This window comes from Corylus avellana, chromosome 4 (genome assembly GCF_965113065.1).
Source record: "Corylus avellana chromosome 4, dhCorAvel1.hap1.2, whole genome shotgun sequence".
Classification (NCBI taxonomy): Eukaryota; Viridiplantae; Streptophyta; class Magnoliopsida; order Fagales; family Betulaceae; genus Corylus; species Corylus avellana.
The window spans coordinates 36,147,174-36,200,258 of record NC_142493.1 but is presented as its reverse complement, the minus strand read 5'-3'; the positions used below and the strand labels follow the sequence as shown (position 1 = coordinate 36,200,258).

Below are 53,085 nucleotides of genomic sequence, written 5' to 3'. Positions count from 1 at the left end.
GTCTCCGAAAATTCGGTCAGTAATCACTCCATATGGCAAAACTTCCCGGTCAAACAGATTTATATAATGGGAGTAAGTTTGCAGCTAGCTCACAAGGTCCAACGTTGAAACCGGGCACTTTGGAAGTTGTCGCTGACTATTTAGGCCACCTAATATCCTAGTCGACAGAAGCAATCAATTACCAATCGTAGGCTGCCTACAACTTTCATTTTTGAAATAAATGTCTTTTACATTATTATAATAATTTTATACACCATTCTTTTATATCATTTTTATTTTATATTTTACCCATGATACTGTCTTAAAGCAACAAAATATGAAGAAACTCTTACCAATATATATATATATATGAAGAAAACAAAGTAAAAGTGGTGTTACATTTTGTTTTTCTCTAAAATTATAGAACAAAATTATTTTTTACTTTTCTATCTAAAAACACTCTACAATAACTTTCCTTATATTTTACTATAAAATTTTTTTTTAAAAAAATACAAGTTCTTTAGGTAACCTCATCATTTTTTATAAATTCAAATACAGTTCTCAATAAACAATGGAAAAAGAAGAGATGATATGTAAATATTTTGTGTTAAAAAAATAAATAGGGAATTTTTTTTTTTTTAATAGGTAAACCTCTTCTCATTCCATAAAAGATTCAAAACATAAAACTCTTACATCACAGAGCATCAAACTCTTAAGAATATATGTAAAAGCTATATGGTTACAAAGTCGTAAATACATCAAAAAATCTAACAATCAAAGCGTATCCATAACCTTCAATCTCACCCATGTACAAACTTCATTTGTGTTATAGATATGCTCCTAGCATAGTAGATATAAGACATGTTGATCATATCCCTACAACGAAAGTTTTTATTCAACAGGCCGTGAGAAATAAGCTATCACATCGGAAATTATCAGTCCTCAACTTGAAAGCCAGAGCAAACAGCAGCAGCAGGTTCACACAAAAGCGCTTGAGATTCATGCGATCCATGCTCTGGCGCATTCAAACCACAACCGTCCCGTGCCGACCGAAGGAAAAACGCCTGTTGTCTACAGGACTTGTTGGCGCCTGGGAAGAATGTGTAATGACACATATAGGGCTTGAACTGGTGGCAAAAATATATAAGAACCCTTGTAGAAATCGACAAAGCCAAAAGATCAGGGAGGACAACGAACAGCGGGGTGGAGTAGATGGTCAAAGTGTGTAGGAAGTTGAGCACTACTACTGGAGTCTAAACAAAATCTAAATTAAAAAAAAACAAGAAAAAAGGGAAAGGAAACCATCATTCTACCCTTTTGGATCACACTGGAAGGAGACTAGGGTTTCCTAGCACCTCTCACTGCTATGTTTATGCAATCCGACAATTATTAGTGCCACCCAAAGCATTCTTAATGCATTGAATAAGACTATATCCTACCCAATATTTAAGGAAGCATGTGAACTCTTTGAAATTGTTTCCATATTTAGAGAAAGAAAGAGGCTTTAAAAAAAGTTGTTGATGGTGGTCTAGCCTATCGCGGGCCTAGACTATGGTCCAAGAGTCTAAAAACTGATGGTCATACTTTTTGTTAAAAAGCTCCTACTCTTAGACAACAAGAAATAGGAGCACCCATGGGCCATCACCGACGCACCTTTCCGTGAGGGAAGTATATGTTGCTTTTGGCAGCCCAGCCTTCTACACAACCCCGTATCATAAACATCATAACTACAAGATGATCTCACAAATCCCTCAATTTTCATCCTAGAGAAACCCATAGCGAATATTAAGATGCGGGGGAATGTATGAAGAGATCACAACAGACCTTGAGGGCAGACTCGGCATAAAGAAATAGTCTGCAATATGCAACGAGAGCCCGGAAGCTTAGCAAACCTACGGGCTCGAATTTCACAGGCCCATTAAAGCCAACTCCTACTGAGCTGTAAATTGCTGTTGCTCCTGGAAAAGAATGGTGATTGGCAAATGGGCCTCACGAGCTATTCTTTGAGTTGCGGCTTTCGCCCGGCCCAGCTCTTCTTTCAGAGGGTACAGCGTACTCCGTTGACAAGATGACGGCCCATATATGTTAGTTTTGATAAATAAAAATATAATTTAGTTAATCAATAAATATGTTATTTTATTGTTGCATATGTTATAACCTTGTGTAAACTGTCTTTGATAATAAACAAAATAGCTGTAAAGGCAAGGTTATCCACTTGTCAAGGCGGCTTGTACCGAACTTTTGTAAAGGCAAGTATCCTTACTTAAAAAAAAAAACCGCTTTTAGTGAAAGTTTGGATTATGTCGGTTTCTGTTCAACTAACACCATTTTTAATTTAGTGTCGGTTAAGCAAAAACCGACACTAAAATTGGTGTGGATTAACTGTTCTGACACCAATTTCAAATTTTGAATTTTGAACACAGATCCAACACTCCTTTTTAATTTGAATTTTTTTTTGGGTTTAAAAGTTTAACACTATCAATGTCCCATTTCACATTTTTTTTTTTTTCGTCTTCTTTTATTTTTCTAATTGGATCTGCTGATCACATTTTTTTTTCCTGCATTTTTCTATAGGCGGCCATTCATTTGGTGGTTCATTAACATTTTTTACAAGCCAAATCAATCAAGAAAACACTAGATGTTTGTGAATCTAAGCCCATTCTAGAAGTGAAGTTTTGTGCTACCTCTTTGGAATCCATGGTTGATTTTGTGTGTGCCATTTTTTGATTGCAAGCCGCAAGAGCCAAAATCACACGAAGAATAAGCCCAACAGAGAGATCGATGCCGGCATCAACAAAGAGAGATTGAGAAAAGAGAGGGAGAAGAAGGAGAAAAGAAGAATGAGGAGAAAAAGAAGGAGATTTGGAGCTGATGGACATTAAAATGAAAATCAAAATCAAAATCAAAATCAAAATAAGAATGAAATGTAAAAAATGAAAAAAGAAATCAATAAATAGGTGGAAAAAATAATATATATATATGGGAATTTAATAAATTAGTGATGGTTTTTTAAAAATCATCACTAGTTAAAATGTGTTGGTTTGGACAAACCATCACTAATTAGTGTCGAATTTACCCAAACTGACACATTTTTTTCATTTCCCTACCCTTGGTTAGCTACCATTTGGAACCGTCACTACAAAACCATCATTACTTTTGTAATGACGGTTTTTAGCCCAAACCCATCACCAAAAAACCATTACTAAATCTCTATTTTTTTTATAGTGCCTGTAACGAACTTCTCACAGAAATTCTAAAAGAGTAACTTTTTTTTTTTTACAAGTCCACACAAGGAAAGGGAAATGAATGATTTGAATTAGTGACCTTCGCTTCATGAGACGTGGTTCACAGCCGATTGAGCTACTCCTTAGGAAGAAGGGATTCGAATTAGTGACCTCCGCTTCATGAGGCGTGATTTATAGCCGATTGAACTTCTCATTGGAGAGAGAGAGTAACTTGTTTTTGAAATAGCTATAAAGGCAACATAACATTGAGACATTGAGTCCTTCCGTCACGTCAGGAGAAAAATGTGTTACCAAAGATGATCTTTGTTACGATGACGCTTAAGGGGGCGACCTTGTAAAGAACCCATTTGTATTTTGTAGGTTCTTATAGATCGACATTTTCCGCTGTAGAAACTGTTTCTAACAACTCCTATAGCGATCTCAAAGTTTTAATGGCAACACTTGTCACCACAGTAAGTCATTTAGAAGGACCTTACTAATTATTATTATTATTATTATTACTATTATTATTTACTTTTTATCTCACGTGAAAAGGTGATTAGCTTAAAAAAGAAGAAGGAAAAACCCGAAGTACAAATAGGCAGCCCCAGCCCAGGTCAGAAGTGAAATTGTAGAAAAATACGGTTACTTTCCTGAGTAGTCAATCAAACTCGAACAAAATCGAGGCGCTCCTCCGACTCTCCGAGTCCTGGGAGATCATCGGCCAGAGAGCGTTTCGAATTGGATCCTTAGGCGTTACCGAAGAACTCTCGGAGATCACCTTTAATCCGACTTCGATTTTCAAAATTAGGTATTTATGTTTTCACATTGTCATTCCAGTGTCTAAATTGTATTTCGATTTTAGGTCAAGAACCTGAGAGTTTTACTGCTATAGGTTGAGCAAATGGTTTGAAGATTTGATGAAAGATGAAAATTTACATATCTGGTAGCTAATTTCTACTTACATATATTAAAGGGTTAGAGTTGAGGGATCTATGAGTATATGCATACACATACGTTTGATTGTGAAGGAGTTAACTATTCAGCAAGATTGGAGAGGCGGAACTTGAGTTCTTGATGCTATCTCTTTTTCGTTTTTTAAAATTTGTCAGTGCTTTATTCATCCAAAAAAAAAAATTGTCAATTCTTTGTGCTTGTTCTTTAATTGGAAGAATGTGACTCTGTATATTACCGTGTGAAAGATCAGCACAAAACATGTTGTTGTTCTAGTTTAACCGGATTATACGATGACATTTATGCATGTTCATGAACTTTTACGCTAAGAGTATTATCCCTGACAGGAAGTTCTTAAGCATATTGCTGCTACTTGTAAAGGAAGTGCGCATATAAGTAATCCATAATCCAATTTGGAGGATATTGAGCGAGAAAAGCTTTCTTATTTGCGTAAGAGACAATGCGGAATCAGGAAGGGCCCCAAGCAGATGAGGAATCGGAGGCCGCAACATCCATTCCAACATCTGAGTTGGATGACTGGGCAAATTTTGGGGATGATGATATTATGCAGCAGCAATCTGCAATCCGGGCCGAGGAAGCAGTGAAAACCCTTTTTGTAGGTGACAAGGTAAAAGCAACCATAACCTTTTGAAGTTCTTGCATTTGACGAAAATGCTTTTGGTTGTTTCATTATGATAGTTTAGATTTAGAGTCTGTTTGAGATTGCGTTTGAGAAATAGAGCTTTTAAGCCAAAAAAAAGCTTTTGTGCAAAAACTTCATTTTTAAGCTTTTGCCAAAAGTGCGTTTTGTCCATTTTTAGGCTTTTAGGACCTTCAAAAACGCTTTTAATTTTTTTACCAAGCGAGTACTTTTTTCTTCAAACAGGCTTTTTGAGAGTTAAAAGCACTTTTAGGCCTCTTAAACGCAATCCCAAACAGGCTCTTAGTTTAGTCTGCTATAATGGCTATAATTGAATAATTACACTTGACGTTTTTTTGTTTTCCCTTTTACTTTATATCAATGGTTTATTAGCACATCTTGATCTTTTCTCATCAATGTGCTTGTTTTACCTTTACTGGGTATTCAAATATTGTTTGTGCTTCCCGTGTAGTTTATGTTCTTCTCCCATATTTTTTTTTCAATGCAAATTGCTGTTGGTTTTATAGATTCTGACTGGCATCACTATCATGAGTTGAGGGTAATGCATCTTCTTCTTGTTCTGATTTCTAAATATGCATGCAATATTAAGAAACTTTATGGTGTTGGAACAACAGGAACCACTGTCTACACTGGCAGCTGAATATCAATCAGGGAGCCCTATCTTGTTGGAAAAAATAAAGGTTCTTTTTGTTGTGTGTGTTCTGCATTTATTTCTGCAATCAGTATTTTTCTTGTAAGTTAATTTCTATTTCTCTTAATGCAGGTGCTTGGTGAAAAATATGCTGCCATTCGGCGAACAAGAGGAGATGGAAACTGCTTCTTTCGAAGCTTTATGTTTTCATACCTTGTGAGTCCTAATGTGCATCTTATGAACTCTTTTTATTCCCATACTCTGGCTGTTTACCCCTGAGATTTTTTATTGGGGGAAGTAAGTGTTGCAGTAATTTTAGCTACTAAAATAATTTCTGCGCTGCATAAATAGGAGCATATTTTGGAATCACAAGACCGAGAAGAAGTTGATCGTGTCAAAGCCAATGTTGAGCAATGCAGAAAAACACTTCAGAGCTTAGGTTATGCAGACTTCACTTTTGAGGATTTTTTTGCAGTAAGCATATTAATCTTTTTTTTGTTTTTTTGTTACCCATTAATATGTAGTATACATTTATTTATTTTTTCTCTGTATACTCTTTATATTCGTGTGTGTTTGGCATATTCCTTTGAGTGAATATAATTCGACATGTTTCAAATGAGATAAATAACTTATAACTGAAAGTCACTGGTGATATGTTCTAGTTTAACGCAGTGTGGTTTTTTTAGTCATTGCTCTTTCTATGTTCTCCACTTGAACTTAGATTGGCTCATGACATGAATAAATTGGCTTTAAGAAAATTCTGGATGTTCTTTACAGCATCAGGCTTTTTGTAGAAGTAGGTTAATTATGTTCACAAATGTTGGGACTTACAATGGTAACCACAAATTTGGACTGGATTCACTTATTGTCTATGAGTTATTATGTATGTTTTTGAACAAACTGTGTTGTCAGGCAATATTTGATGCAGAGGTACCATTAAGTATTCTCTTTCCAGATGTTAGAGTATTTTCCTTAAGATATTAGAATAATAAAAACAGATTAACTCCAACTACCCAATACCTTAAAATGACCATGTATCCTAACACTCCCTCTTATATTTGGGCCTAGTCACCTCAATGAGTAGGCTTCAAATGTGGAACTTTAAACTTATGTAGGATGTATGGAGTAGAGATGAGGCTTGTACTTTTAGGACAATTATGACTTGTCCATAACTTTAAGCTATTGGATAGTGGGAATTTTTTCATTTAATTATTATTCTAACACAGGAGATTTTATAGATTGTAGACACATGTTGCTGAGGAACATATGATTATATTGCATTGTTATTCATAACCAACTTGTAGGTCCATGGTTTTACATCTCTTCTTCACACACAGAATGGAGTAGTAATTACTGTATTGACACTGATGACTAGCCTAAATTGTGAACATCTTGATTCTCTAGTGATTCTATCACGGATTTCCACCAAACTTGATATTTGGATTCCTTAAAACATGGACAGAATATTGAATGTAATATTTCCTCAGTAATTACTGCATTGATGACTAGCCTAAATGGTGAATATCTTGATTCGTGAGTGATTCTATCACAGATTTCCACCAAACTTGATATTTGGATTCCTTAAAAGATGGACAGGATATTGAATGTAATCTTTCCTCATTGTTAAAGTTCGACATATCTTGCAATCACTTTTCATAGTTTTCCAATTCAACCAGAATAAGAAAAGAAATGAAACAAATCTTTGGGACTTGTAGAATTAAAATCCACGTTTTCTTTCATAGACTTCTAGCATTGAGCTATTGTTTTGTTTGCAAATGGCTATTGTTTTTACATAGATGGCATACTTGGAATTTGCCTGGTGATTGTATATGACATTTATTATGTAGTCAGTGTGGGTCACCAAGCATTTTTTTTTTCTTTTCTAGTAAGTTCTTGGCAGACAATGAGATAGACCTTTAATTTTTTTTTTTTTTTTTTTTTTTAAAAAAAAACCTTTCATTTATGAATTGGCTTTGGAAGTGAATTAGACACTGGTTTTGAAAAATATCGTTCGTGGACTCTAAGAACATAGCCTGCTTGAGAACTTGGAATAGACCAAGTGCTTAGGACATTTATTGTGTGGACCATTATATCATAAAATGTTGGGCAAACATTGGCATAAACCTTTTCAATCTTAAGTTTTTTATGTAAATAATTTTGGTGGAATACATAGCCTGTTGTTCTAATTTTAAGATTTTGTTTGTCTTTTATATTGTTCTAGATCGTAAAATTTTTCTGTTGGAAGTTTAATACTCACTTTTATTTAACAACCTATGCTTTGTCTGTATTCTATGTGTGAACAAAAATTTCAGCTATTCCTTGAGCAGCTGGATAGTGTTCTTCAAGGAAATGAAACTTCCATAAGGTGTTGATAAGTTGCCACTTTACTCTGGCTTTTTTGTTCATAATTGTTATTTGAAACTGTAATCTGACGCCAAATTGTTACGTTGTCTGCATTAGTCCAATTTAATCATTCTTTCAGTGTGTAAACTTAAACATGATTTATTATTTGCTACAGTCAACAAGATGAGATTTTACTTAGGAGTCGAGATCAGTCGATATCTGATTATGGTGAGTGACTTAAGACAGACAAATTCCTTGATTTAATTTGCCCCTTATTAACCTGACAAATTTTGTTGGATAGTTGTAATGTTTTTCAGATTTGTTACCTCTGGTGAAATACGAAAGCGCTCAGAGTTTTTTGAACCTTTTATTACGGGATTAACAAATGCAACGGTAGAGCAGGTTTGTTTGTTTATTATCTTAAAAAATTTATGGCATACTTATCAGCATTACATCGGTCTTCTTTCAAAGCTTTATTATATTTTTGCTGCAAGTGGCTTGTGTAATTACCATTAGACGTACCCCTACAAAATCAATGTCATTCTTATGGAGATGAGTAATTTATATAATCTTTTTTAGAGTAATTAAGTTTCATTGGGTTGTTATGCAAATGGTTACATGTCAATCATTATGGAAATAGATTGTTTCCTAGCAAGAATGGTTAAAAGTTTTCATGGTTACAAGATTTAGATTGAAGGTCTGCTATTTTAAGTTCGGAAGCTCTCTCTCGTGTTTATCTGGTTTGTGTAGTTTTGCAAGTCATCAGTAGAACCAATGGGTGAAGAGAGTGACCACGTGCACATTACTGCCCTGTCAGATGCATTGGGTGTGCCAATCCGTGTTGTGTACCTTGATCGCAGCTCATGTGATAGTGGTGGTGTCAGTGTAAATCATCATGATTTTGTTCCAGCTGTTGGTGATCTTCCAAATGCTAGTGGCAGCTCTGAGACAGTTACTCCTTTTATTACATTGTTATATCGCCCTGGTCACTACGATATTCTCTATCAGAAGTGAAGCTCATACATGGTTGTGGTAAGCTCTTGTCTTTTATCTTTCTTTTGGGTCACAATAGTAGGACACCGTGTAACCTAAACCTACTGAAGTGAAACAGGTGAATTACTGAAATGCCTTTCAACAGAGAATGATGGCAGCATCCACATGATGGTGCCCATTTTCTGTGGGCAACAATGTAGCAATGGCAATGATTGTGTGAAAGAATCTTGCTACTTGTGAATTTGGTCCCAAGGACGCGGTATTTATCTGAGTTTATGTTGGGATGTGTATTACAGGTTGTTTTTGGTTGCCCGCTCTCGGGCTAAATTTGTGTTGACAGGACATCTGGTGCCGAAAGGTGGAAGGCCAGGGGCCCTATATTAGTTCATGCTGTAACTTGTTCTTAACTGCTCTAAAACTTCCGAGCTGTGTGACTGGAGACGATGGGTCAGAAGCATGAGGTTCCTCAAAACTTGGGACTGTTGTAGCTTTCAGTTCTTAATTGCGTGAATTGTGTTTGAGCTCCTCACCTGCTACTTAATCGTCCGTATGGAATTGCATTCATAAAAAAAATAATTCTGTTAGTACTGTTACTACTGTATGAGTTTAACTCAATTTTTTCGGCCTATGGTTCGCTATACTATACATTCTAAGGTCCTTGTTGGTGCTTTTTTTACTGTATTGAGGGTTGGTTTGGGTTTGTAATTTAAAAAAGTAGCAAAATTACAGTTTTTTAGTTTAACTTTTAAAATTGTCTGGTTAAAAAAAAATCTTTTAACTGCAATTTTAAAACACAAATTTTTACATTTTAAATTGCAATTTGTTATTAATATTATTTTTTTAAGAAATCGCAATGTAAAAAACATCCCAAACATTTTATTTATGGACTAATACGACATTTTCGGTGAATTGTTGGACTTTGGGGGGTTGTGTAGGAAGTAGTGATGGGTTTAGGAATCTCATGAAAGATAATCTACTTTTTACACTTATTTTGTACCCATTAAAATGATGTGATTTAAGTGACTGTAAAGTCAATTAAAACATATTACATCCGTCTGTAAAAGATGTGTGATAAATCGGTTTAAGGAGTTGCATCAATTTATTATCAATCATTGAGGAACGAACTTGGTATCTCATTTTTTTATTTATGTCGCAGAGTATCTTCACGAGACAACAGTAGTTCGACCAATACATCTTCTCTCCAGGGAAAACACAACAAAATCAGTTTGACAAAACCTCCCTAACCAATAACCATTATACCTCACGAATTACAGATGGGATCCAAGCTCGGCAATCAATAAACAACAAAACCAGGGAAGAACAAAAGAGGGAGGGGGGGGGGGAAGCCTTGTCAAAACGCAGTGAAAGTTCTCTTCATTGCTCAGAAACGTCTATACATATGCATGTCATTTTAATAACACTCTCAAGGCCATCCAAAATTTTGAAGCTCCAAGTGATGCTCCTTTTCTTACAGTATCAAAAATTGATAAGAAAAACCAAAAGAAAACCGGAAATATACTTGGCTTTGGTCAGGGATAAGATAATTTGTTTCCCCTCATCAGCCATCTGGAGTATAGGTCACAAGTATTTTGATCGGATAAGATTTAGATTACTCAGTAAAGTAAGGTTAGTGCCCACAAAAATATGTTGCTTGCTTAGTCTAACTCCTTTGTAGAACCTGAAGATGGATCTCCAGTATGATCCCCCCCATTTCCCAATTTGGGTGGGCTTCCTAATCCTTGATGGTTCTCCTCATGGGTGTTGGTTCGAGCTTTTCCAGATCTAGTACGAACATTAACCCCCATTGGGAAGGGCACCTGCAAATTAGAGAAGGTTAGCATGAGATCCCTTTCTTCTGTGCACTATTCTCTCTCTCTCTCTCTCTCTCTCTCTCTCATTATAGTAACAATAATTACAATAATAATGGTAATATACTTGTATGCAAAATAGAAAGTGCACCATGAATTTGGCAGGCTGTTTAGGTTCTGAACATTTTCGACAGCTTCAGAAATACATAATAACTACTTAAAATGTAAAGTGCATGTATTGTTGCAATTTTCACACCTGATCACCAGCATTGGGGCCATCAGTATTGAAGAGAATTGGTCGGCATCGCTTATCCTCATTCATCAAGCTTGAGTTTTGGAAATGTGCAATGAGAGCAGCAATACCTTGTATGCGAGCATATGCAAGTGATGCCACCTTTTCACTATTAAACTTCTCCCATTTCTTTCCATTAAATGCCTGTCGAAATTGGAATTTTATTTTAGCTTTCGTCTTTGTATTTATCTTTTCACCTTAAGGCTTACGTATAACAAACCTGATAGAATGGAATGATCAAGCTAGGTTCTTTCATGTTGATGAATGCATACCCCACATTACATTTATTCTGCATAAAAAAAAAAATGTTCGAGGGCATTAAAAATACAGACAAGAATTCCATGTACGATCACACAGCAAGTCAGTTCTTACCGTAACCCAAATCCTCATCCACAAAATTAAAGGGCATTTGTAAAGAAGATTGTATTTACCTTAAAATCAATTGGTAGATAAATGAAATCATAAGTTCCTGGATGGCGTTCATCTATTGCAGCCATAAGCATCTTTGATGTATACCTAAAATTACAACCGTATAAATCCTGGTATTAAATAGTGTAAAAAAGGAAATACAGGTAACCATACTAACCAATGAGAAGGTTACTTCTATCTGCAGCAAGATTGGGAAAAATATGAATTATAGCTATTTTCTAGGACAATCTAGCATGCTAAAAGTCTATATTCCAATTCCTATCCCTTGAAATGCTTAAATGTATAACACGAGATTTCTTCTAGCCAAATTAGCTTGATTTGTAAGTTTTAAGACCGCCACATCAAGTGGGTCATGCAATGACCCCTGTCGAATGGTAAAATATGGGAGTTTGAAACTCCTTGAGGGTGCTATTGACGCTAGTAGCAGTGGTGCCCAACCAGCAGTAGAGTTCAGTATAGTTTGGATATTGTTTGCCAAGGAAAAATAAAGATTCAAAGAAGACTCTATGCCAGTCAAAAGATGCAACCCATCAACTAAATACACTCAAGTCAATTTCTGCCATAGTGCCATATGTCGAGCATCTTAAACTGATGGAAAATGGGCAGATATTTAATGGATTTGAGGCTTAAGCGCCACCTATCTTACTATTGCACAATTGCCCTCACCTTGAGATAGAATTCAGAAATCCAAGGATTATTTGTGCACCTTGTGCACGCCAGGTTAGTACCATATCAAATGATGTCAAAGAACAGCTAAATTTTACTGGAAAGAAGTAATATCCAACTACTAAAAATATGATCTCAATATTGAAGTGAGGAGCCTCTTACTTGTTGGGAATGTTCTTTATCATAAGTGTTGTTCGGCTGTCATCCCCTCGCATTATTCTGTCGATATCAAGTTCATACTGTTTCTTGTTGTCAACCTGACTAGAGCCACCTTCATTTCTACGGCTTCTAGCACGTTCATTCGGAGGATCAAATGAATTCATCATGGGAATCATTTGGCCTCTGCCAGAAAATATCATGCACCTCTGATGATGGGATTGGAGTCCTATATTTTTTGGGGGAATGGGCAGGTCCATACAATTTCCACCAACATGAGGAAAGATGTTATGAGAAACAAATTCCATTGCATGCAGTGAATTATTAGAAATTCTCATGTTCCCAAGAGAACCAGGATGAAATCCAGAAGCCTCAGGGGATTCCCCTGCATAGGCATGTTGCCTATCCCAAATAGAAGGATTAACAGCAGGTGCTGATCCCACATGGTGGTTATTTATGGGTAAAACTGAATTCAGCATATTAGATGGTGCTCTAGGAAGTCCATGCAATTGCGGTGTGGGATGCGCTCCACAAATTCCATTGACAAATGATGGTGAGTTTGGCCACATCATTCCCGGAGGCTGAGTGTGATAGGAGCTATTCCACACATAAGGATGTCCAGAAAGAGGACGGCTACCATTACCAGCAGATCCGAAAACTGAGACACAGAGGAAACGTTAAATCAACATATCAAAAAATAAGAAACAAACCAAACTAATTATATTTCATTTTCATTTCAACTGGAAAAGCAGTTCAGACAACTCTATATTCCAAATTGACACTGCTTTACAAAGGTTCATTTAAATACGAAGCCAGTGATAGTGTATTAGATTGCTGCATCCAACACTATTACATGGATATCACATGCAGAGCATCTGCTCAAATCACTAGTCAAGTACAAGGGGTTAGTGAGGTAATTTGACCTTCCATAGTGCTGGAATCACATTGGATATCAGATGCAGAACATGCTTGAATATGGAACTAAGGGAATGACAAAGACTTATTTAGCCAATAAACTATATTGTAGACAACTGTTAAGGAACAAGGTAAGCCATTTTGACAAACCCAGTGAAAGTCAAGTTGACCACTATTGTTTCAGGCTTTTGCTATTTCTTTTAATTAATTTTCTTTTATTTTTTAGAAAAGTTAGAATGGTTATGCAATTAGGAAACAGAAACACATAAAACAAAATCATTAAAAGAAAATGCGCCTCGTAATCCATGGCACTTACCACCTTCATTGAGTTCAACTGAGTGCCCATTTGAGCTTACTCTAGGCAACTGCCGGTTATCAAATATTTCTGGTGGACTGGGATTGATATTTGCTGTCATGCTGCCCGGAGAATTCATATGAACACCATTAGTTAAGCCATCATGATACTCCGGAAGTGAATGAGGATGGAAATTCGTAGTGCCTCGAATATCAAATTTCAGTTGTCCTGGTGAACGTCCAGAGTCAGCAAGGCCAGGTTGATTGCCAGCTGATTCAACTCTCACAAGAGAGGGTAAGCTGTTAGGAACACTAGATGAGATCCCATGATGAAATGCAGCTTCCGTAGATGGACTATGTACTGCACAGTGTACCCCCAACATAGTTCCATGATCCATGCTACCAGATGTGATTGCCACTTGTGGAACTGGGACTGTTAACAAGTCTTTGTGAGACAACATAAATTTGTTTCTTAGTCCAGAATTAATAGTTAAAGAGCAAAATTTTATTGGCAATTACTATACCAGAGAAGCCAGTGGTTGAGTCAATAGGAGGGCTACTTTGTTGCAGATAAGGGCCACATTCATCATGCTCCAACTCAGGAGGGAATTGCTGTGTCAAACTGTAGCCACAAAGAAAACCAAAAGAAAGGCCAAAAAAAAAAGAGGGAAATTTTGAGTAATGGATCCAAAGCAATGAATAATGCAAAGGTCATTTCAGCATAAATAAAAGCACGGTACTCTGTCCAATTTTAGAAAAGTCAAGTAAGAAGCATAAATCATAATTATAAACGCAAATAGTAATGCATATATCCAGCAACCTTGTGCTTAGAATAAGTGCTTATTCAATTCTTGCCCACCAAATGAGACGAAGTATCATGATTTTATCCTCACCTACACTACTATTCCACATCGGGCTAAAGTTAAAAGGAAAAAGTAAGAAAGAATATACAAAAAATAAAATCAGAATTATTGTGCTTAGAGAATACTACCGTCTTGATCCCCCTGGACGGCTTGGCTCTAGCTTAATTCGCTTCCCAGCAATATCACTCCTGTTTAATGCACGAAGAGCAGCCTCTGCAGCTCTAACATCATAAAATTCGATAAACTTGTGATGACTTCTGTGTGGGGTTTCACGAATCTGCAATATATGAACAAGAACTGACCATCTATTAGTACCCCCATTATACTTTTGTTAAGTCAATGGTAAAAATCGACCATGAATTTACCTCCTTGATTTCTCCGTAGGCGCCAAAAATCTGACAAAGTTCATCATTTGAAACAGAGGAATCAAGATTAAATACCACAAGTGTACCCTGATTAACATCTTTTTCTGAAGGGTTGTCCTGATAGACAATAACCCACGAGGCAAGAAGTCAAGCAAAAATGAATACGCATAAATTGATGGAGCATGGAATGAACTACCTAATCACCAATGGATCTGTTGCAATATAATGATAATCCTATCATCATGCTGACATACATACAACTATGATGATGGTAGATTGAGGAAAGCAACACCGTCCATAAACAAGAACGAAAATGCAGAAGCCCACCTTCGGAATCGAGTAATGTATGTCAAGCTTCCTACGTCTCAATGGTTTGTTCTGGAGTGCTTTCATCGCATTTCGGGCTGCTCTAATATCGTAATAGGAGATCATAACAAAACCACGATGCTTGCAAGCTGTATAGAGAGTGCGGATATCTCCATATTGCTGCACATTCATGATATGAAATTAAAAGTCAACATTCTATAATGATGCCCAACTGAAAACAACCTGGAGCACAAACTAAACCACCAACAAAAACAAAGGAAAACACACCTCAAAAAGGGTCTTCAATTCAGAGTCTTCAACATTGCTATTTATATTTCTGACAAACAATGTCCTAGAAGGGTGTTCACCATGTGGGTGTTCACCAGCTATTGAACCATTAGATGCCCCTGATTGACCATTAGAAACTCCCCCAGGAAAGCCAGAATTCTTTTGTCCAGCAGATGAACCATCATCTCCCAAATCCATTCCCCCGACACTGCTAAAAAGGTCTAACTCCTCTAGATCATCCCCGCCACTGGGTTGGACGATATAGTCAAGCCCGTCAGTCAGTCCAGAAAGCAAGTCATCATCATCAGGTAGGAGGTTTCCAATGGTTTGGGCCTCAATTTCTTCCAGGGATTCAAAGGGTTCCTCTTCCTCATAGTGGGAAGCAACAGTATCAACAGAATGGCCATATTGAGCATTGTTTGATGATAATCTCACTGCATCAAGAAAATTCATATGAAACTAAAGGGTATAAACCTGTGATTCAGCAAGAACTATCCTAACAAAATCTACAACCTAATGCCAAATCTAGAAATCAATGAAGTTAGTTGTATGACACTCTTATACGTTCAGGCATGTAAGCTGGCAGCAGCACATAGCTATGTGCAAGCATACAAGCGATCTGGGGAAAAGGTTACTTACACTTCCTACTGAACAACTCCGACAACGAACTTGAGAAGAGACTACTCTCATATTGAGCACCCATGATGCTACCATTGTTGCCTTCTAGAGAATAAGATGCCGGCTGTACATTCAAAGTCAGTGAATGACTGGATGCTCTCCCTGCTCCCACAGCAAGGCTATTTAAGCTAAACTTTACTTGCTGGTCTCGTACTAGGAAAGACTCAGGATGTTCCAGGGACTTCACTGTCTGACCTTCCATTGGTATATGTTTCTCCATAGGTGATGCAGTAACTGAATTACTGCTGGCTGTTCATCACAGTATATTAGTTAAGGAATATGTGTTGCAATTGGCTACAAGTAATATCAATAAAATTTGACATCCAAGCATATCCATATAGACATATAATAAATCTATTCACTAATGCTTATGAAACTCATTATGGAGGAGCCATGCAAAGAAGTTTGACACCCTGATCTCCTCTTGGTCTAAATGCCACAACATATCTAGTAATAGTAACAATGACGGAATACATTCACAAGAAAGCATATAAATTTTTTTTTCTAGACATCCATGCAATGGAATTCGAAGAGAGGGCATTGCCAAGAAAGGAAAAAGCTATTATGAAGTTAGTGTGATTCATACAGGAAAGTCGCATATTATTTTTTTCAATAATTAACAAGCCTTCCAAGTTCCAAATGTAGACAAGTATGCTGTCATAAACTCAATCACAATCCCTATTACACCCTAGTGATTAGAATATGAGGAATGAACAACCTCAAAATATTGGAATTGCTAGTTTAAGCATAAGACCTTAAACGGATTGAGTTCATTGCAGAATTTGCTAGACTCAAATTTGAGCCAGTTACTTTAACATAAACTGAGTTGAAACCTGGATGTGACAGAATTCAAATAAACATATATAACTTCAAATTTTATTTAAGTTTGAAAGCTGACTAAATGATCTAAGTCTAAGAAAAAGAAATTAGTACTTAGTTTTATATGTGGAGCAATAATATCTAATGCATATAATAGTTCATTCTACAGTCAAATTTATAATATATTGTGCTTGATTGACTTAGAAACTTAAAAAGGATAGAATTCTACTGAGCAGTTTGGGTTATGCTGAGAATATATAGTGGTGTTCTGAGCAGGAAATCATATGAGTACCACATTATCTTATGCTTACACTCTTTTCTCCCGAATGTAAGCACAAGATAATGTGGCACTCAAATTACTTCACTGGTCAGAACAACATATGACTTCACCAGTCAGAGCAACATATGCTGGCTCCGATAAACTGATGTGACACCACATGGAGTCATGCATCAGCAAGAATTACAGTTAACAGAACTGAGTAATAATTTTTCAAGGAAAGTACAGATATAATCATCTAATTTTCGCTCCACTTCACAGATCTATTAGAGTTGGAAAATGCTTTACTCTTTGGTAGTATGTGCATCTTTTATCAAGTCTACCTCATAATGCAGAAATGCTGTTAACTCTATTGTCCTATTTTGCAAATTCTCAATCATATGGTACTTGGTATCCACATCTATTCACAATGACATGGGCCTAAACTCACCTTTTACATCCAATAAATTGTGAAAACAAATTTTTCTAATTTAGAAAAAATTTAACTACCATGGAAAAGAAAATTACATGAAGGGTGTACTAAATGTGCAAATATTTTACAAATGGAGTCCTGTGGGGAATAAATCCCATGCGTTGGGCAAATAATTCCTTTTCAAACAGCCAGCTTCTCTAGTATTAAATCCACAAAAGCACAAATCATTTAAGACTACAAATTCAATGTCAACTTACACTTAGCAACAATAATAGATATTGAAAGCATGTTGGTCATGCTTCCACATAAGTGTACTTAAGCAAGAAAAGCAACACCAGCTGAGAATTTTAAGGAAACACACTTTGAAAGTAAAAGATTCATGCTTCCTTCACTTCTACTACCCCACCCACCCCTCAATACATGCATTGTGTTATAGTGCATGCCTCCAAAAGATGAAAAGTCATATTTATGATATTTAAAATTCTTGCTTCTGAAATTTTTAGAGAAATCAATATTACAAATGAGTAACCATTAAATAGGTCATTGCATAGTCCTTGTTTTCTCCAGATTTCAGATACTTCCTATTCTTATATGTTTCTTATGAAACATCTGCAATTCTTATACACCTCTTACAACACTCACACCGGAAGACTGACCACGGCAAACACTAAAAGACATGAAAAATGGAGATAAGGAACTATGACTTACCCACCATTTCCTTCTTGAACCTACAGAACAAATTCTAAATGGACGCATAAATTTAGACAGGAGCCAATTCATACTTGCTGTGAGCAGAAAACAGTCAAGGTCTCTTGATTTGTTGAATACAAAAGAGGAGGAGACACAATTGTGACTATCTTGAATCTACCAAGATATAGTTTAATTGCAATTAGAAACCTCTCTTCAAAGCATTCTGACAGTTACATCTAATACAAGCTAAATCCAACAACAATTCAAATGGAGAAACTGTACACGTACAGCAAACAAATCCACAAAAGAGGCGTAAGTGTTCTCTTTATGGACCAAAACCGTAGGACCTTCATGTTCTAAATTAATGATACTCACCAAAGCCATCAGGGACGCTATCCGACTTCCAAAAACCAAGCTGTCTCTGCCAAGCATAGAAAATGGAAAGAAATAAGGACAATTGGATAAACAAACTCAACTTGAAGAACCAATAAAAAATCTCTGATTCCCAATTACGCGCTATATCCATACATGAAATTCTATTTAAACTACATTGAACAATGGATTCCTATAACATAATATAAACTCAAGGCAGAATCAGAAACATAAACAGGTAATCAGTAGTTCAGTACCTCGTTAGGAAAACGCAAGTCATCAGAGAAGTACGAAGACGACGAGGACAAACCAGGTAGGTCCATTGTTTTAGATGGCATTGCAAAACCTAAGAGTGGTAAAACCCTTCCAAACAAAATAATGCCTTCAAAAGAAAAATTCCAGCTCTGATGCCGACAACATGCATACCTCTATTTGTAATTCAAAATTTTCCCTCCAACAGAAAAACCGAAAAAGAAAATCTGCATGGTAATTATATTGGTTCGTCAATTCAGATATTCAGATACAGAAAAGTTTCAGGGTAAATTATGAAAAGTAAAACCTACTAACTTGGATCAGCTTAAGATCTTGGATATAACGCGTCAAATTATGACGAATAGAGAGAGAATCCATAATTAGCATTAATTATAAAAGTCTGAATATGCAACTAACTAATCACAAAATTCTTAATTATCTAAAATATTTTTAAATCCGAGGGCAATTTTTTCAGAAAGATCGAAAGCAATGATTACACGCGTGAAATTATTAAAAAAAAAAAAAAAAAAAAAAAGGAAAAATGAAAAGAGAAAAAAATAAAATAAAATCTCAAAATTCAGCAATTGATGGCAGAGTTTACCTCTACAGCTTCCCGCAAGCTCCAATCAAAATTTAAGGGTTGAAATCGGAAAAGCACCGATCAAAAGGATCAGAAACAAGCTCGCACCTAAACACATCAAATTGCGACGACAATTCAAAACTTCTTTCAAATTGCAATTGGAGCAAAAAACTAAGGACGAAGATATATAAGTATAGACATAAGAGAGAGGGACATAGGCGAATAAGATATTTAAAAACAAGGTGGGAATGGGAGAGAGAAATCGAATAAATTACGGCATAAGGCAAGGGGATTGAAGAAGGGGATCATCTAGGCATCTGTGCCGTGTAAGATCCTCCAAAGCTTTGATGCCTTTTTTCCCTGCATTGCACGTTAATTGCACCCCTCACCTCCCCCCTTATTTTTCAATTTTTTTTAAAAAAAATTATTCCATCATATTCTCTCTCACAAGCACAAGTTTTCTTTCTCTCCATCTCTCTCCTTCTATTCTCTTCATCTCCGCTAGAGTTTTCTGAACCTTCTGTCTAGATAATTCCAGTTTCCGGCGAGACCGTGAGTTTCTCCGGCGAGATTCCGAGCGCTCGCCAGAGAGAGAGAGAGAGAGAGAGAGAGAGATTAGAATTTGGACCCTGTGGACTGTGGCCAAAACGGAGATCAAAAAATGGGACAGTCGCCGTCAACTGTTAAACGGCGTTAAGTCCGAATCCGTTGTGTGGTCTCGGGAAAGGCAACGGGGAAGTCTTGGCTGTGTGTTTTCATATTTTATCTCCCTATCTCATGCCACGATGGCAGAGTCGAGCGGCTCAGTTGATTGGTTGTGGTCGTGAAATGACATTATTAGCCTTGAGAGAAATGATTGAGTCATTGAAACGGTTATTGCTTTTAGGTAAAACAGGCAAGGTGGTTTAGGTAATGGTCTATATCTAATCTAATTCGTCGGGACGAGAATAGCTCAGGGGTTTGGTACCGATCGGAACTCTCTTTAATTAGTGGGGCCTTGAGATACGTGCGGTGTTTAAAAATTGTTGTTGTTATCTCCCGGGAAATAATCTGGTGGTCCGGACAGCCAAATAACATTTCAGAATTGTGGTTGAGAAACAGGTTTTCAGATTTTTATTGACCACGCGTCAGAAACTAGGTGGAGGACAATGTTATCTGTACGGATTATTCCGGTTAATTTCCTTACCTGATTACGGGGCCACAATCATTAGCGAGGTTACGTGGCCATTTTAGCGAAAGAGAAAACGGTAGCCTTACGTAGTGATGCTTATAAAAAAACGTGAACTCTCGGTTTCGACTGACGCGTGGTCCTAACATTAAAAGACATTATGCCCGCATTTTGTCCTTTGATAAGCAGGAGCTGAGCAATCGATAAAAGCTCAGATTGACAATGCCAATTTTTCAGTTTTCCTGTGTGAATTCGGAGTTATTATACGGAAACAAAATGGAGAGCTTTTATTTCTTTACTTGTATAAAGTTAGGTAATGTTTCGTTGTATTATTGGTAGATCTAATATATATGGACTTTATTTAAACAAGGACGAAAGATTTTCAGGTTTTTGTTCCTTTATTAATGATTCTGTGTGATACGAATGAGTAGGGGAAGAGTTAAGATTTTGGTTCATTTGAGTTAACATTAAAAGATAGAGTTAATATATATATATATAATTAGTTACCTTATCGGAAATATCTCTGATGTTAACTTCTTTAAGTTTGTTGAAATGAAAGCATGCATGTTCTCTTTAAATAATTATTTTTTTAGGCATGTTAAACAACATCAATAATTGATGTCAAACGATTTAATATGTTTAATATTACCAGACACATTTGTTATCATGTTTTGCACCTCGTATGTTGTTGAGTAACAGTAACAACAAAATTATGAAACCAATTCTAGTGCTTTCCGCTACCTTCCAACCTTTTTTCACGTGCAATATTGTGCAAAAACTAAGAATCAAAATTCCCTACAATCGGGGTGCCTGGTAGGAAATCCTCATTCAAAAACTAAATTTATCTGAGGATTTTATGATTGAAATTAAGTGAGTTATATCCAATAATATATATCAAATGTTTTTGTACAAACATCTAACGGCCAAGGAGAAATATAAGAATTTAATTTGGAAATATCAGGTTACACTATTTTCTTTTCTTTATCTAGGCCATCCTGGCCAGCTATATAGTGACAAAGCATATTTCTATTCTTAAATCATTTTTAATTGTTCAATTTCAATTGATATTTTTCTATATGATCTTCTAATTTCGAATTATTTTGACATCACATCACATGGTTCATAAATTTAAAATTAGTTTTCATAAGTGGAGTGATCATGCAATGCGTACCTTTTATTTTTTTACAAACTCGCTAGTTGTTCCCAAAAAAAATAAAAATAAAAAAATAAAAATAAAAATAAGAAGACATCCATGACCCACGTGTGAGTTTTGAATCATCCCTTTTCTTTTTTTTTACCAACATGGTTTGATTTGCTTTGTATATATATATATATATATATATATATTTGGCGGGGGTGGGGATACCTTAATTAACATTCCAATCTTAGTTTTAGGGAGTATCTTCGGCCTGGACTTTATCTAAATTTCCTAAAGCAAAGCCCCACATGTCCCTTACAATTGTATGCTTATTATATCATAATAATTCAGAGAAGGTAGAGAACTTTTTAAGGCAATAATGAATGCTAAAAAGTGAACTGCAAATGGTATCGCCCTTCTCAAGGAATCTTACGATAAATCAACCAGATTTCTACAAGAGGAAACCGCTGAGGGGGAAAAAACAATGCACATATGGTGGTTTTTACACAATAAATTAAGTTGAGTTTTAAGTTTGCGACTCAATAAGCATGCGACATTTATGACAAAAGAATGAGCTACTTATGAAAGCATAACTTCGCAGCAGATACCTGTAGAAATTTATAGGCTCATTATTTTGTCAAACAAATTAGTTCTGGGGCCTTTCGGCGTATATATATATATCCTACAAAATTATAATCAATTTCTTATCTGTCAACAATATTATTCATTATTAATTACATGGTTCCCAATAAACCTAATTTCGTACGAAGTGCATTATCACAAAGATGGGACGAGTACTTGGACACACCTGATCAATATCATGATCATATGTGTTATCGTGATGCACAAGAAGCCAAGCACCCTGGCCTCCTCTAACAAACCCACAATAAGGTTAGTATTTGGTGTAGCTAATAATGAACCCCTTGAAGTCAGGCCTCCAGCCCATTTGGCTGACCCAAGCTACCTCATTTTCGATCGAACTCAGCCAGGCTATGAGAGACGTACGGTGCACAAATAATAAAGAGAGGTCGTACGTATTTACAGTATTTTATCTAATGTCACCCAAACTGTTAACGCTCCTTTATTATTCTTGAAAGCTAAAAGAATGTCAGCATATTAAAGTGAGGATCACGAAGTCAAATAAGTTACTCTAGATGTATGCATTATTCTAGCCAAATATCCTTCTTTTTTCAATTTTCCTTTTAACACATTTTCATCTCCGACAAATACGGACTTAAACTTGCTAATAAAACATTTTATGTTTGATCTTCCTTCTTTCTTTCAGACTCTCTCCATTCACAATTTGGCGTTAAATCAACTGATTCTTCAAAATCTTCTTTCGAATTTGCGTGATATTAGTTCCGTTGTCCATTACATTAATATATTTGACTACTTTTATATAACTGCATGCGTGCATGCAATGATGCAAGCTTTATTTTCGGAGACACCTATTGAATCATAACTAGGAATTGCGGGGTTTTGGCCAACCTGGTGTGAGACCGAGAACGATTAGCTCTGTGAATCTACCAAACAGGCCCTTAAACCAGAACAGTAACAAGCATTGTCGACACAATGGGGAACATAACTGCTCAGCCGGATGTTAAGGGGTTAAAGAATTCAGGGAAAAGCAAATAAAAAAAGAAAGAATGATTGGAAGGAACATGTGGGAGTAATGATATGTTGCTTAGAGTCTTGTTCCTATTTGATGAGCCACGGCCACTCTATGAGATTCTTTCCCAGACGAATCTCTTTTCACATGTCTCATCTACACCGGCCCCTCATTAATTAACTCGTATTATATTATTCGCCCACCCATTGGTGAAGCTCCCTCCTATAAGATTACGAGTTAGTCAATGTTGCCCCTCACAGTCTCACTATATATATATGGTTTTCATTTCACAATTATTTTACTATGTTTGTGATAATTTAGTCGTATCAAGAGTCAAGACTACAATGTTAATTATAGGATGGTCAGAATTACTGTTGGTTTATGTTTTTTTCAATGTCAACCTTTACTTCATTCTTTTTGAAGATTTATGCAAAGCCAAAAATACATTTCAAGTTATTTTAATTGAACATGAATGTCACGGATTTTATCTATATTATATTGAAAAGTCTTAATAAGTATAAAATTTGTTTGAAATAAATACTTAAAGCTCGCGTGTTTTTAAAAACTAAGAGGGGTCTTTAATGTAATATACCCCATCTTCATCTTGTATGTGTTTTTTTAAGTTTCTTCTCCCCAATTATAGACACCTTATGTTAGAAAACTATTTTACATATGAAGTTATTAAAATTCAATAAAGACAACTGTCACGACTCACTTCTCATCCTATTACGAGAATCACATAGAATTAATATTGTCTGAAAATTGCTAGACTTACAATTTATAACTATTTTAAAGTTTGTTGACACTTATCAACATGTAATTAAAAGATGTTAACATTGTTCGAGTGGTTGAGTGGCCGGCTTCAATCACACGTGGACATATGAATTTTAACTTAGATATCAATTACTACCCATGGATTAAAGGTTTGTGACAAATCGTCCCTTCTACTATAATTTTCTATCAAAGTTTAAGCAAGCACTAATGAGTTGCGGGGAGAAGAGAGCGTAAGGAGTTGCGATCACATAATATATGTGTCAAAGGGATTGGAGCATAACTTTAAAGATCTTTTTAACTCTTCAGTAGATTCCTCTTACTGTGAAATCTCATAATCTCGCTTGGGCTGATACGTGCCAACTTGTGGATTTCACGCGCTAGTCCTCCACCAGCTTTTTCACTCTCTTCCTTATGTCGGATTTGCTTCGAACGACATCTTTCGTCCGCTAAATTTGCTCCAGCACCAGTTGTAGTTGGGTGTTTTGTTGTTTTTTTGTTATTGCTTTTGTATTATTGTTATTTTGTGTAGGCTTTAGTTTTAGTCTCCTTGCTCTTTTATTGTATTATTATTGGGTGGAAACTTTATCTTTGGTTTTGTCTCAGTCTCCTCCGGTGTATGTTTTGCTGCTTTGCTTTATTATTATGGTTAAGAGAGGTATCTCCGTTGCAATTATGGTTCTTAAATTCTCTAGGGGTAGAATTATTCATGTTGCCACCACGTATTTCTTGTTTTCGGCCGTCATTGGTGAAGCTCATGTTGTGCTGCTAGCATCTTAAGATTGGACTTTTGGTTTTTCGTTTTCTTTTGTTAGTTGTGATATTTGTAGTGCATTTTATTGTGTACATTGTGTAGTTCAATAAGTCGCTTCTAAATTCGTGTTCGGAAACCATCTATATCGGTCTCTCATTTTCTCTGCCATTCATATCAAAAATAAGAAAAAGCCCATTTTGTAACCTTTTTTTTTATTATTGAATTAGGGAAAAAAAAAAAAGAAAAAGTCCTCCTCTCTCTTGCTTGAAGGAGACGCTACAAAATTCAAATTTCTTCAGGGATTGTATGGAGTTTTTACCATAAGTACATTAATATACATAGTTGAACACAATTTTAGTCAAAAAGTCTAAGCTTGTGGGTTAAGGTCCACTTAGGTATATTAACTACTCATTTATTTTATATTTTGTTAATGTGGGACTCAACACTCACAAATGCACTTACAACAATCTCTCTCTAACTTGTGAGTCTCTTCACATTAATCACTCCCCATCAATGTGAGTCTTTTTACATTTATAAAAGTGTCTCACGTCAAGAGCTACGGATGCAGACACAATTCCAAACTCGACGCATCCAGACATCCGTCTCAGGAAGCTAATCATGGCTTATGTTGTTACCGTGCACAACAATGAATAGAAAAACATAGCCGCTATCATAACTTAGGTTTAACCAACAAGTCTCGGCCAAATAGTACACTGGAAAAACGAGTTGTCTTTGCTAGCTATGACCCAGGACCCGATGTGTGATGGGGAGATTGTTGGGGTTATCCCACATAGGTTGTAAAATTGGCTGGTGATCAGTTTATAAGTATGAGGAAAAACCTCACCTCTTAAACTAGCTTTTGGGGTTGAGAAAGGCCCAAGACTACCAACACTAGTATCAAAGCTTTTTGGGTTAATATACCTAAGTTGGCTAGAGTCAACTTAGGTATATTAACTACTATTTTATTTTATATTTTCTTGATGTGAGACTTAACACTCACAAGTGCATTCACAACAAATTTAAACTTTGCTTCCATCATTTCTAACATCAATTTAAACTTACTCTCTTTTTATAGTTGAAAAGCTAATAAAATTTTTCAAGAGTGTTAATTTTCGAGCATATTACTTAGATGGGCCACTTCATGTTTAGAAGTGTTATCAATTGGTGTTTCATTCTCTCTTCCATTGAGATGAAGAATGAGAAATATCCTCATTTGTAACATTTTTCCTATTTTATTAAAAAAAAAAAAACTGATTTTAAATGTGTTGTCAAATTACTTTTTTTGAATAATTATATTTTCATAAGTTTTTTTATTTGTAATTGTTTCTGTCATTGGAATGGGCCGCTGATGTATCAATGACATCTTTAGATCCTTTTTGTGGACTGAATTCTTTGAGGAGCTTTTTGATCTGTTTTCGGATGTAGTCATTTAAAGTACAACAAAAAAAAGAAAAAAGAAAAGAAAAAAAAGAGAGAACATTCACTTATTCTGCTAATTGCCATGTAATTTTTAATGATTATTAAAATTTTAAAATCAGTGAGGTATTTGAAACTTATGTTAAATTCCTCCGTAGTATTTATAATGATTAATGATAGTACTAAGGTGTTAAGTGAGCAAGCCACTCGCTCGCGAGTTCGGGATCAGTTTGTATAAGCTCGGTTAGTGCTTGACTTAATTATTAAATGAGGTGCTTCATGAATACAAATTTTGGCTCGAATAAGGTTCGACTCGCTTATTAGGCTCAACTCGTATATTTTTTATCAAGTAACAAATAACAATATATAGTCAATATTACTCAATAATAACAAATATACTAATATACTATTACTATATAACTTATTTTTATTTTGTTATTTATATATGTGTCATTTGTATATATATATATATATATGTATATATTATATAAACACATATAAGAAATATAAAATATATATAGTAAATAATAATAAATATTTGATATAATCATTAATCATTATATCATATGATATAATCATATGGTATGACTGTATAATTTATAGTGCTATCAACCATTTAATCAAAGCATTACTAAATACTTTTTATACTTAGAAAACCTATATTACATGATCTTAGATCTAAGATAATATTATTATATTAATGTGATTTGTGATTTGTGAGATAATATAGTCATATAATTTAAGTATGAGTGTATGACCATTAGATCATTAGGAATTTAGGACTTAGGAGTTTGAGCATTACAATTAGATAATAAGTTTAATTTTTTTTTTTAAAAAAGATAATAAGTTAAAATGATGATAATTCAAATCATTAATCATATAATTATATAATATCAAATTAAGTAATTGACATTGGATTCAACAATGTGTTATTTATAACCACAATTGAAGTATTAATGTATTTTAAGCTAGCTTTTTGAGTCGTTTAAAAATACTTGAAGTTTAAATTTATATAATAATAATAAAAAAAAGAGTCAGCTCGTGAGCTGGTTCGACTCGACTTATTATGAGATTGAATTCGATTTTTTGACTCGTATTGAGTTCAGTTTGAGCTCGAGCAAAATTTAAACGAACTGAACCCAAACATGGGAAGTTTGTTTAGGCTCAGCTCGTTTACACTCCTAGGTCACTAAAATGAGAATGTAGTACGTAGCATTATTCATTTATAAAAATTTATAATTATATATGAACAATTATAATTTTTTAAATTTATTTTTAACAACAACTACTTTCAAATTGGATTGGTAACGCTACTTCAGCATAGTGAAATAACAGGTGTAATATAAATCATTATTAAATGAGAAATGTTATTTTTTCTGTAAAATAGATTATAAAAAAACCAAAACCTAGTATCTAAGGGGAAACTCAATCGGATAGGGACCACGTCTTATAAAGTAAATGTTACTAGTTCGAATTCCATCTCAATTGGATAGGGGCCATGCCTTATAAACTAGATGTTACTAGTTCAAATCATCATTTCCCTCCTATATGGACATAAAATAAAAAATAAAAAATAAAAAATAAAAAAAAAAAGGTAAAAAAACCTAAACCTGACAACACAGATACCGGACCGAAAAAATCTTCCCGTTGCTCCCGCCTTTCAAACTCCCATTCCCAGTCGTCATAGGTCTTTTACGCATACGCACGTATATCTCTCTCTCTCTCTCTCTCTCTCTCACTCTCTCTCTCTATATATATATATATAAAAAGAAACCCTAGACTCCAGAGGTTATTGATTTTACAGGTACCAATCTTGATTTTCTAGCATTGATACTCTGCTCTGGTTCTCCAGGTACCAATCTTGATTGTCTCTCTCTTCGGACTCAAATTTCTGGAGCTCGGCGATGTTCTCGATGAACTGGATCTTTTCGCATTGATTCGAAAATTGATACGGGGGCTTCTTTTTCTTTTATAATTTGCACTCTCTTCGAGATTCTTATTGTGCACATGAATTTAGAGAGTGGTTTATAGTTTTTTATCCGAGCACATTTCGTCTCATTCCTGCTAGATGATTGTGTGAAAAATTATATTTTTATCTTGCGCCTTTTATATCAATGGCTGTTGACTCTGGCGATGGCATTCAAAGTAAAGTGCTAGTTGATGATAGAGATATTGGTTTTATGGCGGAGAAGAATATTGCACAATGTGTTAAAAATATTGAACCAATCAGTAGCCTAGGACTACAAAACTTACAGCGAAGGGTTAGTCCAAGGCTTCAAAACACGCCTGATGATCAAAATCCTTTCTATGGTAGCAATGGAAAGAGGTTATCGGATGGCCTTAAAGATAAAGTTTGCGAGAAAAGGGCTAAGATGGTGTTTGTGGAAGACATTCGTTGTAAAGAGAATGCTGTTACGGCAAAGAAGAATGTTGCACAATGTGTTGAACAGACTGAACCAAACAGTAGCCGAGGACTACAAACTTTACAGCGAAGGGTTAGTCCAAGGCTTCAGAATATACCTGATGATCAAAAGCCTTTCTATGGTAGTAATAGAAAGAGGTTATCAGATGGCCTCAAAGATAAAGTTAGCGAGAAAGGGATTAAAGTGGAGTTCGGGGAAGACATTCGTTGCAAAGCGAATGTTGTTACAGCAAAGAAGAATGTTGCACAATGTGTTGAAAAGATTGAACCAAACAGTAGCCAAGGACAACGAAATTTCCAGCAAAGGATTAGTCCAAGGCTTCAAAACATACCTGCTGATCAAAAGCCTTTCTATGGTAGTAATAGAAAGAGGTTATCGGATGGCCTCAAAGATAAAGTTAGCAATAAAGGGACTAAAGTGGAGTTCGTGGAAGACATTCATTGTAAAGAGAATGTTGCACAATGTGTTGAAAAGATTGAACCAAACAGTAGCCAAGGAAAACAAAACTTGCAGCAGAGGATTAGTCCAAGGCTTCAAAACATACCTGATGATCAGAAGCCTTTCTATGGTAGTAGTAGAAAGAGGTTATCGGATGGCCTCAAAGATAAAGTTAGCAATAAAGGGACTAACGTTGAGTTTGTGGAAGACATTCGATGTAGAAGAAATCTGGCGATGAGTCGTAACAGCGGTCATGCTCAAGTTGATAATTCGGATAAAAGTGTGGCGAGGGTGAAAAGGACATTGAGGGTTTTCAACACGTTTTACCTTCGCTTTGTTCAGGTGATTACAATTTGTATGTGTGTGTGTATGTATGTATGTATGTGTATAGTTGTAGTCAAGTTGCCTTCAGATGTGTTATTTTATGAATATTTGGATGTGCTTTAGATATTTGTATGCGTTTTTATCTAGTAGATAAATTTTGTTGTATCGCTTTTAAAGTTTCTTTAAAATTTTATTTTATGTTAGCTTGCTACTATGTGAACTAAATTAAGGACAGAAAAGGGAAAGTTTAAAATTGGACATGTCTACAAATTTTGCAACGCTATAATAAGAATGTAGCATTAGCTACAAATGCCAATTTTGCAACATTGAAAGTAAACCAACGATGCTGATAATTTAACCTGCCATTATTTGTTTTGTTGGTTACTTATGTCAATCAATTGTATGAACCTCTTCTTATTCACATTGGTCTGAATTAAATGCTTTTGACCTCTTGAGCTAGATGATACCAATTTGCATTTTTGTACCAGTAAGGCTAACAATTCATTTGCGCACACATCACACGGTGATCAAATCCGTGTTGAGCCTTTAACAAGTGGGATTGAACTAGTACTTTATACAGGATTAACAGTTTTGGGTGATCAAATCCGTGTTGAGCCTTTAACAAGTGGGATTGAACTAGTACTTTATACAGAATTAACAGTTTTGGGTGATCATATTGTTGTCTTTTGACTAGTTTACTGTGTACATTTGTTAAATCTTGTGAAACCATAATGAATACTGTAATTAAAGGTGTTAGAACCCCATAGTGACCCAAATCTCTTCCAAACTTTTCCATATGTTTTTTTTTTGATTAATCTGGAGTAGATATGTGGCGGCTTTTTTTTTTTTTGTCTACTATAATCATCTTAATTAGTAATCTTTTCCTTAGCCTGTCTATGCTTGTGTTTTTTATATATATCTCTGCAGATTTCTAAGACTTGTGCAAAGGAAGCCAAAACACAGCTTGTTTTGTCTAATTTAACAACTTGAGCAGATAATCTTTTATTGACATAGCCTGTCCGTGATTGTCTACAGGAAGAGGAGAAGAGATGCAAGAAGCCTACGGATAATGATTTGCAAGTTTCTAATGGTTCAGAAAATAATGTGAGAATCTTCAACTTCAGTTTCCTTTTTTCTCTTTTTCTAATTTTTGGTGTTTTTTTTTTAAAAAAAAAATTTAAAATTTAAAATTTTTTAAAAGTTATTGTCAATGTGCTGAAGAAGGTATAGTTTATTTCACTGCCTTGCGCTCTATCTCACTTTTAATGCTTTTTCTAAGTCTAGATATTGACAGTTTTTGAGAATGCACAACGCTGAAGTTGAATTTGACAGTCTGAAAGTCCGGGCTCTAGTTCTACTAGTACAGTTCTGTATGTGGCTCGAGCCCATAAATGTTAAATATGCTAGCCTCGCCAGTTGATGCATACATGTCAATATGACCTTTATATTTGACATGCTTTATACTCTGTTACACTAGGCTGTACTTCCACTAATTCATTTTTGTATGTGGTTTGAGCCCTTAAAGGTGAATATGCTATCACCTTGCTCTTCCATCCGTTTCAGTTTGACCTTTATGTGCGATATGCATCATTCATAGTATTTCACATGATTGCTAAAGTCTCTTACTTAAATATTCTCAGTCCTAAATATATTTATTAGATTCATGGTTTCCCCAAAGCAGTTTTGTTTTTTCAGTTGTTCTTTAATCTTCTAATTTCAATGCTGGTTCTTTTCAATTGGCCAATTCATGCATTCATAATTCACATAATGTATTCATCTGCCAATCCTAAATCACTCAAGGATCAGTATGGTTTCTAGGGATTCTGTTTTACAGATATATTAAAGCAGTAGATATTAAAGTTCCTTCAAAGATGGGACAAAACTTGTATCTCGGTGATTCTTAAACTTTGTGGTTGTTTACATTAATGCTACAAATGTTTGCAGAATGGGAATGCATCAGATGATTATTCAAGGAGATGTTCCAAGCGACCTGATCTGAAGGCAATTTCTGAGGCAAGTTGCTGGTTTATGTGTTAACATATATCACACATGTTTTCTATTCAGCCTCGGTCATTGAAGAAATGTGGTTTAGCTAGCGCTGCTCTTAGTTTTTCTTATTACTAATGCATTTTTGGTGTATTGACAAAAATCACGATAATGCTGAAATCATATCCAATTATAAATGTTGTTAATAGGTAGAGGTGCATTTAAACTTGCAAATAGTGATGCCTAAAAGTGTTCATATAAATAGGCAGGCACAAGGACTTTTGCTGTTTGTCTTGTAACATTACTATTTTTTTCTACTGACTATATTGTATAATAGGAAATTTAATGCCATTAGCTTTATTTTAAATAACTTAACCCCCAAAGAAAAAAGATATTAAAGCTGAAAGCAACTTCTCTTTCTTTTCCTTAATGTGAAAGTTAAGACCCCTTCTTATTTATCCCAAGATATATATCGTATATAATATAAAAGAAAAAAATTCTATATATATCCTTGTTTCTATACTAGGTTAATGATTGAATTGTAGTAAATTTGTTGGAATGAAAATAATATTGAAGCTGGCTAGCGACTTCTATTTTTTTCCTATATGGAAATAGTTAAGGTAACTTCAATGTACTGCAGTGTAAGGTAACTTTGATCTATTTTGTTACTGCATTTCCTTACTAGTGCTTTGTGAATTATGCAGATGGTGAAGTCAAATAAAATTTTGTATCCTAAGAAAATAGGTCATCTACCAGGTGCATAAAGACCTGTTGTCTGTTTGGGTGTAGATATTTGCTCTCTAGTCTTTTATGAATAACATTAATAATTATATGGTTTCTCTATACATTTATATCAAATTTTTGTTGTTACTTTTAATGCAGGTATTGATGTCGGGCATCAATTCTATTCTCGGGCTGAAATGGTGGCTGTAGGTCTTCATGGACTTTGGTTGAGTGGAATTGATTATATTGGAGAATCTTGCAAAATGGTAGTGTATCTACAATCAATTAAGAATTCTGTGGCAGTTGGTTAGTAGAGTGTGTATTCAACAATAAGTTAAAAGGCATCCAAGCATATAATTTACTGTTAAAGTTTCTAAGCATATATATTGAAAGTTAAATGCATATAAACTCATAGTTGATCATTGAGTCAAAGTCATCAAATTGTACTTGAAACTTTCAATATATTTTAAAGTTTGTGAAAAAATGAAGATTTAAATGCTTGAGATACGAAGGAAATTGAAATATCTTGACAAGATAATGATTATGGATGAAATGGTCTTGGAACCTCTTTTATGTGGTGGATCGTGAATTTTGTTATGAACTTGAATACCAATTATCTTTGTAGTGAAGGATTACCCCAAAGCTAGAAATTGACCTTATCAAGTATTCATGATAGGGATTTTACAGTAGTTGTCTCTGAACCAGTAAACTCTATTCTAAAACATCATGGTGCACAATTGCTTAATGACTAGAATTTTAAAAATTGGAAATTTTGTCTGTGGATTGCATTGTGAGTCTATAAGTTTAATAAACTCTCCGATTATGCAGAAGGAGTACCAGAACTTTTCCTTGCCACTTGCCGTTTCAATCGTGTTGTCTGGCCAATATGAAGATGATGTTGATAATGCAGAAGAAGTTGTGTATACAGGTCAAGGTGGAAATGACTTACTTGGCAATAAGCGTCAAATTAAGGATCAAGTTATGTGTCGTGGTAATTTAGCTCTTAAGGTGTGTAATATGGAATATAGATTACACTCTTCAATATTTAGTAATTTGATGACATGGGTAATTATTGTGCTTATGGAAATTTGGAATTTATTCTTCAGATGTTTAAAATGTTATTTTGTCTTCTAAAGTGAAAGTAATGTTGAATAAGTTAATAACTAGTAACTGAGTTCGTTTTCGTGCAAGCACTTGTAAATACAAATGCGCATATAGAGACACCATAGGTCTGAGGTATAAAACCCCATAGTTTAGTCAAAATTACACACTTCCTACTAGGTTAGGATTTACTTAATTGCTTGTTTGGAAGCCCATGAATGGGCCAAATTGAATTGAATCTGAATAGATTTCCCCAGTTCACGTGTTTGGAATCAAAATGAATTGAATTTGAATTCAATTTATGTGTTTGGAACCTCAACTTGCGAATGTGAATTGGTGAACAAAAGATCAAATCCCATAAAAATTTGTCTAATTCCAATTCATTTCATGTCACATAAGACCCTTTTTTTTGAAATGTAAAACATATATTTTTATCCTGACGTATAACCTTCCAACACCTGAAAAGAATGTTTTCTCTCTCTCTCTCTCTCTTGGATTTTCTTAACATATAAAAGAATATATGTGAATGATTTAACTTTTTTTAAAATTTTATATGATACATTTTACTCAAAACTTTAAATGAAATTGAATTTTACTTCAAGCCATGTATACTATATACAAATAAATTGGAGTGTAAAATCAATTCATTTCCTTAATAATTGTAATGAATTTACTTTAAATTCCTTCCATTTTATTCAATTATTTGAATTGACTTGAATTCATTAATGCATTGGTCCCAATACGAGGACAACATGAAATAAGAGGATTAAAAAATGCTTAAAAAAATTTAGTTGTCAATTTTCTGGAGCACCTGCCCAATGAATTGTTATTAGTTTAAAATCATTAGAGCTAACTGGAAATTTAAGTTTTATTCTTGTAACATTTCAAATACTCCTTTGTGTTATTGTGAATGATATAAATAGAAATATTTTTATCCTAGTTTAGCATAATTGCAATAAATCTTAGATTTGCTAAGAGCATCAGGTGGTAATATCATTGGCAAATGCCCGAGTCAAACCCTTAGGGTTTAGCTATCATGCTATGGAGTAATTTAATCTGAAATCTTTTTATAACAACATCATATGCATCGTGTACTTTGGGGCGCCTTACACTTTTAATAAGACTGGTTATTACTTATGAAAAAATATGCGTTGTGCAATTTTGAATTATATATGGAATTGGATGTTGTGGCTTCAAAATACACATTTAGTGTGACAATAATATGTTTGTTTTGTATACAGGAATAAGCAAGGTAACAAGTCTTTTACCATCATTTACCTAAGAAGATAGTGTTTTGAATGTGAGGTGTTCTTTGTTAAATGGTGTTTACAATATGTAATTTTTATCTTTTGCAGAACAGCATGGATCAAGATTTATGTGTTAGAGTGATACGTGGGCATAAATGTGCTAGTAGTTATACTCGCAAAGTTTACACATATGATGGTTTGTACAAGGTAGATTATGATTTTTGGTTGTTATCAAAGAATTCTATAAATTTTTCCAAAGTCCATGAAAGTTGTTTTTGTGTTAATTGAGAGACCACTGCTAATGTCCAATCATATCTTCAATCTTCAATAAAGTATATAATAGTTATATGGATACAGACCATGTAATTTTCTTCACTATTTCTCTGCTACTTTCAATTTATTTCCCCTATATTTTGTTCATTCCCATAATTTTGGTTAAGCTTCAGTTTGATGTAGTCATTTTTCCCAACAATACATATGTGTGGATGTATTAGGCATTTGATTCTTTGTAATTTTAGAATTATAAATGCTATGCTTTCATAGTTTTTATTGTCTGAAAGTTGTGGGAATATTTTTTGTCTGAAAGTTGTGGGAATATTTTTTGTTTCTCTTTGAGCCGTTGAAATTTAAGAAATTTGATAGTATTATGTTATGGTGTTAATTGTTCATTTGCCACTTTTTTTTTGGTGGGGAGAGTGGCGTTTATTGATTTTCATTATATTGTTTTCATTCCTCTGCCTTGCAAATATTCCTTCTCCCTCCTTTTAGAAGTACAAGTAGAAATTGGTGCAAATCTACAACTGGTGACAAGCTAAGGAGCCCATTTCCATATCGTACACATACCTGTTGATACTTTTCAAATATTGCCACATATGATACTTCTTGAAATTGCGGAAAATTTGAGATATTGATATGAAAATCATATTGAAGTTACTCATGGCCACATATTGGACAAATCTCTTATCTTAGTGGATGAAGTGCATAATAAGAATTTAATTTCGAGGAATTACAATGCCCTATTTTTTTATGGATAAATTAGGATGCATGCATGATAAACAAAACTAATATTAACTTGCAAGTACAGATTTTTGACAAACCTATTGTCACCTTTTTATGAGAATATGTGAGACAATCAATGTTGATATGGCACCTCCCTTTCTACGTGTGTGTGTGTGTGTGTGTGTGTGTGTGTATCAATTGGTATAACTATACTCTTATCAAATCTCTATCTTATCTTTTTTGAAAATTACTGTATTGTTTGCACTATGTTGTCACATATCTCATTTTCATACCCATAAATATTTGTTTCTGTACTTTATAGGTCACTGAGAGACGTTGTAGTTCATTTATTTATGATCTTTAGATTCTGAAAAATAACATTTGATTTGGTAACTTATCTACTTTTTTTTCTTTGTCTTCTGTTGAAACATCTTTCTGATTTTGTCCATGCATCTTCTTTTAGAGTAATTAAGGATTTTTATATGTGGTTGGAAAATTGGACATTTTTAGGTCTTTTTTTGATCGTAAGTGCTTTTGCATTGAAAGGAATTAGATTCTGTCCTTTTATCCTTTTTCTGATATTATTGCCCCCTCACTGTTTTTCTTAGTTTCTTCTTCATTCTCTCTCTCTTAAATACTCTGAATGATCTGATAATTTTAATGAATTTTCCTTTTAAAGAGATGATATGTCTATTTATATCCTACGGATTTGCAATCAATATTAGATTCCTTAATTTTATAGGGGCAGACTATAATTTTTTCCTTGTATCTTTCTGCTAAATTACTTCATTTTGATAATTATATCCTTATAAAATTCTTCAGCTGGCCAAATGTCTAATGTGTTTCTTTTTCATTATCTGTTAGGTTGATCATTTTTGGAAAGAGAGAGGTGTTGCTGGATATATTGTTTTTAAGTATCGTTTAAAGCGAATTAAAGGACAGCCCAAATTGGTCACAAATCAAGTAATCTTCTTTTTGTTTCTCTTGGCATTTTTGTGTATCAGTCACAACCTAAGTTTGAACTATATATAGTGATCCAAGAACAATGTGTAAGCACTTTGATTTATTGCTATGGAATTATTCTCACGGTTATACATGGTTGGGGGGATATTGTTGCTCTTATATTGAAAACACATTTGGTAGAAGATTGTAATGTTACCTATAGCACACCGACATTGAACTAGTTAAGTATTACATCTTAAAATGCATTTCAAAATGGGCGCTGTCAATTCTCTAATACTTGTTGGAGACATGTCTGATACCACATGCCTCTAATGATTTGAATAAGTTGAGCGCTCAGCTTGCTTGCCTTGGGCATGGAGAGGATAATGTCACCTTAAAAATAGATATTTGGGTGAGAATTACTAAGACTTTATTTGCAAACTAGTGCTCTCTTGTGCCTTTTCTTCTAGGTGATGCATAGCATTTTCATTGTTGAGTCCTGGTTTTCTCATTTCCGTACATGATTTTATTCATATGTAAATAGGTATTTCTTGAGTATTTCTGTAGATTTTATTGAACTCTTGCTGTGTCCATGTCCTGATTTCAAATAATTATTTCTGTTGGCATGTCTGTTCCACATCTCATCTAGTGCAACATAGACTTATTCTTCTGGTACTTGACTCAAAAGTTTTTGTACATTTTCTTGCTTTGACTCTTCCTTTTGAATACTTTTTGGTTGCAGTTTGAAATTTTCTTCCGAATGGATTTCTGGGCTGCACAAAAGTCATATTTTAGTACTTGATTATCTTTTCTGGTCTTTCCAATGATGAAAACATCTTTATTGCTCATATTACTGGTCTCAATTTTAGCTTGACTTCTTGAATCAGGTAGATTTTGCTAGGCGGCGAGTCTCTAACGGTCATTTTGAATTAGATGGGTATGAATTCTATAAGCTGCCACATTACTGAACAAGTACTTCCCGTGTACTAGGGCTATGACCTTTTGTTATATATATATTTTAGAGAATACTAATGAATATGTATATTTCATCCGCATCAGATTTATTATTTGAACTTAAGTCAGTTGTTTTTCTAGATTGGTGTGTAAGGACATCTGTGGTGGTCAAGAGAATATATGTATTCCTGTTACAAATATATGTGATGTTCCTCCTGTTGTACCCTCAGGTAAATTCTAATATCTAATTTTTTAGCAATTTATGTTTAATTACAAGGGAGTACATTTTATGAGGAAAAATTCAAGTTTTCTGCAATTATTCATTTCTTCATAACGTTTACTCCATTTGATGATGTTATAATGACATTATCTGGGGTTTCTTTTCCTCTAATGACAAATGACTAATTTATGTTTGTTTTATCCTTAAGGGCCTCTCTTGTTAATTTAATGTTTTTTCTCTGCCCTTCTGTGTTGCTGTTTTTACTCTTTCTTGTTTTTTTTTTATTGTCTTTGCTGGTAGACTATTCGTATTGCCTATTTGTGGATGGCATTACTTCTGACCAATTACTGGAATTGTAGGTTTTAAATATATCAAGTCTATTCAAGTTGCAGAAAATGTAATTATCCCTCCGGATGCTCCCGGATGCAATTGCAAAGGAAAATGTACTAATGCTGCGAAGTGTGATTGTGCTCGACTTAATGGCAATGACTTTCCATATGTGCACCAAGATGGTGGCAGGTGAGATTTGTACTGTTGGTTTGACGTCAATGAGATAAATTTTAAATATGGATAGTCTATAGTTTAATCTAGACGATGGCTTAAAAGGATGTGCATAATGGTGGCCATCAGAAACATGATTGCTAAGTAATTTATTTAATATATCATCCATGATCCCGGACCTCTTAATCAATTTTTGCACATTTCATGTCTTTCTGTTGTTATGTAGCTTGCCTTATTCAGTTATTTGGGTAAATGCCCTGGAAGTAAACATGTTGGTTGAATTGTTTAAAGATTTATGTTTTCCATTAATGTTGAATCATTCTTTTTCTTTCGAATTTTGATATCAAGTTTCTGCTGTATCTGTTTCAGATTTATTGGTCTTATTTTATGTGTGAGCCATGTATGTTTATCTTGAAAGCTTTGTACTTTTTCTTTTTGTTTTGTTTCTTTTCCAGACTAGTTGAACCAACGGATGTTGTGTTTGAATGTGGTCCAAGATGTGGCTGTGGACCTAGTTGCCTCAATCGTACATCTCAGCAGGGAATGAAATACCAACTTGAGGTCTTGTAACCAAAATCAAATAGTAATGTTTTCTGGGTATCTAACTTATGTAACAGATGATAATTCATTTTTCTCTGAACAGGTCTATCGTACGGAGAATAAGGGCTGGGCTGTTAGGTCTAGGGACTTTATTCCTTCAGGTGCTCCAGTTTGTGAATATGTTGGAATTCTCAGGAAGAATGATGAATTAGACAATGTCTCAGGGAATGACTATATATTTGACATTGATTGCTGGCAAACAATGAATGAGATAGGAGGAAGAGAGGTACCAATACAGTTAAGCAAGAATTGTAGTTTCTGTGGCTATTTGACATCTCTTCTTTCTTGTTGGGTGGATTTAACTGTTCAAATATAAGAAGCATGCAACTTGGGGATTATTTTTTTTTAATTGCAGCAGCTTTATATTTGCGTAATTGTGTTGTTCTCCCTGGTTGGTGGTAGGCAAACTTTTGCTAAATGGTTTTTGCTCTTTATGTTGAAGTACAACAGAATGTTAAAAAGAAAGGGTTAAATTATAGTCATCCTATTTGATTAGAGTCATCTTATACAGAAGCTATCAGTTGGATCACTTGTAATTTTATTTCAGAACATTCCTCTGAAGTTTCTTTTCTCTGCAGCGGCGATTACGTGATGTATCTCTACCTTTAAGTGGTCATGCTAAGGAAAGATATGACAAGATATCAGAAAATGGACCTGAGTTTTGCCTAGATGCAGGTTCTTATGGTAATGTTGCCAGATTTATCAATCATAGCTGTGAGCCTAACCTCTTTGTTCAGTGTGTTTTGAGTTCCCACCACGATGTTAGACTTGCGCGAGTGATTTTGTTTGCTGCGGATAACGTACCTCCTATGCAGGTAAAGCTTCTTTCTGCTTCATTTTTATACTGTTTTTATTTAATCTTATTTTTATGCCCCAAAGCATAATGAAAGTGTGAATTCAGATGGTTCCTACTTTGATTTGCGTGGAAATTGAGGCTTGTCGTCATGGTGTTTTCTCTTAGTAATTTTAATGATTGTAATGTTTTCAGTTGTCAAATTATACACTTAAATTTGATAAAAGGTTGGAAATTATTTTAACATTTGCTAAGCGGCACACGCTAATGATTGTAGTGTGTGTGTGTGTGAGGGTTATAATTATAACCCTTTCACATTTGAGGGTTGTAGCTTCATTGCTTTTAATATCTAATTTGGAGAGAATTGACGAAGAGGCTTGGAGGATATGAACCTCCTTCATGAACAGCCAGTGACATTGTTGTCTCCTTTTGTAATAGACCTGCTATTTTCACTCATCATCATTCAACAAAAATGATGATAATGAAAGTTTCGTTTTGGGTAGTGTTCTTAATACCTTGGTTTGCCCTAATAATTTCTAAATTACATTTTTGGGACCTAATCCATAGCTTGAACTTTAATTTATGTTTTAGATTTTATATATCAACAAATTTCTCGGAATAACAATGTTCAGTGTTACAAATAGGAACTAACTTATGACTACGGATACGAACTTGATAGCGTTGTCGGTCCTGATGGAAAAGTAAAGAAGTTGCCGTGCTATTGTGGTGCGCAAGACTGTCGAAAGCGTTTGTATTAGGCAGATGAAGTTTCTCATCTTAGTAATATTGTGTCGATTCACCACAAACCTCATTTTTGTATGTAGGGCCCACAAGTCAAATTCAAATGTAAATTATCTTACTGGATTTTTATCTAATTATTATTTAGTTCTATATCAAATTTTGTGTCTATTAACGTTGTGCTCGCTGGAATTCATTATTCAGATATGTTTATCTTTGTATTTCTAATATGATGCCCTTTTGATAGCATATATGTTGTAAATGGCATAATAGTTTTTAAAAAAGGTTTAAATCATTATGTTCATTTTGATTTGATGAAGTGACAAATTGGAGAGCAAGATTATGCCTTTGCTACTATCACATTACTTTTGGAATTAACTGCTAACTTTGAGTTGCTTCTTGGATAAGTTAATATATAGTGGCCGGTTGGCCGTTGGGGGTGGATTGGCCAAACCCACTAAACCAATTAATATTTCTTTTTCTTTTTCTTTTTGGCCCTTGGGGGTGGATCGGCCACCCCCAAGGGCATCCACCCCCAATCGGCCCATGGGGGTGGTTTGGCCACCCCATGGCTCAATTGGGGTGGCCAACCACTCCTTTTTATTTTTTAATTTTTATCATTTTAATTTTGATTTTAAAATTAATAAATTTTAAACAATAAAAAAAGAAAAAAAGAAAAAAAAAGGGTCATGTCACCTATAATTAAAATGGTTAAAAGATGGACTTTTTATTACAACCAAGCATTTCTCAATATTTTTAGATGCTTATTGTGACATTTTGCTGGTTCTGGTTGTCGGATCTGTCCTAAAAATAAAATTGTATCACATAATTTTTACCTGATTCTTCAAGGTTCAAGGCTCTTAACATTTGGATGGTACTTTTTTTTTTTTTTTTGTGGGAATTACTGATGTGACATAAAAGTAAAAATAATTTTTGAGTGTTTTGTGCTTTAGGTTACTTGCTAATATTTTTGTTCTGAAAACAAAAAATCAAAGTGAGAAAGATAATAATTTAACAAAGAAAGCCTTGAGTATCTCATACACACACAAAAAAAAAAAAAAAGGGCCATGAATGTCAAAAATTGATCTTATACTGTCAGTCCCAAAAAAATTGCACAAAATGACTTTGTGCCGTTACTGAGGGATGGTTAGACGGCCACTCCCATGGGTAGTCTGTAGCTGACGGGTTACCCCCTCTGAGTGAGATCTGGTGGTTAATCATCAAATACCTTTGAATGCAAATCATTTTATGGTTAATACGACACTTTAATATGATTGTCACATTAACACATGCAGAATGTATAAAACGGACTTGTAGCATTTTTTAGTGGTAAAAATGTATAGCCCTTTTAAAACCTAAAAGGCATTAACGGTGAGTAAAAGTTGAAATCAAAAGTTTTTATATTTCTATAGCATGAGTAATTCTACACACTCCCACATTTTCACTCTCACTCCTTTAGGTGTGAGAGTAATTTTAAAAGGAGTATAAAAGTAAAAATGTGTAGCATTTACCTCTTTTCATTTACATGCTATTATTATTCTATTCCCCTCATGCAAATGGAATGGAGCACGTGACATAGACGTAGCTTGATCCCTCACTCCCGGAAGGGGTTTAATTAGAAATGCATAAGAAAACGGTTGAACTGTGGTGAGAAAGGTATAAATCCTCACCGTCTCTGTTAAGCGGGCAAAGGTCAAAGGACATACCAATGGGCAATCAATCACCTAAACTAGCTGTAAAACACATATTAGTCTTTGTCTGCCACTTAAGTCCAAACTAAGATCCGAAGATCAAGTGGGTGATTAAGAAAGCTAAAATGCAATTATGCGTAAGAGAAAAGGAAAACCTCAATCTTAGATATAGGGTAAGGGTAGGACATCCTCGTAAAGATGGCCATCTGTTTCTTACTTTTCCACCCTATTACTCTTTCTAACAAAGACCAAATCAATACTTATCAAACACAACTTCATTTACACGATTCTTATACTCATATGGGCAGATATTAACTAACCAATAACTTTAAGTTTGAGTTTTTTCCGTAAAAAATTAAAATTAAAAAAAAAAAAAAAGGGAGATTTTTATATTCTGACCTCCTTTTTTATTTTTTTATAAATTTCTTAAATTTTTGAAAAATCAAGTCTTATGTAGTAAGGGAACATAAGCAATAAGCTCCGACTCAAGTAGTCATTTCTAATTTACAAAAAAAAAAAAAAAAAGAAGAAGAAGAAGAAGAAGAAGTAGTAGTTGTAGTCATTTCTCTATACGAATTAGGAATTTAATACACTTCAAAAAACAAAATTAGGAATTTAATATGGGGACGGGACTGCATGAATTGATTTTTTTTTTTTTTTTTTTTTTTGAGTGGCCAATATCATAATAAAGTAAAAAAATTATGATTATTTTTGTTAATAAAATTTGGGGGTTGGGGGCCTCCCCCTCCCTGGGTTTGTCCCTACTTATGCGTAAGATCATTATTTTTCAAGTCCTCATTTCTCCATAAGAATCCTCCATATAAATTAGGTAGAAGGTGAAGCCATCAGCATAAGACTTATTATATAAATCACGGAAAAATGATATGCTCAATCTTATTTGGAGCACATCTTTCTAACATACACAAATAAAAAATTGTAGGATTATCAATGTGTCTCAAGATGTTTTTACATGCAACATCTTATAAATTTGGAAGTGTCATTGTTCCCATTTTTTATGGCTTTGTCGTCACTTGAACTATTTCAAAAAAAAAAAAAAAAAAGAAACAATTACAAAAAATTTGATGATGGTTTTGAAAAATATTTTTTGTTTTTGGTTTGAGAGATGAGAAGCGTTTTTTTTTTAAAAAAATAAATGAAAATACTAGATTTCAATGGTTAGAAACTATTCATTTAAGGCGAGAGTTATGACGTTAGTCGTCTAATTGGCCACATTCATTAAACCTTTAAAGGTGGTTGCGACCACCCTAAAAAAAGTGGGTGAAGATCGTAAATTTAGTCATTGACTTTATATAATTTCAAATGACTTATGTAATCACAAATTTAAGTACACCATCCCAAATGATTAAAAATAGGTCGTTGGAGACATAGTGTAATGTGAATTGCAATCCGTCTCTTAGTCCCTGACTGTTCTAACTTCTTCTAATTTTGGGTGATGATTGATGGAAATTCTTGCTACAATTTTTGGTGGTTCTCACACCTCACATGATGTTGAGACAGTGAGATACATGTACAAAAAATAATAGCCTCCTCACTCATGTGTAAAGGTTACTACTAGTCTTGATTTTTTTTTAAAATTTTTTTTTTCTTTTTTATGGACATGTTTCGTATATCCTTATGAGTTATGATTATTAGAATTTTCAGAGTTTTGTTTGAGTTTTTTGTTTGAATAGTTATAAGAAGTTATTGATGTGATATAAAGATAAAATGAAGTTTAAAATTTTTTTAACTAGAAAAATAAAAACAAATTTGTTTATTAATTAAAATATATATATATATATACTTTTTTTATTTAGAGAAATGAAAAAAAAAAGAAAAAAAAAGTGTGTGATAGAAAATATTGGAGATGGCATTCTTTTGTTAAATGACAAGATTATCTGAGCGTATATAAAAAACTAAACTCGTTATATCTGTAATAAATACGTCCGCATCTTTTTTGATTTAACATCTCTGTCATCAACGGGAGCTTATAATGCAAAGAAAAGGACAAAAAAGACATTCAACATGGACCGGGAGGTTGCCATCTCCCCTTGGGCTTCAAAAGTGATTTTCATATCGTCCCTAAGAGATAATTCAATCGGTTGAGATTACACCTAATAAAGCGGATGTCACTTAGTTCGAATCCCTCTCCTCTCTTGTGCGAACATAAAAAATTAAAAAAAAAAAGAAAAAAAAAAAAGTGATTTTCATATCATAATTCCCTTAAAATATTAGCACATAATTCTTTGGAGGCGCGTGCAACTCAGTAGCTTTTGCCGTCACAGTTGTCAAACGGAGTTACGGAAAGCACAATCACAATACGAAAGCTGACTCTTTTTTTAACGGAACCCGTATATATATATCACCTCTTCGTCAAATGTAGGGCTCCTGGTGACTACGAACGAAGTTGGCTCTTTCTTATTATCGACACCTACTTCAGCATTTGAAAAATGTTTTTAAGTAGAAAACAACATTGAAGGCCATGCGTGGCGTGGGTAGGTGTTCTTTTGCTTACTAGCTAGAAGACACTTCATCGGTTGCATGTATTTGCTATGATGTAAGCTGCCTAATTATTATAATAATAATTATAATTTTTTTTTTTTTTCTAAATAATCTCTTTATTATATCATTACTCTTTTTTCTTTCACCAAACCAATCAGCCCAAGGGATTTATAATCTTAGCCCCCCATCAATTCCTAAAGTAACCCTTACAGACAAGGAGGAATATATATATATAACTGCTATAAAATGGCAATTTTGTCTATATTTTTAAAAGAACATAATGAATGTCTTACACACTAGAATCTAGATGGCTAAGATTATAAACTTCTATATTCATCCGATTTTCAATATATATATATATATATATATATATATATATATCTATATTTTTAAAAGAACATAATGAATGTCTTACACACTAGAATCTAGATGGCTAAGATTATAAACTTCTATATTCATCCGATTTTCAAAATATATATATATATATATATATATTGAAAATCGGATGAATATAGAAGTTTATAATCTTGTAATAATGCAAATATCTTAGCCATCTAGATTCTAGTGTGTAAGACATTCATTATGTTCTTTTAAAAATATAGACAAAATTGCCATTTTATAGCAGTTGACTAACATGTTATGTTATGTACTCTGAATTTTTATAAGAGTAATGAATTATTATTGAATTTTGATTTAATGAAAATTTTAAAAGTTACACCATATTTATGAGGATAAAAGAAAGACACGAGTCCTACTTATGGCATTATTATTTCTCTAATAACCATTAGAAGTTTCGAATATAAAGAAGAAGAAGAAAAAAAAAAAAAAATTCAAACATTGTGTTTATATAATTTAAATGTTAATTTTTAAATAAACATTGTGTTCCTAATATTACTTAAATAATTAAATAAACTATTTCCTATGAGTTTGAGCTTTTTGGACTATTAATAATTTAACATAGTATTAGAGCAAATATCCTAGATTTAAATCTTGTTTCCACGCCTTCAATTTTAATTAAATATTTCATATATTGGGTCTCACTTATTAAAAGAAAGTTTGAGCTCATATGTGAGGAAGAATGCTTAAATATGAATTAAATTATTGGAAAAAGTCCACATACTCCCTCAAAGCTAACAAAAAGACAAAAATGACTATAAATTTTTTTTCAATAAGGCAAAAAATATTCCAATAAATTTGAAAAAAAAAAAAATTAAATTTCATACCCTGATTTTTTTTTTTAATTTTTTTTTTTAGTTTTTTTTTAAAAAAATTTTATTTTAAGGGTATTTTCGTCATTAAGGGGGACATTGACAAATTATGGTAGTTTGAGAGGAGAGACATTGTCAATTGCATGGTAGTTTGAGGGGATATGTAGACTCTACCCTTAAATGATTTGATCAAACATTTTCTATGAGTTTAAGAAGTGGTAATTTAATATTTTGAACCTTAAAATGGAATGTGATAGTAGCATGCTTGTAGAAAATATGATGGTAAATATAGAGGTCAATAACCCTTTAGTGTTGGGTACACATGTGATGAGTTTAGTCGTTAATTTGTACAGGTGTGATGATTTTTTCTCCCTATAGCTAATGACCTAAAACATCACTACCTCTACCTTAATTGAGGTTAGTGATTTTTAAGAAAATAGATATGTTACTTAAAAGTTAAAATGTATGTGTCATGATCCTATAGAAGACCACTTTGGTGTGGGTTTCAACTCTTTCATTTTCTCTTGCCTTTTGAAAGTTTTTTGAAAGTGTTAATTTTTTAGCACATTTGTTAGTTAAGGTGGCTTCTTCTCACCTTATGTTAGTTTTCTTAATGGGTCTCCTATTCTTCTTCCATTTAGAAATACCCTATTTTGTAACTTTTTTTTTTTTTAAAAAAAATATATATTATAAAATAAGGAAAATTCTTTTAAAAATATTGCATAATAAATTTTATAGTTGATCTTACAACTTGACCTAGATAAAGCTTTTTGGACGAGGTTTACTTCTAAAACCAACATAACAAACAAAAGACCGGATGTGCCGAATCGTTAGGTTTTTGTTAATTATTATGTAAAAAAAAAAAATCAACTAGAAATAATGACTAACATATAATTTAATCAAAATTCATAAGATTTTGTGAACGTCCAAAATTACTCAAATTATAAAGTGAAAGTGTCCACAATGGGCAGCTCAATCGACTGTGGACCACGCTTTATGAAGCAGAGGTCACTAATTCGAATCCTCCTCCTCCTTCTTGTGCAGACATGTCAACAAATATATATATATATATATATATAAAGTGAAAGTAGCTAATCTAAGTAATATTCATAAATATAGATACATGGTAGAGTCTACTTAAGAGAGGTTGTTAACATATTAATTAAATAATTAAATTTACAATTTTTATTAATTTAATATTTTAAAATAAATGATAATGGTATTAGAACAAATTATTGAAGTCTAGATCATACAAGGTTAATAACAATTAAAGAAAAAAGAAAAAAAACTGAAGAAGTGTAAATAAGATTTGGCAAAGCCCAGACGATATGGCATCACACCTCGGTCCCCACCGGATCACAAGGAGAATATGACCCCGTACTAACCCCTCAAGTCACAAACCCCTCATGACACATGTGCTTCCAAAGTCATCTTTGTAACCTTCCGATTAGGATATAATAAACCTTGGCCAAATATTATTATAATCAAACTTTGGGCTAATTATTAACAAGAAATTTAGAGCCTCAGAGAGAGAGAGAGAGAGAGAGGGAGAGAGAAAACCCAAGAAAAATAAAAGAAAAAAAGAAAGGGATTTGTTGTGCCTTGGGATGTTGATGTTTTTATATGCTAGGGAGAGCAGTGGTACCCTCATCAATAATTTGGGCAAAGTCCAAACAAGAAAAAAGTGGCTTTAATGGAAAGGGCCATCCATAAGCATTAGCCATTAAGCAAAGATTAGAGGAAATGATTCAATGGGATAAGAGAGGTTGAGAAGGAAAGCAGAGGTGGAGAAAATTTTTACTTAGTGGTAGGGTAGGATGCCCTTATCAACTTGGTTTAAGTCTGACACACCCTGGTTTGTGACTAACCACGATTTGGAGAAACAAGTTAATACTTGGATTATAATATTCAACGGCATCTTTTTATTTATTATCACAACACAAACAAAATATCCAATATCAAAATCACACTACCCTTTGAACGTTTCAAATTTCGAATATTAACAAATTGACCAAACATCGCCATGAGAAAAGTATATGTGAATATACCCGGAGAAAAAGGTAGCCGAAAAAAATGCTATAAACCAAAATTATAATCCAAAAGAAAATGACCTTACATGGTTTTGTGCTCAACAAAGGTATTTTAATTAGATTATGAATTTGGGTTTTAATATATCATGTCCAAAACGAGGAAGAAAATCCCATTTAATGGAGGATTAAAAGATAATAACCCTAATAAATTATATCAAAAAAACCCTAATCAGGGGTTAAGGGTCAATAGCCGAATAGTATTAAGCCAGTAAATATACTAAAACAAAATCCACAGCACACCTCTCCTTTTTCTCTCCCTCCATCCCTCCCTTAGTCCCTCCCTCTCTTCTTTCTTTCTTTCCTATCTCTCCCCACCTCTCTTCATTACGGAGCTCTCTCTCTCTCTCTCTCTCTCTCCCTCTGTCTCCCTTTAAACGCCGTAACGGATCCCTCCCCACAAAACGCCGTTACTTCCAAAGATTCGTTTAGTTAAGTCACGTGTCTTTGAAAATCCCGTTTTTCTTTTTCCTTTTTTTGCGTTTACCATGGCTTTGGAGCAGCACCTAATAAGCCTCGCTCAAAACGGCGTTGACGGCGAGACGGATGGCGCGAGTAACGGCGTCGACGCCAGGCCCACCTCCGTCGACGGCGACAAAACGCCGAGGCTCCCCCGGTGGACGAGGCAGGAGATTCTGGTGCTCATACAGGGAAAACGGGTCGCGGAGACCCGGGCGAGGCGTGGACGGACCTCCGGGTTGGCGTTCGGGTCGGGCCAGGTGGAGCCCAAGTGGGCCTCGGTCTCTTCGTACTGCAAGAGGCACGGGGTGAACCGGGGGCCGGTCCAGTGCCGGAAGCGGTGGAGCAATCTGGCCGGAGACTTCAAGAAGATCAAGGAATGGGAGTCTCAGGTGAAGGACGAAACTGAGTCGTTTTGGGTGATGAGGAACGACCTGAGGAGGGAAAGGAGGTTGCCGGGGTTTTTCGACAAGGAGGTTTATGATATCTTGGATTCCGGGTCGCCCGCGGCCCCGGAGGCTCCGGGCCTGGCTTTGGCTCTCGCTTCGGGTCCGGCTCCTGCGTCGGAGAATACGGAGGAGGGGGGCGCGATGTTCGATAGTGGGCGGGCCACCGCAGCGGAGGACGGGTTGTTCTCTGATTTCGAGCAGGAGGAATCGGGTCGGAGCCCCGAGAAGACGAAGGATACTACGGTTCCTGCTCCTATGCCAATTTCAGGTAAATTGAAGATTGTTGGGCTTTGTTTGGGGCGGTCTGAATCTCAAGTGGGTTTGGATCCCCATCCTGAACGAATAGTTTTGTTTTTGGTTCTTTTATTGATAAAACTATTTTTTTAAAAAAAAAAATTTATATATATATTTTGCCCTTTTTAGTCTCTCCCTATAGCTTCTTTTTGTTACGGTTTTGGTATGTAATATTTATCGTGGATAATTGTCTTGATTTTGGTTTCTTTGTTTGGCAGAGAAGCAGTATCAACCAGCACCACGAGGCTGTCAGGGTCAAGGTAAAGAAGAAGCTCTTAATTGGTTAATGGCTAACAAATGTTGACTTTGTAGAACAAACTTCAGTCCCAGTCAAATTCACTTGCAATTACAGGCTTCACTTGTCCATAAGTTAGCTTGAAAGTGCACAAGTTAATTAATTAATTAATTAATTGTAGGATTATTTGTAGACCCACTGTACAGTAATCATCATCTGAGTTATTTGAGAACCATTTCAATGAGTTTAAGCCAAAAGCTGTTCAAATTATGCCGTCCAATACCATTGGTTATCTTGTGTTTTTATCCACTCTTGCTCGTCTGCAGGATCAACAAACGAGAAACAGCCTGAGGTGGGATCTGCTTCTCAAGACGGTCGTAAGCGGAAAAGGTTAGCAACCGAAGAAGACGAGGAACCAATTGGTATGCAGAATCAGTTGGTTGATGTGCTGGAAAGGAATGGGAAAATGCTGACCGCCCAACTTGAAGCTCAGAATGCGAATTTCCATCTGGATCGTGAACAGCGGAAAGATGATGTCAATAGCTTGATTGGTGTTCTTAATAAGCTTGCGGATGCTTTAGGAAGAATTGCAGATAAGTTGTAGCGGAAGGGGAACCTGAATACAGTGTACATAATGAAGTTCTCTCCAACACCCATAGATAATAGCGGAGGCCCAAGAATTGGAGGATAAGATTCAATTATTTATCTCTAGATGACATCCAGTATGCCATTCAAATCCCTTCTTTTTTTCTTTTTTTTTCTTCATTTCTTTCTATATAAATCTTCTTGATTTGCCACTTTTGTGGCTTATTATTGCAGTATAGGTTCCATATACAGATATTGGTTATAGAAATTTCAGCGACGAGTACCACATTTCTGCTGCTTTTCTGTTATATACCTCCAGTTTTATATGGATTATCCCGTGATTGTTTCGGTTTTTGTACAGTATATTGAATATAACAAGCTGCATGATCTGAAGTATTGCTTCATTTTATCATATTGGGCCTATGGACTACTGATGTGACCTTCCTCATGCATGATAAGTTGGCATCTGGAAATGAGACTCAAAACTTATGTTTATATACATTGGTGTGATAAATGGTTAGAAGAAAATATTATTACCAAGAGGAAAAAGAATGGAGGAAGCCCCAATTTGATAGAATTTTTGACAAAACAAAAATCAGAGAAATTGAAAAATGAAGAGAAATTTCTACTGAAAATTCTCATCAAAGCAATTGAAATTCATGTAACCCGTAGCTTATTCTTATGGTTAACAGATAGCATGTCATAAATATTCCCCCCTGTATGATTTTAACATTGGTGACATGATACAACGGGTGCAATTCAACTTTTCAAACCAATGTAGTATCCAGAGGATCACTAGAAAGCATGACTAGCCCATACATGGGAAAACTAACAATAAGATTTTGGTTTTTACCACATTAACTCATCAAGGGCAATCGGAGCTCAAATGTAACCATGGTGAGCATATTATATGCATAGTGACCTGGAGAAGATAAGGTGAATATATAATAAGAAAGACAATGAGTTACCAAGTGATAAAAAAATGTCCAAATGATACCAGGAGATTTCTGTAAGAAATCTAACATGTACCATTACTTGAGCCTGTCTGAAACTTCAGAAGAACATCAAGAGTCAAGGTCATCTGACCTTGATTTTGTCCTATACTTCCGACCAGGTCTTTGGAAACCAGCGCTTCTATCTGCTGCATTTGTTTCTGTTTCATCCTCCGCCATTGCACTAACTTCATATTGGGCTTCCCCAGCAGCAATTCCTGAAGAAAAGTCCGTTCTGTGCAAGGATTGCTTATGATTTTCTTCCTTATTTTGCTTTAACACAGCGCTATCACTTACTGCTTTGGCATCACTAGACTTTTTCTTCGGAATGAATATCACTGACTTTGGCAGATCAGCTGAAGAATCTGCTGGCTCTAACCCCGAATCTGGCAGCTTTAACTCTTTCACTAGATTAAGGGAGTCCATACATGCTTGAGCATTAGATTCTTCATCAATCTCACTTGTTGAATCAAAACTATAGTACGTATACTTGGAAGGATTAAGTAGATAATCTGGAACCCTAGAAGCATTTTGGACCATCTGAGATCCATCATCTGAAACTGTAGCCTCCATCACGGGGGCACCCTCAGACTTTTCTATCGCTTCTTCGGAACCGTATCTACAACTAGGGTCAAACCTGACACGTTTTTGTGACCTGGAAACTGCATTATTGTCCTTCCTCTTTAAAATAGGCCTCGGTTGATTACAGTCTTTAGATGCTTCTACTCGCTGTCCCTTAACTTCTGCGTTATGAACATGACCGAAAGTGTAATTTTGGGCTTCAACTTCGTCTTCTTTCAGCCGAATTCTTGCAGCCAAGCGATTTTCACGTGGGTCTTTAGCAGTACCGTGTGATGGATTGGAAAGAACATTGTGAGAGTTTAAATATGACCCATGATCAGTAACATCACTCATAAACAAGCGATCACCGGCATTTTCTCTGCCAATAGCCACTTTGTCATATTCATCTTCCTCTTCCTGCAGCCAGTTCCAGTCAAATAGAAGAAACACAAAGAGTCAGCCTCCACTAGCAAAGCACAAGTAGACGAAAAAGTAACCTACGTGTGAACAAATTATGTTCCTCTGTTCAGTAAACACTCAAATTGAAACAACTCCAACTCATCAACCATCCCTTCATTCCACTATTTTTGAAATGCTCTCACCACTATGCTACGACAAGATCGACAATGTCTATGGCTTTCCCCCCCACTTAACATCAATGTCACTCCATATGAATAGAATGCTCACGTCAGAAAACCACGGAGCATCGATAATCAAAAGATTTGAATCCCATTTCTATTAATTACTCTTATCAATCTTTCACATCATCCATAGCATTTCCCTCGAACTACATAAAAAGTAAGCTCATTACCATCACTTCATTGTTATGGATTTCGTTTAATCTTATAGCTCCTCAAACAATTAAGCAAGCATGTTGGACAATTCATGAATGACAACAATGTTGAACCTCGTTACATATTATATGTGCGTATATAACACATTTGTTTATTTTGAATCCTAATTAAATGGTTCAGATTTTGCCACCTAAGGGCTTACCAAAAAAAAAAGAGCAAAGATAGATTTGTGCAAAAATATATATAAGTTATATAAATAACAATTAACAAATACAATTACCTCGCGGTCGAGAGTGGGGTCCAAGCCAATCGAAGATCTGATTTCCCATGCATCTCTGTCGCCTTCGTTTCCTCCAAACGACCGGTCCGACTGTTCATCGCCGTCGTCGAGATCATCGAGATCTTCTTGGCGCGCTCTGCGAAGCTTCCTCCACGAAGCCTTCTCGTCCTTCTTGAAAAACTCGTCGAACGCAGACGAGCACGGCGTGTCGTCGCGATCGGAGGTGTCCGTGCTCCGCCTCCACTCTCTCCGCTCGACCTCGTCGTCGGTGAGGGACCACGGCGAAGACTGCAGAGCCGGAGACTTTGACGGCGCGAGGGATCCGAAGACCTTCTCGACTCGGACTCGGAAGCTATCGTCCATAGATTCTGAAGACGCCATTAGAATTCGAGGGTTTTTTCTTCGGTGTGCGTGTGTGATTCTTTAGACAAAGCAGATTGGCAGAGGAACCGCCTTTTGGGATATTTTCTGGTTTCTGCGGGGTGTTGTGGTCATTTAAATTTTGGGCCGCACTTTTTGGGCTTAGTAGGTTTTGTTTGGGATGGGATCAGGCCTCTTATATGTTTTATACTGGCCCAGGATGAGAATGGGCATGAGCTTGGTGTAGTTTTAGCCCAGATTGGTTGGTGCAGACTGTGCAGTCCAGTGAGTCCACGCCTGTGGTGAGAATTAACAAAAAGACAGTTAAGACTGGAATATTAAACAAAATGAAATCATCATATATATATATATATATATATATATACAAAATAGCCAAAACTCTTCTTAGAATTGCGAAATGTGGCGTGAAATCTTTTTTTTTTTTTAAATAATAAACCGGGTTTTTTACTCATAATATTAATAATTGAATGCGCTCTTT

General features: G+C 34.9%; 5 protein-coding genes across 12 annotated transcripts; 3 read left to right on the top strand and 2 right to left on the bottom strand.

The window, feature by feature from the left end:
- Positions 1-3,819: 3,819 nt before the first annotated feature.
- LOC132178765 (ubiquitin thioesterase otubain-like protein) lies at positions 3,820-9,456 on the top strand. 3 transcript variants are annotated; one of them, XM_059591302.2, is made up of 10 exons: positions 3,820-4,014; positions 4,509-4,785; positions 5,433-5,498; positions 5,582-5,665; positions 5,801-5,923; positions 7,762-7,814; positions 7,968-8,020; positions 8,094-8,194; positions 8,543-8,824; positions 9,082-9,456. In XM_059591302.2, the coding sequence occupies exons 2-9, from the start codon at positions 4,618-4,620 to the stop codon at positions 8,804-8,806; spliced, it is 912 nt and encodes a 303-aa protein (XP_059447285.1). In that variant the 5' UTR covers positions 3,820-4,014; positions 4,509-4,617; the 3' UTR covers positions 8,807-8,824; positions 9,082-9,456. The 3 variants fall into 3 exon arrangements, with proteins under 3 accessions (XP_059447285.1, XP_059447286.1, XP_059447284.1); XM_059591303.2 differs by having other exon boundaries at positions 4,505-4,785; positions 9,126-9,456; XM_059591301.2 differs by having other exon boundaries at positions 4,505-4,785.
- Positions 9,457-10,133: 677 nt separating this feature from the next.
- Positions 10,134-19,889, bottom strand: LOC132177398 (protein MEI2-like 4). Of its 2 annotated transcripts, none has more exons than XM_059589690.2 (16): positions 19,523-19,889; positions 19,269-19,355; positions 18,673-18,894; positions 18,419-18,464; positions 15,807-16,094; positions 15,168-15,601; positions 14,901-15,059; positions 14,574-14,690; positions 14,337-14,485; positions 13,870-13,967; positions 13,368-13,778; positions 12,143-12,794; positions 11,317-11,401; positions 11,106-11,174; positions 10,850-11,029; positions 10,134-10,602 (listed from the first exon to the last, which is right to left on the bottom strand). In XM_059589690.2, exons 3-16 carry the CDS (start codon positions 18,751-18,753, stop codon positions 10,441-10,443), a joined length of 2,931 nt encoding a protein of 976 aa, XP_059445673.2. In that variant the 5' UTR covers positions 18,754-18,894; positions 19,269-19,355; positions 19,523-19,889; the 3' UTR covers positions 10,134-10,440. The 2 variants fall into 2 exon arrangements, with proteins under 2 accessions (XP_059445673.2, XP_059445674.2); XM_059589691.2 differs by having other exon boundaries at positions 14,574-14,603.
- Positions 19,890-27,726: 7,837 nt separating this feature from the next.
- Positions 27,727-40,272, top strand: LOC132179808 (histone-lysine N-methyltransferase, H3 lysine-9 specific SUVH4). 4 transcript variants are annotated; one of them, XM_059592591.2, is made up of 16 exons: positions 27,727-27,809; positions 27,956-29,306; positions 30,324-30,392; positions 31,233-31,301; positions 31,979-32,030; positions 32,157-32,263; positions 32,826-33,005; positions 34,454-34,552; positions 36,209-36,307; positions 37,174-37,223; positions 37,382-37,470; positions 37,820-37,979; positions 38,417-38,522; positions 38,605-38,787; positions 39,140-39,376; positions 39,999-40,272. In XM_059592591.2, exons 2-16 carry the CDS (start codon positions 28,218-28,220, stop codon positions 40,110-40,112), a joined length of 2,703 nt encoding a protein of 900 aa, XP_059448574.2. In that variant the 5' UTR covers positions 27,727-27,809; positions 27,956-28,217; the 3' UTR covers positions 40,113-40,272. The 4 variants fall into 4 exon arrangements, with proteins under 4 accessions (XP_059448574.2, XP_088372137.1, XP_088372136.1 ...); XM_088516011.1 differs by having other exon boundaries at positions 39,987-40,071; XM_088516010.1 differs by lacking the exon at positions 39,999-40,272 and adding an exon at positions 39,463-39,967.
- Positions 40,273-47,848: 7,576 nt separating this feature from the next.
- Positions 47,849-49,894, top strand: LOC132179137 (Homeodomain-like superfamily protein). Of its 2 annotated transcripts, XR_009439886.2 has the most exons (4): positions 47,849-48,753; positions 48,998-49,039; positions 49,341-49,736; positions 49,834-49,894. XR_009439886.2 is itself a non-coding variant. In XM_059591782.2 (3 exons), exons 1-3 carry the CDS (start codon positions 48,066-48,068, stop codon positions 49,616-49,618), a joined length of 1,008 nt encoding a protein of 335 aa, XP_059447765.2. In that variant the 5' UTR covers positions 47,849-48,065; the 3' UTR covers positions 49,619-49,894. The 2 variants fall into 2 exon arrangements, 1 of the variants encoding a protein (XP_059447765.2); XM_059591782.2 differs by having other exon boundaries at positions 49,341-49,894.
- A 534-nt stretch (positions 49,895-50,428) lies between these two features.
- Positions 50,429-52,663, bottom strand: LOC132177728 (uncharacterized). The gene is made up of 2 exons (XM_059590168.2): positions 52,227-52,663; positions 50,429-51,569 (listed from the first exon to the last, which is right to left on the bottom strand). Exons 1-2 carry the CDS (start codon positions 52,605-52,607, stop codon positions 50,664-50,666), a joined length of 1,287 nt encoding a protein of 428 aa, XP_059446151.2. The 5' UTR covers positions 52,608-52,663; the 3' UTR covers positions 50,429-50,663.
- Positions 52,664-53,085: the final 422 nt, after the last annotated feature.

Excerpts from the sequence above, each read along its gene's own strand:
- LOC132178765 (XM_059591302.2), top strand. The coding sequence starts at position 4,618 with ATGCGGAATCAGGAAGGGCCCCAAGCAGATGAGGAATCGGAGGCCGCA. Across the intron at positions 7,815-7,967 it reads GGAAATGAAACTTCCATAAG|TCAACAAGATGAGATTTTAC; the intron begins GTGTTGATAAGT and ends TATTTGCTACAG. Across the intron at positions 8,195-8,542 it reads CAAATGCAACGGTAGAGCAG|TTTTGCAAGTCATCAGTAGA; the intron begins GTTTGTTTGTTT and ends TGGTTTGTGTAG.
- LOC132177398 (XM_059589690.2), bottom strand. The coding sequence starts at position 18,753 with ATGCCATCTAAAACAATGGACCTACCTGGTTTGTCCTCGTCGTCTTCG. Across the intron at positions 12,795-13,367 it reads AGTTGAACTCAATGAAGGTG|TTTTCGGATCTGCTGGTAAT; the intron begins GTAAGTGCCATG and ends TCTGTGTCTCAG. Across the intron at positions 11,175-11,316 it reads ATCTACCAATTGATTTTAAG|AATAAATGTAATGTGGGGTA; the intron begins GTAAATACAATC and ends TTTTTTATGCAG.
- LOC132179808 (XM_059592591.2), top strand. The coding sequence starts at position 28,218 with ATGGCTGTTGACTCTGGCGATGGCATTCAAAGTAAAGTGCTAGTTGAT. Across the intron at positions 33,006-34,453 it reads GTGGTAATTTAGCTCTTAAG|AACAGCATGGATCAAGATTT; the intron begins GTGTGTAATATG and ends TATCTTTTGCAG. Across the intron at positions 36,308-37,173 it reads CCAAATTGGTCACAAATCAA|GTAGATTTTGCTAGGCGGCG; the intron begins GTAATCTTCTTT and ends TTCTTGAATCAG.
- LOC132179137 (XM_059591782.2), top strand. The coding sequence starts at position 48,066 with ATGGCTTTGGAGCAGCACCTAATAAGCCTCGCTCAAAACGGCGTTGAC. Across the intron at positions 48,754-48,997 it reads TGCTCCTATGCCAATTTCAG|AGAAGCAGTATCAACCAGCA; the intron begins GTAAATTGAAGA and ends TTTGTTTGGCAG. Across the intron at positions 49,040-49,340 it reads ACGAGGCTGTCAGGGTCAAG|GATCAACAAACGAGAAACAG; the intron begins GTAAAGAAGAAG and ends GCTCGTCTGCAG.
- LOC132177728 (XM_059590168.2), bottom strand. The coding sequence starts at position 52,607 with ATGGCGTCTTCAGAATCTATGGACGATAGCTTCCGAGTCCGAGTCGAG. Across the intron at positions 51,570-52,226 it reads ACCCCACTCTCGACCGCGAG|GAAGAGGAAGATGAATATGA; the intron begins GTAATTGTATTT and ends AACTGGCTGCAG.